This window comes from Malania oleifera, chromosome 5, assembly GCF_029873635.1.
Source record: "Malania oleifera isolate guangnan ecotype guangnan chromosome 5, ASM2987363v1, whole genome shotgun sequence".
Taxonomy (NCBI): domain Eukaryota; kingdom Viridiplantae; phylum Streptophyta; class Magnoliopsida; order Santalales; family Ximeniaceae; genus Malania; species Malania oleifera.
In genome coordinates, this window is record NC_080421.1 from 32,622,041 (window position 1) to 32,694,129 (window position 72,089).

The window sequence follows — 72,089 nt, forward strand, 5'->3', positions numbered from 1 at the left end:
CTCATACTCCCATTTGCTTGGCTTGATTGTTTGATATTATTTTGGGAAGTTTAGCAAAGTTTATCCCATATATTTGAATATAGTAAATCTTGTGTTGGGATAAACTCATGGACTTGAAGATCTTTGCATTGTCATTGCAATATTCCTATAGCTTTATTTTATTGTGCAAAATATTTTTTACAAGCTACAATATTTTCAAACTACTCTTGTACTCATTTCATTGAAGGAAATCTTTTGAGATAGTTTGATTATCCTATTAGTATCTTTAAAACCTTGATTCATTATTGAGATTTGATATTTACTGTTTCAAAGAAATAGCTTGAATAGAATACTCTTTAGCATATTAGTAATAATACCTTGTTGAGTATTATTTGCATAAATTTTCACATCATTGAGCTTACATTTACCTATATTGTTGATATGCATGTGATTGATTACATTTGGTACATATCTGCTTTACTGAGAAGTATAATCATTGTATCGGTTATATTGTGAAAAATACTGTTGTATTCCATGGCCTGAGGGGGCGGTAATCCAGCCCGGTAAGGATTATATGTGAAGGTTGAGGTTAGCCCCGTGTTAATTGACTTGGTTGTAAAGGTTGAGGTCCGCCTTGTGCTAATTGACCTGATTATTCAGGTGTTGCTCCACCCGTTAAGTGAGCTTATAGTGGTAATCCTTGTGCTTGTTAGCCAAGGTAGGGACGTAGGCAGTTTGTCGAACCTCAATAACATTTCTGGGTGTCATCTCTATTTACTGCTTTGTTGTGCATGCTTAGCTAAATTATTTGTGCAGTTTATTTTTCACTATATATTTATATTCATTTACTTATCTGCACTAGATTGACCATAGGCTTGTGTAATATTGTTGTTAGTGGATTGACCTAGGGGATAAAAATTTTAAATACCAATTCACCCCCCTCGTGGGATTGCCCCAAAGCTAACAAAAACTATCACTAATACTATTAGTGGTGGTTTTGTGATTATTAGTGATAGTTTTGATCCGTCACTAAAAACCGTTTTTTTTTTTTTTTTTTTGTAGTGATGTCTTCTGAGATTTATGCACTGCTTCAACAAGCTTCATTTCTTACATGGTTGTATATCCTTCATGAGCCATGACTGTAAGTATTCAAATCCCTTATCTCTTCAAGTATGCTCACAACAAAACTTAAGTCTTGAAACTTTTACTTATATAGACATGTTAAGTAACCTTGATTTGTTATCATCAAAACAAGATTAAGCCTTGTTAGGCCAACACATAAAAAAAAAACTAACAAAAAACAAAGTAGATGTGAGAAGTATGCTTGAAAGTTGTGACAGGTTAACTACTTTGACACTCCATTGATCTTGTGTTAAAATGGAAACTTTCGTTCTATTGGGAGTCAAAACTTTAATATTTATAATATATATGCACTCAAGTTTGAGATTTTGTTCATAAGTGCATCTTCATTTTGCAGTCTAGTCTTCATGTTGGTAAAAAAAATTGCATGTAAGTGTTTTTATTAACACAATCTTAAGGGAATACACATTTCTTGCATGTTCAAACTAAGATTGAGGATGGAATTATGACACCAATCATGTTTTGACAATAAAAATACGTCAAAGAGGGTTGCCATGGTGAGACAACTTGAATAGTAGTCACAATATGTATTGATTAAGAAAGACAAAAAGATATTATTGACAATTGTTGTAACTTTTAGCTAAATTTCCAACTCAAGTAACAATTGACTTGACAACAAGGTGATCTTTTTATTTGTGACGTTTGGTTACTATGACATCTCAAATTTTTTCTAAAATTTTTATACAAAATCTTAGTAAAAAAGGGGCAATTGTAAATAGTAATATTTTGACAATATTTATAGTAACTAAGTTAAAATATTTGAGTTTTCAAGAAAAAAAAAATAGAGCGAAATAAAAAAATGTTACCCCAATGGTTAGCTGGCCACTATGGGTGGTTGACCAGCCCTTTCCCCATGTGAATCTATTCATGCATGTACAAAACAGTTAGCCTCAACCCACAAAGTGGTCAACTAGTTCCTTAAGGGTGGTGAACTGATTAGGGAAATTTTTGAATTACGCCTGTCTTATTATGATTAGTTGGTTTTCATAGGTTTTTCACATGTCCCTCACCATTGACAAGTGTCTTACAATGGTTAAGATAGGGTTAACTACCTTATTTTGCATGTAATGACACGAAAATCTGTACTTTTTTTTTTTTTCAAAATAAAATAAATTGCAAAACATAACATTATGTTACTCCAGTATAATCTGCTATAACATCTCAAGCCCTAAGTGAGCATTGAGGAAACCTGATTTTATTACATAACTATGGAGTAGAAAAACATAAAATTGTCCATCTATATAAACAATACTAGAATTTTTGTAACTTATCCCAACTATACACACAAATATACACATCGCCCCTGTAACATCTACTCAAAAATACTATCTCTTGTATACACTTCCTAGCAAATATGGTAGTGTACTCGCCTTCTTTATCAACGAGCCTGATCCACTTGCCTAACTGGATCACCTGAAAAATATTAAATCATTGGGATGAGACAATGCTCAGTAAGAGGAAATATGCTATTACTAGTGTGTAGCGATTGAGTTTCATAAATGCTATATTGACAATATTTGAAATTGTAAAAACTGGTAAAACAATATGCAATATAACTTGCATCTATCATAGTTTAAGGTATAATTGTAATATCTAAGTTTTCTAGTTTTTCATACTTCTAGTACCATACTATATCTGTTGATATTCTATAAATCAGTATACATATACATAACTAAGATGTTTACCTTGAAAAACTATACGTCATGATTTAACCCCTCATGACATGGTTGTGTGGCCCATAGGCGAGACTTAACCTTCATTGGCCTACCAGGTAAGTCAATTGTAACTCTACCACACCTCAGCCCGGCCAAACTGCAACCTCTCCTAAGCACAGAATTGGTATTTACCTCATCAAACCGGCCACTTTAACTCAGTCTTCTGAAGAGTTTGCAATCTCTCTAGGCAAGGTTGGCGGAAACCTTCCACACACCATCTAAGATGTGTGGTTGTACTTTGATCTTGTAATAGCAACGGTACCATGCCCTGATAACTGGATATTTATTGAATTGATTCATGAGGGTTTGATACTATATAGTTCTGATATACATAACTATCTTGTTGTTTCATCATGATTCCAAAATAACCATAACACTAAAAGCTAATCCTGTATATACTGTAATATCTGTACTGTGTAAACTGTAATACCATAGTATTGTGGAAAATAACCATAACACCGGAAATTGATATGAAAATACTGTATTATCTGAGTTGTATAAACTGTAACAAATTAGTGTTATGGTTTTAGTATTTTGGAAAATCTTAGTAATCTACATATGCTATAAATATCTATCTGTATAAACACTGTAATTCCTACTCTTGCAAAACCTGATAAAACATATCTCTACATAATAATATAAATCATACCAATCTGAAAACTGTATTGTTTCTGTACTTATCTGATGAGATCTCATAAACATATTTCTATTTAGATACTATTAAACATAGTAATCTGGAAACTATATATTTCATATATTAATCTAATACTGTCTCATGCCACACAACTACATAAACAAATATCTCATATACTGATACAGTATTTTTTGATATACAAATAATTTCAGAATTGAATAATAATCTAGAAAACATATAATTTATTAATAAATATTCTAACATTCCTAGCATAGCATATTTTCTTTACCTAACTGGCTAGGAGGCTCGCCTCCAACTCTATTCTCACACTCATGGCATACTATCACCAAAATCTTGAAATAATACATATATAAAAATTCCTTAGTAAATCACTTAATTTCCTCATAAAATTATCTCACTGATATTTCCTAAACCTACCTATTCACAATTTCTTAAAATTTAATATACCTAGGCTCCTAGAAAAATATCTGTTGGGGTTTATCACTGCATAACTAATCCCGTGGGATGGGCCTGAGATGTATTTCCTCATCATGAAAACATGAAATACGTCGTTTATTCTAGATAGAGCAGATGGTAAAGTTAGCGTGTAGGCAACTGACCCCACTCTTTCAAGTATCTCAAATGGGCCAATGTACATAGGGCTCATCTTACCCTTCTTCCCAAATCTTATAACTCCTTTGAGTGGAGCTACCTTAAAAAATACCGGATCTCTCATGTCAAACTCTAACTCCCGGCGGTGAGTATACGTGTAGCTTTTCTGCCAACTCTGAGCTGCACTGATTCTATCTTTAATTAGTCAGACTTTATCATATGCTTACTGCACTAATTTTGGTCCCAAAACTCACCTCTCACCCACTTTATTCAAATACAGTGGAGAACGACACATCCTACCATATAACGCCTCGTATGGTGCCATGCCGATGTGGGCCTAATAGCTATTATTATATGCAAACTCAACCAATGGCAGATATTGGGTCCAACTACCCCAAAAATCTAGCACACAAGCTTATAGCATATCCTCAAGTATCTGAATCGTCCTCTTTGTCTGCCCATTAGTCTGAGGATAAAAAGTTATGCTAAATGCTAACGTGACCCCATAGCCTCTTGAAAATTCCTCCAAAATTGTGATGTAAATCGGGGGTCAAGGTATGAGATTATGGATACCGGAACACCATGGGAGCGAACTATCTCCTAAATATATAATTCTGCTAGCCTGTCCATAGAATAGTTGACTTTAATGGGGATTAAGTGAGCAGTCTTTGTTAATTGATCTATGACCACCCAAATAGTGTTTTTTCCATGCCGTGTTGGCGGTAACCTTGTTAGAAAATCCATAGAAACGTGATCCCATTTCCACTCAGGGATGTAGAGTGGCTGCAACTGCCCTGTGAGTCTCTAGTGCTCAGCCTTTATCTGCTTGCACGTTACGCACTACTTTACAAATTTAGCAATCTCCTTTTTCATGCCGCTTCACTAGAAGGATTCCTATAGATCTCGATACATTTTAGTACTACCTGGATGCATGGTGTATAGGTATCTGTGAGTCTCCTCCAAGATAACTCTCCTAGTTTGAGCATCTACAGGAATGCATAATCTAGTACAAAACCACAGGGCTCCGTCATCTGATATACTAAACTTTTCTTCCTACCCATCTTGCACTTTGTATATCAACTTTGCTAGTTCTGGACCAGTTCTCTAAGTGGCTTTAATCCTTTCTTGCAATGTAGGCTATAACACTTGGTTGGCAATAAATGCTTGGTGATCACCCTCTATCAGCTCCATGCCTAACCTCTCCAAATCCATCTGGATATGGTGTTGAATCTCCACCGCTGACACTGCTGCTCTTTCTATTTTCCTGCTCAGTGCATCAGCCACCACATTTGCTTTCCCTAGGTGGTAGCTGATAGTACAATCATAGTCTTTGATAAGCTCCAACCATCTTCTCTGCCACATATTGAAATCTTTCTGAGTGAAGAAATACTTTAAGATTTTATGATCAAGGAAAATCTCGCATTTCCCACCATAATGATAGTGCCTCTAGATCTTCGAAGCATACACCACTGCTGCTAACTCTAGGTGGTGCACAGGGTAATTCTTTTCAGATTCTTTAAGCTGTCTAGATGTGTAGGTGATGACTCTTCCATGCTGCATTAACACACATCCGAGTCCCTTCAAAGATGCATCACTGCATATCACAAATCCATCCTCCCTTGATAGAATAGACAGTACTGGTGCAGAGACCAACCATTGCTTTAACTTGTAGAAGCTCTGTTCACAATCATTAGTCCAATAAAATTTCACGTTCTTTTTCCTGATTTGTGTTAGCAGACCCGACAATCTGGAAAAACCATTCACAAAGCGTTGGTAATAGTCTGCCAGACCAAGAAAACTTTTGACCTCCTGGACATTTCCTAGCTTTACCCAACTCACCACTGCCTCAATCTTACTTGGGTCAATTGATATACCGTCCTTGAAGATCACATGCCTGAGGAAAGTAACATGCCTTAACCAGAATTCACATTTCTTCAACTTCTCTTAAAGCTTTTTTTCTCTTAATATCTGAAATACAGCCTCAAATGATGCTCGTGCTCCTTAAAACTCCTCGAGCAAACCTGTATATCATCTATAAAAATCACAACGAACTGGTCTAGGTATTGATGGAACACGCGATTCATAAGATCCATAAATACTACTGGTGAACATATAATAATTGTGCTCCTATCCGAGCCACTTTAACATACCCCAACGATACAAAAGAATGGGTGGCACCTATGTCAAACAAAACAACAACTTTATATGGAAAAACAATAAGTATACCTGTGACAACGTCTCCAGTAGTCTTAGCATCTCCTGACATTAATGCATAGACTCTTGTAGTGCAATGTTCCTCTACTAGCCTCCACATGGTGCTTATTATCATCCACCCCAACCCGATTTGGGAGCTGGTGCATAGATCGGTGGTCCTCGACATGATCAAGCCATATGACCGAGTCTTCCACATCTGTAACAAACATTCTCACCCAACCAGTGCTTTCTCGGATGTCTCCATCCACACTTGGGGCAGGTAGGATAAATCTGCCTTCCCTTATATCAACTGTGTACTATCATCTTCCTCTGACACCCCAGTACCGCCTCCTCTCCATGGACCCTGACTAGACCCATTTTGAAAATCCAGAGGCGTGGGCCTCTTCCTCTGGCTCGACCCTCTTACATCTTCCTACGCACTCTCCTCTACTACCATGGCTCTGTTAACCAACTCAATAAAATCCCATATCTTTAATACTGTCACCTACCTATATATATCTTGCCTCAAATTTCTCTCAAACATCCTAGCCTTCTTAGCTTCATTTGGAATGATATAAGGGCAGAAGCATGACAACTCAATGAATCTCGCCGCGTACTGCTAGACCATCATTGATCTCTAGGATAGACTCATAAATTTCTGTATTTTAGCCTCTCTAACTGTGCTAGGAAAATATCTATCGAAAAATATCTCCTTGAATCTGCTCCAGGTCATATCCACGAGCGTAGGCCTCTGTTCCTCCCATAACTTCATAGCTACCCACCATCTCTCAACCTCGTCTGTCAGCTTATACGAGGCATAAAGACCCCGCTGCTCATCGGTGCACTAGAGCACCATAAGTATTTTCTCAATCTCCTGCATCTAGTTCTCAGTAGTTACAGGATCAACTCCTCCTAAAAACCCTGGAGGATTCATCTTTGTGAACTTCTTTATCGTGCATCCCTGAAATGTAGATGGACCTCCCTACTCCCTAGAGCTGTAGGAAATCTTAGCCATGTCCTGCTGAGTTACGCTGCATAAAATAGCATCTGAGTTCCTGCCTCTTGCACTAGAAGGCCCTACTCCATCGTCGTCACTAACATGGATGCTACTACCTCTTGGATCCATACTGCAATAACATTAAATTATCTTAAGAATCCAAACCTTATAATGCTATTCTATCTAAAATACCCCACACTTCCTATCACTAATTTAAGGTCTAGTCCTAACATATGGAAATAGAAATTGGCTATAGTTTACTATGATTTTCCTGAAATCGTCACCCTAACAAAATCACAAAAACCACCCCAAAATTCTACCTCCAGACTGCAGAACAGAATCCTAAATTCTCATCCTTATTCCCCAACATTAACTCACTGATATCTTGTTCCACTCTTCTTAAAATTTCATTCCTATATACTGGTGTTGTTTTGCGTTGTACTCTAAAGTCTGCAAAACCTAGAAACCTAGGCTCTGATACGAAACTGTAAAGACCCAAAAATCTATACTTTTTTTTTCAAAATAAAATAAACTGCAAAACATAACATTATGTTACTCCTGTATAATTTGCTAATACATCTTAGGCCCCAAGTGAGTACTAAGGAAACCTCATTATATTACACACCTACGCAGCGAAAAAACATAAAACTGTCCATCTATATAAACAATACCAGAATTTTAGTAACTTATATCAACCATACACACAAATGTGCACATCACCCTAGTATCATCTACTCAAAAATACTATCTTTGGTATGTTAACTTTACCGTGAATCCAAAAGGGAGGGTGAATTGGTATTTTCAAAAATTGATGCCCTAGGTCAATCCCCTAGCAACAGTATTACACAACCTTAAGGTCAATCTAGTGCAGATGAATTAACTCAATTTAAATGTACAACAGAAATTAGATAGCACAATTAAATTAACCAATCATGCAGGAGAAAACTGTAAATAAAGATGACACCCAAAAATGTTATCGAGGTTTGGGAAACTACCTATGTCCCCACCTTGGCTAATAAGCACAAGGATTACCACTATAAAACCCACTTAATGGGTGGAGCGGCACCTAAACAATCAGGTCAATTATTATAGTACTGACCTCAACCTATATAGACAATCCTTATCGGGCTAGATTACTGCCCCCACAGGCCACGCCCAAAATACAACAGTATTTCTCAATCAAATTTGCAAACAATAGATATGCTTCTCAACTAAGAAAATTATGTACCAATGTAATCAATCACAAGCACATCCATAGTATAGAATATGTAAGCTCAGTGATGTGAATATTTGTGCAAACAACACTCAACAAGATATTATAACCAGAATGTTCAAGAGTGTTCTAAACAAGTTGTGTCATTGAAACAAGTTATATTAAATCTCAATAACAAATCAAGGTTTCAAAGATGCAAATCAAATACTCAAACTAACTCAAAAGATTTACTTCAATGAAATATGCACAAAAGTAGTTTGAAAATATTTTAGCTTGTAGAAAATATTTTTGCACAACAAAATCAAAGTTATATGACACTTGTAATAACAATACAAATATCCTAAAGCTTGTTAGTTTATCCTAACACAAGATTTTTAATATTGAAATTTGTGGGATAAACTTAACTAAAACTCCCAAAGAATAACTCAAACAATCAAACAAGAATAGTGGGAGTACTAGTAATATCTAGTAATCACAAGCACACTCAATAAGCTCTCACAATATCAAGATGTATCAAGGGAATGAATTTTGGGAGTGTTTGGGCAATATGAGCTTTTGCAGGTAGAGAGGATTTTCACTTAATGATTTTTTTCTAATCACCACTAATCCACACAAATGAACTCATATTTATAGACCAAGGTAAAAATATAACTATTTAGGACATGTAGGGTGTTATTAGTATTGTTTTAAAACAACTAGAAAAATTAATTAACCCGAGAAGATTCGAGTGGTTGAACTTAAGTTCAGTCGCCCGAACAGACTCGGTTGGGGTGCCTAAAATTTGACTCAGTTGATTGAACCAAAGTCAGAGACATTGGCGCGTGGTTCAGGTGCCTAGTGCAAAGTTCGGTTAACCGAACTGACTAATTCAGTCACCCGATGTCTGATTTGAACTAAGAATTTTGGTAGCCCAAGTAGGTGAGAAGTCCCTTTCTAAGGGTTCAGTCGCTTGAGGGCGATGCGTCCTTTCTTAGTTTGGTAGCCTAAACCTAATTCAAATCGCTGACTTTCTTGAACTCCTGAGGTTTGGTCACTTGACCTCACTCATTTTATGTTTATCGTGTTCAATTGGACTACTTTTTATACACCTGATAATGAATGATATTTGTGCATGAGTGTTGGGACCTAAGGTCTTACTGAGCTTATAGTATATCCTATTTGCATGACATGCAAGTAATTATTACAGACCTTATATCCTATTTACTGTTGTAGACCCATATTACATAAAATGAATTTACAATATGAAACAAATTTCCAGGATCTTCATGCTTTCATGTGCCATTACTTGATCTGTTAAGATGAACATGCACATACACATGAAAGTCATCAAATACTAGATTATTTCTCATTATCAAAACCGGGTGTGACCAATAAGGTCAACATTCTCCCTCTTTTTGATGATGACAAATACATTGTGCAAAAAAATGGGTATAGCCTTAGAAGGCTCCCCCTAACAATATGCATAATATAGAACTTTTAAATAATTTTCCATTTAAGTTCAATTCAACTCAATTTTCAAGTTAACCCAATCTTTACTCAACCCAATTTTTTGCCCCCTTATCCATCTCCCCTTTTGGCAAGAGCAAAAAGGGCTATGAAATGAATAGCCTTAGACAATGGGTATAAATCATTAGTATACAAGCTAAGTTTGGGAAATTTAAAAATTTCTGCAACATGTCTTTTGAAAATAGGACATTCCACCCCCCTCCCCAAAAAAAAAAAAAATCTGTATAAAAATGACTTGTTTTGAGTTTTTAAGATCTAACAATTTATCCACAACTACTCAACTCAAATAGTTCCAATATGATCAATACATAAAACCTAAATACAATCATCCTCATGTAGTATATAAAACATAAGCAATTCCATAAAGTCCAAGCTAATAAAAGATACCAATCAATTGTTATGTTAATTGGTAGACCTTGAAATTATTAGAAAGCTCTCCTTAAGTTTATGCAAACTATGAGATATCTAGGAAGCATCTCTACTATGCATGAGACCTAATTCACATCTAATTTGTATAAATCTATCTTTTGGAAGTGGTTAAGTGAAAATGTCAGCCCATTGTTCATTTATGCATACAAACTCAAGTGCCACATCCCCTTAATGCACATGATCACGAAGAAAATGATGTCTAATCTTAATGTGTTTAGTTCGTGAATGTGAGATAAGATTATTTGAAATGTGGATTGCACTAGAATTTTCACATTTAATCGCATTGTATCATAGTGCAACTCAAAATCCATAAGTTGTTGTTTCATATAAAGAGTTTGAGCACAACAACTTCCAGTCATGTTATATTTTGCTTCGGCTGTAGATAAGACAACTGAGTTTTTTTTCATGGAGAACCAAGAAATTAGAGATTGTCCTAAATAGTGACAAGTGCCGCTAGTACTTTTCCTATCAACCTTACTACCTGCAAAGTCAACATTAGTATAAGTCACGATCTCAAAGGTAGTATGCTTAGGGTACCATAAGCCTAACTCTACGGTTCCAACTAGATACCTAAGGATTCGTTTAACAGCTAATAGATGAGATTCCTTAGGAGTGGCCTAAAACCTAGCACACATGCACACATTAAACATAATATCAGGCCGACTAACAGTGAGATATAGAAGACTTACAATCATGCCATGATACAATTTCACATTAATAGGGATTCCTTACTCATCTTTGTCAAGTTTGATGGAAGAACTCATAGAAGTACCAAAGATTTTACTATCTTCCAAATTAAATTTCTTTAGCATGTCCCTGACATATCTAGATTGGCATATGAAAGTTTCATATTTAGCTTGTTTATTTTGCAGCCCTAAAAAGAAACTAAGTTCACCCATCATGCTCATTTTAAATTTACTTTGCATGCATTTGGCAAACTTATACATAGTTCATCATTAGTGGCTCCAAAAATGATATCATCAACATAAATTTGAACGATAAGCATATCATCATTTTTGGATTTGATGAAAAGTGTAGTGTCAATCTTGCCATGAGTAAACTCATTTTCTAGTAGAAACTCACTAAACCTCTCATACCAAGCTTTAGGAGCTTGCTTCAATCCATACAAGGCCTTAGACAACCGGTATACATGATCTGGATATTTATGGCTTTCAAAACTGGGTGGTTGTTCTACTTACACTTCTTCAATAATATAATCATTTAGAAAAGCACTTTTAACATCCATTTGAAACAATTTAAAGTTTTTAAAAGCGGCATAAGCAAGTAACATACGTATGACTTCCGTCCTAGCAACTGGAGCATAGGTTTCATCAAAATCAATTCCCTCTTCCTGATTATAACCCTGGGCAACTAGTCTAGCCTTATTCCTAGTTACTACGCCATTCTCATCTTTCTTATTTCTATATACCCATTTGGTTCCTATAATTATATGATCATTAGGCCTAGGAACAAGGGTCCACACTTTACTTCTTTCAATTAATTAACTTCTTCTTGCGTAGACATTACCCAAGACTCATCCTATATTGCTTCTTTAATATTTTTAGGTTCTTCTTGGTACAAGCAAGTAGAATGACTTAGTAGGTTTTTCAAGGAAGATCTTGTGGCTACACCACGGGATGGTTCACCTATGATTTGATCTATAGGATGGTTTCTAATAAATTTCCCATCTTTAGGCAGCTCCCGAACTTCATTTTCATTTTCATTATCTTCAGATGATTTATCATTTATTTTTTAATTTTCACTTGCATTGTTTTCAATAGATAACTAGTCTAAGCATTTTCTAATGTTAATATCATCTTCATCATCTTTCTTAAAAAATGGATTAGATCCATCAAATACTACATGGATAGATTCAATTACAGTCAATGTTCTTTCATTGAAAACTCTATATGCTTTGCTATTAAGAGCATAGCCTAGGAAAATGCCTCAATCAGATTTAGAATCAAATTTTCCTAGATATTCATTATCCCTAAGCACAAAGCATTTACAATCAAAAGCATGAAAATAGGAAATATTAGGTCTATGGTTATTCCACAATTCATATGGTGTTTTATTAAATGACGGTCTAATCAACACCCCATTCATGATATAACATGTAGTATTTATGGCCTTGGCCCAAAATATTTAGGTAGCTTATGCTCATTCAACATAGTCCTACCCATTTATTGTAATGACTTATTCTTTCTTTCTACTACACCATTTTGTTGAGGGGTCCGAGGTGTAGAAAAGTTATGTGATATGTCCTCTAGGTCGCAATAATTTTCTATCCCATCATTTTTAAATTCAGTGCCTCTATCACTTCTTATGTGAGTTATCTTATAGCCTTTTTTCATTTTGAATTCTTCTGCAAAGCTTAGTAAAATGTTCACATGATTCATTTTTATGTGAGAGAAATAGCACCCATGTGAACCTAGAATAATCATCAACAATGGAAAAGGCATATAATTTTTCACCTAGGCTTCGCACTGAGTTAGAACCAAATAAGTCTAAGTGAAGCATTTCAAGTGGTCTAGTGGTAGATACAAATTTCTTTTTCTTAAAACTTGATTTTGTTTGCTTACCCATTTTACATGCATCACAAACTTTATCTTTCACAAACGGTGTTTTAGGCAAGCCTTTTACTAAATCTTTTCTTACTATTTTTGGCAATAAGTCCATACTAGCGTGTCCTAATCGCCTATGCCATAACCAACTAGCTTCATTTATTGTAGAAAAACAAGTTACTTGTGAAGCTAAGTTATCAAAATTAGTAATATATAAATTTTCATGGCGATCTATAGTAAAAAGAACTTTATGATTTGATTTACATTCAACAATGCATTTATCAATTTCAAATGACACCTCTTATCCTTTATCACACAATTGACTAATGCTCAACAAATTATACCTCAAGCCATCAACTAATAGAACATCATCAATGAATAGAGAGGGATCCTTACCGACCTTACCTTCGCCAATGATGCATCCCTTTGCATTGTCTCCAAACGTCACGTACCCTCCATCCTTGGGAGTGATTGACGCAAATTTTCCTTATCGCCAGTCATGTGCCTTAAGCACCTGCTATCCAGGTACCACCTATCCTTGGAGGAGGATGATCTCAACCACACTTGCAAGATAAACTAAGTAACTGATGTTGGTCCCCAAATTCTATTGGGTCCACAGGTATTAGTGACTGGATCATCCTTAACTACCTATGCTTTTCTAATTTTTACATGTCTATTTCTAAGTGGGCCATCAAATTGAAAGTGACTGATTTGTTTGCATTTAAAACATTTCATTCTACACTTAGGATCTTTAGGTGGGATTTGAGATTTTGATTCATGAGTGAAATGTTCCAAGTAAAGATTAGGTCGTCTAATATTCTCAACGCCATTAAAACCAAGACCCTCTTTACTAAGAGAATTTGTTTTGGCTCCAAGTAGTTTTTCAAAATTGTGCTGGCCCTCGGTGAATTTAAATAAATTTTTGGAGCTATCCTTCAATTTTCTCTCAAGCTTAGCAATAGTCAAATCTTTTTCTTTCAAAATCGAAGTATGAGAGGTTTTTGCAATTCCACACAATTTTGACCAATTTTCACATTTCTATTTCAAAACATCATTTTCTTTGGTCATTTTATTTAACAGTTTAGAGACACGAATATATTCAAATTGAAATTCTCTAAAAGTAGGCATGCTATCAGATTCACAATCATCAAAAGATTAATACGAAAATAAAGAACAAGAAGATGATACCTCATCATCATATGCCATCAAGCACAGATTAGCAACCTCTGAGTTGCTGCGGTCCGAGTCTGAGTCACTGCTACTTAATTTATCCCATGAAGTGCCTGCTTTCATGGCTTTCTTCTTTTCCTAGCATCCTTTTTCAGTAGTGGGCAATCTGGCTTGATGTGCCCAACTTTGTTGCAATTGTAACACATGGGAGCATTTGTTTTTCTTTTCTTTTACTAGACTCTCCCTTCTCATATGTAGATTCCCTATATCTTTTGTTTGGCTTTCTATTCTTCTTTAAGAATTTGCTAAATTTTCTAGTTAGCATGGCCATATCATCCTTAGAGTCAAACTTGCTACACTCACTAGATGTATTAGTGGAGTTTTTCAATACAGTCACCTTTTTCGCCCTATTATGTTCATTGAGTCTCTCATTTATAACTAATTCATAGGTAATCAGGGAACCTATCAATTCATCTAGATTCATGGCCTTAAGGTCTCTACCCTCAGAAATGGTTGTAGCCTTAGCTTCTCAAATAGGAGGCAAGCCTTTAAGGATCTTTGTAATCATCTTTGAAACCTAAGGTGTAGTCCAAAGAGGGGGGGGGGGGGGGGGTTGAATTGGGTTATTTAAAATTCCTTAGAAACTTTTTTTGAGTTCTTAACTTTTTACAATCTTTTAAAGACTTCTTATATTCTTGTTAATTAGGCAATCTACACAAACACTTACTTTTTCTTTTCAATCCACAGCCACAACATACACAACCAATTGATTAACTGTTCAAACCAAACACACACAATACAAATAATCAATAATTGCTTTACAATAGTCAGCAACCCTGTATATGAATGTGCAAGTTCTGTGGTTGGCCTTTGAACTAAATATTAAAATAACATCCAATCACTCTTTCCAAAATTAGAATTCAAATAAACTTTCAGCTAATAGGTTTTGGGTTGTTACCCAATCAATGTACTCCCTTACGGTTTTCGTAAAAAAATGATTAACCAACATACTCCCTTTTGGTTTCCACAAGTCCAAGAACAAATTTAGCTTTGGTTTATTTAATTTCCAATATACGTTGTTTTTTATGATTGAAAGAATTGCAACATCCACACACTTTATACTTTTTCTGGAATTTTAAAAGAGCAAGGGAAAGAGAGTGACACCGCTGTTTTTACAAGGTCCGACTTATCACAACCTACTTCCTCACCTTAGGTCAAACACCTAAGGATTTCACTATACCTTGTTCCTTCCAAACGAAACAAAAACCTTTACAACAACCAACCTGTTTTTCAAGAAGAGAAACCTCTCCAAGTAACAACTTATGCTTGGTGCAACGATCCAACTATACCTTGAACCGTCAAAGATCTAATAGAAAGGAAAGAATAGCTACGTACAAAAACACTCTCAAATACAGAGCAAGTTGTACAAGTTAAATCACTAATCGTACTTTAAAACCAAAACTAAATGGAAAATGCGAAACTCATCACCAATGGTTCTTTCTTATTGATATAGAGATTTTAATTGCAAATAAAAAAAAAATTTAATCAACCAACAATTTCGTAGAGTTTACCCTCGCAAGAGTGTGGGCAAGTATAAGGTTTAGGAGAAATTTAGCATAGAAAGCGTGTATTGCTTAAGCATATTTTTTCATTGAGTGAGGGAGGTATTTATAGACTTCTTAAAGAAAAGTTTCGTCATTTAACATGAAATATTTAGGTAACTTTTGAAAAGATATTAAATCATAGAATTAATTTTGAAAAACTTCCCGTGTAGTTCGAAATTCAAAAATCTCCGCAGAGTTAGTTGGTAGACTCACTCGACTAGGTCATTTTTGTACAAGTCAGTCGCTGGACAGGCGGCTAACATCATTCTGTCTCTTCAAAAAATAATTGTGAGTCGGTTGACTGAACCACGTTCAAAATGGTCAGTCGACTGGGTGTTTTCAATTCATCGAGTTAGCCAACTGGACAGTTAACTTTTCTGTAGATTTTCTGTCAGTCGGCTGACTAAGCCACGTTCAAAATGGTCAGTTAGCTGGGCAATCCTTTTTCTGATTTTGCATTTTTGGTTTTCAAGTTTAATTTTACTATTCTGTTTTGGTCTTTCATAAAACACTTTTTTAGGGTTTTAAAATAGGTCTCTAAATCCATGTATTTTAAGGAGCTTCACATATCTAAATAGTAATGACTTGAAGTACTTACAAATAAGCATGTTCTCCTTAATCACTAAGTCTTGCAGCCTCTTGAGGTTCAATTTTTACTTCAAGACCTGCTTAGCCTTTAAGCTCTTCAATTTTTGTTCATTGCTTCAATATATTAAGAAGCTTTCATTTGATTGATTTTGATTTCCAACTTACTTCCATGATTAACCATAAGTGTCCTTTTACTTAGACCTGAAATAAAGCCACTCAACAACACAAGTTAAAATATCCTTCATTTGTCATCATCAAAATATGATTGATAAACCCAGTTAGGCCAATAATCTCCCCCTTTTTGATGATGACAAACGAGGAGCAAAGATGAGGATTCTTATGAAAAGGCTGCCCCTTACTATAAGCATTCTTTAATATATGACATAAAAAATGTAACTATAAGCATTATTTAATATGTGACATTAAAAATACTCAAAATGCTCAAAAGATAACAATATGCTCAAAGTCAACAATATTCTCCAAGTCAAGTATGGCTCATCATTGTTTAACATGGTCATCATAAATATTTCATATTCCATACACATTATTATATTTATATTCCATATTCCATACACATTATCATATAAATACTCCATACTCCATACATATCATTAATACTTCATTCCATAAACATCATCACATTTCATCTTTGCTTTTCACAACCTCTCCCCCTTTGGTCATCATTCAAAAAATAAGGGGAAAGAAAGTGACCAAGCTAAGTGTTTTGTCATACAACGTATCAAAGTACACACAAAAAATTGAGAGCACATGAAGAGACAAACCCTAGGTCAGTTGACTGACCACTAAAATAGCTCGAGTTTTATAAACGAGCCTAGGGTTTTTTTTTGTCAGTCAGTCGGCTGACCTCGAGCTCAGTTGGCTGATTGCTTTTTGGTATAGGAAAAATAATTCAGTCAGTCGGCTAACTTCAGAGTCAGTTTGCTGATTGGTCTCTATTCCAGGAAAACTACTTTAGTCAGTCGGATGACTTCAGAGTTAGTTAGCTGACTGTAGATTTTTATTTAAGCTTTGTCCTTTCAGTTAGTTTCTTTACTATGTAGTGGACCAAGCTTTTTGCTAATTGTTATGAATCTATCTTCTAAGAGAGATTTAGTGAGGATATCAACCCATTGATCATTTGTATTGATAAATTCTAGAATGAAGTCTTCTTTTTAAACAATATCTCTTAGGAAGTGATGTCCTATGTCAATATGCTTGGTTCTTAAGTGTGAAATATGATTTTTATATATGTTTATCACACTCGTATTATCACACTTAATTGGCATAGTTGTGTATTTTAAATTGAAATCTCTTAATTGCTGTTTCATGTACAATTTTTGTGCACAACCACTCCCGATTGCTACATATTTAGCCTCAGCAGTTGACAAAGCCACGAAGTTTTGTTTCTTAGAGAACCAAGAGACTAACGATCTTTCTAATAAGTGGCATGTGCCACTTATACTTTTTCTATCTATTTTACACCCTGCATAGTCCGCATCGAAATAACTAATCATTTCAAATCCAATGTCCTTAGGATACCATAGTCCTAAGTTCGTGGTGTCTATTAAGTATCTTAGGATTCTCTTAATAGCTATTAGGTGTGATTCCTTGGGTGCTGATTGAAAACGTGCACACATACACACACTAAACATTATGTCGGGTCTACTGGCTGTTAGATATAGTAGGCTTCCAATCATACCTCTATAATACTTTGTGTCTATAGGTTTTCCCTTTTTATCTTTGTCTAGGCTGATGGAGGTACTCATAGGTAATCCTATGGGTTTACTATTTTCCATACCAAATTTTTGTATCATTTCTCTTATGTATTTTGACTGACTTAAGAAAGTCCCATGCTTGGCTTGTTTAATTTTGCAGTTCAAGAAAATAGTTTAACTCCCCCATCATGCTCATTTCAAATTCTTCTTGCTTACATTTTGCAAATTATTTGCATAGATAAACATTAGTAGCACCAAATATTATATCATCTACATAGATTTGAATTAGGAGTATATCTTCTTTCTTGGTTTTAATGAACAAGGTACTATCATTTTTTCCTCTCAAAAACCCTTTCTCAATTAGAAATCCTTTAAGTCTTTCATACCAAGCCCTAGGGGCTTGTTTTAATTAATACAAAGTCTTAGTTAGTCTAAACACATGATTGGGATTTTCTATATTTTTAAAACCAGGGGGTTGTTCAACATACACCTCTTCATTAATATACGCATTTTAGAATACACTTTTGACATCCATTTGGTATAACTTAAATTCTTTGTAGGAAGCATAAGCTAACAGTATTCTTATAGCTTCCATTCTAGCTACAGGGGCAAAGGTTTCATCATAGTCTATCCCTTCTTCTTTGTTATACCCTTTAGCTACAAGTCTAACTTTGTTTCTTTTGACTATATCATTCTCATCCTTTTTATTTCTAAATACCCATTTATTTCCTATGATCAAATGATTTTTAGGTTTGGGTACTAATTGCCATACTTTGCTTCTTTCAAATTGGTTTAATTTTTCTTGCATACCAATTATCCAAGAGTAATCTTTGAGGGCCTCTTAAACATATTTAGGTTCATCTTGAGATAGGAATGCATAGTGATTGCATAGATTCTTTAAAGAAGATCTAGTAGTTACACCTCTTAATGGTTCACGTATAATTTGATCTTGAGGCTGATCTTTTTTATACTTCCATTCTCTTGGTAATTCTGGATTTTCTATAGGTTCATTTTTTTTGGTTTTCTTCATTTATTTCCTTTTCTTCCTTGATTTCTATCTCATCCTCCTTTTTAAAAAATATCATACTTTTCTTCATTTTTGACTTCTCTTGAAAGAGGATTTGATTCATCAAAGTTTATGAGAATTGATTCAATTATGGTGAGTGTTCTTTTGTTATAGATCCTATAGGCCTTACTATTTGTAGAGTATCCTTGGAAAATTCCTTTATCCGATTTAGCAACAAATTTTCCTAAATTATCTTTGTTATTGAGTACAAAACACTTACACCCAAAGACATGAAAGTCACTTACACCCAAAGACATGAAAGTAAGTTATGTTAGGTCTTCTTCCTTTCCAAAATTCATAAGGTGTCTTGTTTAGACTTGATCTATTAGAAACCTTATTAATTACATAGCAAGCTGTATTTACAGCTTCAGCCCAAAAATACTTATGTAAGTTATTTTCATTAAGCATAGTTCTTGCCATTTCTTGAAGGGTTCTATTTTTCCTTTCCATAACTCCATTTTGTTGTGGGGTTCTAGGTGCTGAAAAATTGTGGCTTATGTCATGATCATTGCAAAAGTTTTCAACGTCTTGATTCTTAAATTATCTTCCTTCATCACTTATTAGATTTGAGACATTGTACCCTTTCTCATTTTGAAGCTTCTTGCATAGAGTGATTAACAAATTACAAGCTTCGTCTTTGTTAGCTTAAAACAATACCCATGTGTATCTAGAATAATCATCAACAATTACGAAGGCGTATTGTTTTCCTCCTAAGCTTTGAGTTTTAGTAGGACCAAACAAGTTTAAGTGTATGAGTTCTAGGGGTCTACTAGTTGATATATTTTTCTTCTTTTTGAAGCTTGTCTTGATTTTTTTTTCCTAGTTGATAGGCATCACACACTTTATCTTTGATAAACTTTGTGTTAGGCAAACCTTAACTAAATTCATTTTGGAGAGTTTAGATATGGATCCATGCTGGCATGTCCTAATCTTCTGTGTCAAAGCTAACTATTTTCACTTATGGCAACTAAACAAGCTATATCTTGAGAGATTAAGTTATCAAGGTTTATGCAATACACATTATTCATTTTATGTACAGTGAATAATGTCTTATGATCTTTAGAATTCTGAATTATGCATTTTTATTTCTTAAACATTATTTCAAATCTTTTGTCGCTAAGTTGACTAATGCTTAATAGATTATGCTTTAGACCATCAACTAACAAGACATAATCTATAGTGAGTGAAGATTCTTTACCTATTTTACTAATTCCGATGATCTTACCTTTTGCATTGTCATCGAAGGTTACATATCCTCCATCCTCTTGAGTGAGAGAAGTGAACTTAGATTTATCTCCTGTCATATGTTTTGAACATCTTCTGTCCAAGTACCATTTTTCTTTAGACAGAGTTGACCTAAAGCAAACCTATAAGAAAGGATTTATGTTGTTACTTTTGGAACCCAAACTTTCTTAACTTTCTTTAAGTATTGTCTAGTTTTAGTGTTTATCTTCCATTCATTTTTTACTTTGATGTACTTTTTCTTGAGTGGACAATTAAACATTATATGTCCTTTATTTTTACACATGTTGCAAGTAGTATGCTCATAAATGTTTGTCGATAAAGTACTTGCATACTGTTTAGATTGATTTACAAAATATCTTATAAACAAGTTTTTCTTTCTTTTGTTTGGTGTTCCATTGTAACAAATTCCTTCTTTATTGTTAGCCATCCTTTGTTGTCCTACCATCTTTTCGAAGTTATTTATGACTTTACCACTGATAAAGTTGTAAATAACATTCTCCTTTTCTTTAATTTTGTTTTTAAGATCAATTATTTCTAGCACTCTCTTGCTATCTTCATTCACTTGAGACTTAGCTAATTTCTAAGACATGTTATCTACTTTCTTCTCAAGCTCATTAATCTTTAGGTCCTTTTCTTTTTCAATAATTTTTGAAGATTCAGGTTGATTTCTAAGTGTTTCGTTTTGTTAGACCTTAATGAACTTATTATGAAGAGAGAATAATTCGATTTGAAGTTCTTTATAAGAAGGCATGCTTTCACATAAATTATCACATGATTCATCACACGAATCTTCTAAGAAAGAGTAGTAAGAGTTTACCTCTTCATTGTGTGCCATGAGGCACATGTTTGCCGCTTCTTGTTCGCTTGATTTGCTCTCCAATTCACTCGAAATTGTTTCATCCCAAGTTGCCTTCATTGCAGGCTTCTTTTTCCTCTTTTCCTTCCTGAGTTGTGGGCAGTCTGGCTTGATGTGTCCAGCCTTTTTATAGTGCTAGCGAGTGGGAGGTTCATTTTTGCTTTTGTATTCCATTTTATTACTTTCACCTTTTTCAGTTTTTGATCCGTTGAATTTTCTAGTGAATATCTTGTTTCTTTTGAGGAATTTTCCAAGTCTTTTAGTTATGAAGGCTAATTCTTCATCTTCTAATTCACTCGATTCATTATCTTCTTCACTTAAATGTTCTTTTGAGGTTTTTAGAGTTATAGATTTCTTATTTTTATTTTTAGTGCTTCTTTCTTTCAAAACCATTTCATAGGTTAAAAGTGATCCTATCAGTTCATCTAATGAAGTTATTTTGAGGTTTCTACCTTCCGTTGTGGTTGTGGCTTTCGGTTCCCAAATAGGTGGAAGTGTTCTTTGAATTTTGTGAATCATCTCATAGGTGGAATATGTTTTTCCTAAGGCACTTACTGAGTTTATGATATATGTGAACCTAGTGTACATGGTTGTTACAATTTTATCGGAATTCATCCTAAAAGTTTTGTATTCACTAGTTAACATATCAATTCTACTGTCTCTAATATCAACTATGCCTTCATAGGTTACTTCTAATTTATCCCAATTTTCCTTAGCGGTTTTACATGCCATTACTCTACTGAAGTCATTTGCATCAAGTGCACAATATAGGGCGTTTATTACACTTGAGTTAATTTGCAGCATTTTGTAACCTGATTCGATTAGTTCTTTCTCTTCTTTAGGTACTTCTTTTCCATCAACTACTTTAGTAGGGATCGTATTTCCATTTGTGACAACATTCCATGCCTTCCAATCCATTGTTTTGGCATTCGTATTGTTGATCCATAGTTTTTACTCTCAATTAGCTTTTATTTTGAAAATCATTTTTGAGAGTATTGCTTGGGTTTCTCCTGATTATTTAAATTATAAATATTATTAGGAAAAATTATTTATAGCACAAATAATTTCTTGAACTTAAAATCCCAGATTCTCCAAATACTTTTATTTGCAAAAGTCTTTGTTGTAGAACATATTTATAATATTCACATATATTTTATTTGTGCGTTAACTATTTGAAAAACACCCTTAGTCTACTGAGCTTATTTCATATCATAAGAAAGTGTATGCATTTGAGTTTTAATGAAGTACATCTCTGCTTGTATTTAGAAGCATGTTTATATATAAGAAAAATATTTTTAATGTACCGGTTGGGTTCAGCCTGTTAATTGGATTGGGGAGTCTCAGCCCTGTAAGTGAGACCAGTTAGGTTCAACTTGTAAATTGAACTGGTGAGTCTCTGTCCCATAAGAGAGACAAGTTGGGCTCAACCTTATAATTGAGCTGGGGTTTATCTCCCCCAATAAGGAGAGGTTGAAATGGCTTCTACTCCGCTTGTTTAATTGAGCAGGGTTAGTGTAATCCTTGGGGGGTATGCCCAAGGCTGGGACGTAGGCTGGTTTGGCCGAACCTTGATAACAAATATCGTGTGTCACTATCTCTCTATCTCATTTATATTTGTGCACTTAAATTTCTGTATGTGTATGTTTGTTTATTCACGGTTACAATTATTTGCATGCACACATTTAAACTTAAATGAAATATGCTGCACACATGTATGTCTGCACTGATTGCTTAATCATTTTACATACACGATTTTAATATTGAATGTGATATGAACTGTGGTGAATTTAAATGTTTTAATTAGTCAAATTTTTTTTAAATATCCAATTCACCCCCCCCCCCTTGGGATCACACCAATTCTAACAATACTTGATATAAATTAATTTATTTCTATCATGCAACAAGTATAATCATCCCCATAAGGCACAAATGCATCAGAAAATAAATATTAAGGCATGATATAGTGCACATAGCCAAGAATAATCCATATCTAAACATAAAGTCATAAAAGCAGGATATGATGTTCAGGGTTTTTAGAAGAGGCTCAATATTCAAAAAGCAAAACATGATGCATATGATTCCTTTAAGTTAATGCTTTTTCTAAGGATGGAGCTCAACACCCTACAATGCACGAAGAAAAAAAAATTCTGCAAAGGATGAAGTTTTGTTGACCTTATAGGTCACACCCGATTTTGATAATAACAAATACTTAGGTATTTTATGGTTGTCAAGTTTTTGTACAGGTTCAAATGAGCATCTCAAGGAATGAAACTTGAGGCAACATGAAGACCCTGGAGACTTTAATTTGTATTGCAAATTAAATTTATGTAATATGGGTCTGTAATAGTAACTTAGGAATATGGTCTGTATTTCTTATCTACATGTCATGTATATAGGATATATGGTAAGCTCAGTAAAACCATAGTATAACTCTAGGTCCCAACACTCACACACATATCATACAAAATATAGGAGTGTTGCCTTAAATTGAATATTATTAGGGAAATTAAGAGAGCTTGGGCAACCGAACCCCAGGAGTTCAGAACTCTTCGGGCGCTCGAACTGTTGATAAGTCAATAGTTGACTTAGGCTCTCGGGCAACTGAACCATTTTGTGCGTATTGTCCACGGGCACCCTAACCCTTCGAGAGGGACATTCTACCAACTCAGGCTACTGAGTGATATAGTTCAAATTGAGCCCTAGGCAACCAAACACACGAGTTCGGGCTACCAAACCTATGACCGGGCACCCGAATTTACGAAGAGAGGCTACTGACTTTTGTTTGGCTTTCCAAAACATGACACAGGCAACCGAACATTTTTAAATAACTTTTATTATTGTGCCTATTCGGGTGACTGAACCACGATTTAGCCACCCGAACCTCGGGGGGTTAAAATTATTTTAATTGCGGTAAAAATGGGTTAAGTTGGATTAATGGTGTTTTAACTATTTTAAACTTTTTTTAATAATTCCCAACAAGTCCGAAACGATTATATTTTTTACCTTGCCTATAAATATAGGCTCATTTGTGAGGATTAGTGAGAATTAACAATTTGATTAACTAAAAAATCCTCCATTTTCAAAATATTTTCTTTGTCCAAATACTCTCAAATCTTCACTTCCTTGATATATTCTGATATTATGAGAGCATATTTAGAGTGTTTGTGATTGTTACACTTTGTTACAAACTCCCATTTGAGTGATTGATTGTGATATTATTTTTGGAGAGTTTAGCTTAGGTTTATCCCACAGATTTTGATATTATAAATCTTGTGCTGGGATAAACTAAGTGAGCTTAGGATATTTGCATTGTTATTGCAAGTGTCCAATAACTTTGATTTTTTTTGTGCAAATATTTTTCAACAAGAAAAATATTTTCAAACTAGTATTGTGCTTATTTCATTGAGGAAAACCTTCTTTAACTAGTATGATTATTTGATGCATATCTTTGGAATATTGATTTGCTATTGAACTGTGCTTTGCTTAAATTCCAAGATATTGCTTGTATTGAACACTTTTGAGCATTTCACTGATTATACCATATTGAGTATTGATAGCACAACTATTTGCATCACTGAGTTTGCACTATATCCATATTGTTGGCTTGACTAGGCTTGTTAATCAGTTTTGGTGATAACAAACAAAGGACATTTTAACTTGGAATGTTTAAGTTTTGATGTTTCAGGGAAACAAGGATCAAGTGTGGACCATCAACATAGATAAACTAACAAGTGATCCAAAGAGAAGCTTAAAATAGCTGATTACTGATCAAAGCATTGGAAGAAAAAGCTAGCTCAAGAAAACCTCCAAAGGACTTCAAAAGCAAAAAGAAAGTAGATGATCTCAAGCTTAGCATAAAAGGAATTACGAAATCCAATGTGAGTACTTCAAAGTTTAAATATATATTGAAGTATATTTTGAAGCTCTTTAGCAGATCATATAAAATTAGAGACCTATTTAAAAAACCTTGGAATAAGTTTTATAAAGAATAAAAGAAAGAGAGCAAACCATTTTCTATTATTGAAACTAGAAAATTCAGAAAGTAATATGTTCAGATGACTGAAGTTCTGATCAGATGCCTGAAGTAACAACTTTAGATGACTAAACTGCATATTCAGATGACTGAAGAATTATTTCAAACGTCTGAAGAATAAGCTCAGATGTTTGAAGATTTTCTGGTGAGAAACAGAAACATGCAGTAGCAGTTCAGATGACTAAACTTGGACCTCGGTCGTATGAAGACGACTCTTCAGTCATCTGAACCCCATCTTCGGTCGTTTGACCCTATGTCTAGTTCATATTTTTAGCATACTTAGGAACTTCAGATGACTGAACTTGAGTGTTCAACCATCTGAACACTGTTAACAGGTAAGAATTTTAAAAATTCTAATTTTTAAATATCTGTTGCTTGGGCTCCAAACTTTTTAAAATATTGGGAAACGCTCCAAAGAAACTTTAGCAACAAGGAAACACGTCTGATTTTCTATAAATACGTGGTTTTCTAATGCAATACACACCAAGTTCTGAAAATTGTTCATAAGCTCTTTTGCTCTCAAAGTCTCATCTTGTTCATCTCTTGCAAACTGAAAGTGATGTAATTCTGAGATTGTTGTTCATCAATCCCTGAAGTTATACTGCTGATTTCTCATATGGAGAAAAGGGAGTTTGGTCAAATCCATTCCTAAACTTCAAAGTGTATTTCATTCTTGATATTTATCTTTTGAAGTACATAGTTTTGATTTGTACTAACTTGCTCTTTGTGTGGGCGTTCTTTGTATGCAACCTTCTTATTGTTTTTCATGTAGATTTTGGACTATTCCAAGTTTTTGCATCATTGACCAAACGAGGGTATATTTTTTCAAGAAGGCGGGCTCTAGCCTTAACAAAGTAGTGATTGTAATTGGTGTTGTTCCACCTAGTAAAGGAACTACTATAGTGGAACCCTTCAGTATTTTTCCAAGAGTGAGGACGTAGGCTATGTTGAAGCCGAACCTCATAAAATCTTTGTGTCTTTCTTTATTCTTTACTTATTACTTTCTGTACAATCTATTTTTGTGTGTACTAAAGTGCAGATTGCAAGGCTTGAAATTAAAATCAAAGGAAGATCCTTGATATTTAGAAAGTACGTTTTGATTAACTGTTTGCAGAAATCCAAAAGGGAGTACGTTGGTTAATTTGCGGAAATCTTGATCAAGAGAAGTGCAAACAAAGATTTCGTTCAAAAAAGGTTGCAAACTTCTACAGGGCAGCTGATAAAAGTTCTAAAACTCTTGCATATTTGTTTAAATTGTTTACTTTAATTGGTCGGATTGTTTAATCAAATATCAGAATCTTGTAGTGTGTTTATTAGTTGATTGCTTTATTTTATTGTTGTCATACTAATACAAGTAAGTATTAAAAAGGGAACAAAAGTTTTTAAAAGAACCTAACTCACTCCCCTCTTGGGAAGCTACTCTTAATTTCAATTTGTATTAGAGCCTAGTTATAGTAAATCATAACAAGAAACTATAAAAAGATTATATGGCAAATATAGGAGCAGCACCCTTTGGTGAAGGCCAATCATCAACCCATCCACCAATCTTTTGTGGACACAATTATACCTTTTGGAAAAAGAGAATGCAAATATATCTCCAACACATGGATTGGAAAACATGGGAAGTAGTTAGGGATGGAGACCTTATTCCCATTAAGATAGTTGAGGGAAAATAGATTCCAAAAGAAAAGAAGGACATGACCGATTCAGATTATAAAATGCTTCAAATAAACTCAAGCGCTATAAATGCATTATATTGTGCATTAGATGCTAATGAATTTAATAGGGTCATGGCCTGCAAAATGGAAAAGGAAAATTGGGACAAATTAGAAGTGACATATGAAGGAACAATTGATGTTAGAGACAATAGGATAGACATGTTAACAAGCGAATATGAAGCATTCAATTTGAATTATGATGAAACAATATCAAGTATGTACACCAGATTTACCCACATAATAAATTCCTTAAGTGTCTTAGGGAAAACTTATACTACCTACGAAATGATCAGAAAAATTCTAAGAGACCTTCCCTCCATATGGGAACCAAAGGCTACATCTATCACTAAAGGTAGAAACCTTAAGACCACCTCCTTAGATGAACTCATAGTTTCACTTCTTACCTATGAAATGGTCTTAAAAGAAAGGAATCATGAACTAAAGCATAAAAGATCTATTACACTAAAAGCATCTAGCCATAACTCTAGTGAAGAGGAAAGTGAAACAAGTGACTTAGATCAAGATGAATTAGCATTCATCACTAAGAGACTAGATAAGTTCTATAGAAGGAATAAAAGATTTCCTAGAAAGTTTAATAAAAAGAAACTTGAAAAAGGAGAGACAAGTAGGAAAGAAAATAAAAGTAAGAATGAACCTCCAATATGCTATCACCGCAAGAAACCAGGGCATATCAAACCAGACTGTTCGTTGCTAAAGAAAGAAAAGAAGAAAAAGAAGGAAGTTATGAAGGCCACTTGGGATGACTCAAGCTCCAACGAGACAGAAAACGAATCAAGCGGAAAAGAGATGACAAATACATGCTTCATGGCGAATGAAGAAGAGGTAAATTCCTACAACTTTTCAACAGAATCTTACAATGAGTCTTGTGATAAGTCATGTGATAGTATGCCTTCTTACAATGAATTACAAGCTGAGTTGTTTTCTTTGCATAAAAGAATCATAAAAATTTCCAAGGGAAATATAACTTTGAAAGATCAAAATAAAGAACTACTGAAGCAACTTGAATCATTCAAAACCATTGAAAAAGAAAAAGACTCTTGTATTAAAAAGTTAGAAGAGGAAATAAATAAAGTAACTCAAAAGTTAGGAAAAACTCATGAAGATGATTTAAATAAAAAGGATTTAGAAGTAAATCAACTTAAGAAATCAATAGAGGATAAGATGAAGATTATATATATTTTTACCAAAGGAAAAGAAAATTTTGAAAAGATGATTGGACAGCAAAGGCTACGTGGAAATAAAGAAGGGATAGGATATAATGGTAAAACTAATAAAAATAATAAAAAATTATACATGGGATACTTCCTCAAGGAAGTCAAGTACTATGCAAGCACCTCTTCAAACAACAAACATGAACACACCACTTGCTATTTGTGCAAGACTAAAGATCACGTAATGTTCGATTGCCCACTAAAAAGAAAGTATGTTAAAGTGCAAGGAGAATGGAAAGTCAATAATGGAACTAACAACAAAAAAAAGAAAGTTAAAAAAATTTCGGTTCCAAAGACTAACACAATGAATCCTCCATCGTAGGTATATTTTAGGACAACACCGTCAACAGATAAGTGGTACTTGGATAGTGGGTGTTCAAGGAACATGACCGGCGATAAGACCAAGTTTACCTCTCTAAGACAAAAGGATGGAGGATATGTCACCTTCAGCGACAATGCCAAAGGTAAAATTATCGGCATTGGAAAAATAGGTAAAAGAACCTTCTCTCACCATTGACAATGTGCTATTAGTAGAAGGATTGAAACACAACCTTTTAAGCATTAACTAATTAAGTGACAAAGGATTTGAAATAACCTTTAAGAAAGAAAAATGTGTTATCCAAAATCCTAGGAACAATGAAACCTTGTTTATGGCTCATAGGATAAAGAATGTTTATTGTATAAATCTTGAGAACTTAGTAAATTAGAACATAACTTGTTTGGTAGCAATGAAGGAAATAAGTTGGCTATGGCATAGGAAATTAGGACATGCTAGCATGGACCTATTATCCAAATTATCAAAGAAAAATCTTGTCAAAGGATTACGAAATACCAAATTCATAAAAGACAAGATGTGTGATGCATGCCAAAAGGGAAAGCAAGTCAAAACAAGCTTCAAAAAGAAAAAAATACATATTTACTAAAAGACCCCTAGAACTATTACACCTACACTTATTTGGTCCAACTAAAACCTTAAGCCTAGGAGGAAAAAAGTATGCTTTTGTAATAGTAGATGACTATTCAAGATTTACTTGGGTATTATTCCTAGCAAGCTAAGATGAAGCCTGTAACATGCTAATCACCTTATGCAAGAAATTACAAAATGAAAAGGGCTATAATGTAACAAGCTTTAGAAGTGATCAAGGTAGGGAGTTTAGGAACAAAGAGATTGAAAAATTTTGTAATGAATATGAAATAAATCATAATTTCTTAGCACCTAGAACTCCACAAAAAAATGGAGTTGTAGAAAGAAAGAATAGAACCCTACAAGAAATGGTAAGAACAATGATAAATGAAAATAACCTACCTAAATACTTTTGGGCAGAAGCTGTGAATACAACTTGTTATATTGTAAATAGGGTATCTATAAGATCAAGTATAGATAAAACACCGTATGAACTATGGAAAGGTAGAAAACCTAATATCTCCTACTTTCATGTATTCAGATGCAAATGTTTTATCCTTAACACTAAAGACGATTTAGGAAAGTTTGATGCAAAATCTAATGAAGGTATCTTCTTAGGCTACTCTACAAATAGAGAAGCTTATAGGGTTTATAATAGAAGAACTCTTACTATTATTGAATCAATACATATATCGTTTGATGAATCAAACAATTATGACAATAAAGCTAAGATCGATGAGAAAGATGAGATTTCACAAAGAGAAGAAGAGCTTGAAATAAAAGAAGAAAACAATAATGAAGCTTCAAATGAAAACATCATAGAAAATCTAGAACTTCCTAAAGAATGAAGATATGCTAAAAGTCACCCAAAAGAACAAATTCTTGGTGAAACATCAAAAGAAATAACCACTTGAGCCTCATTGAAAAATATTTGTAATAATTATGCATTCTTGTCTCAAGATGAACCCAAGAACATTGAAGAAGCCTTAAAAGATGATTCCTGGATTATAGACATGTAGGAGGAACTAAATCAATTTGAAAGAAGCCAAGTGTGGGAACCTTTACCTAAACCCAAAGATAAATCAATCATAGGAACTAAATGAGTGTTTACAAATAAAAAGGATGAAAATGGGGTAGTTATAAGAAACAAATCTAGGCTACTAGCACAAGGATATAATCAAGAAGAAGGAATTGATTATGATGAAACCTTTGCTCCCTTGGCTAGAATGGAAGCAATTAGGATGCTTCTAACTTATGCAGTCCATAAGGATTTTAAATTATACCAAATGGATGTAAAGGGTGCATTCTTAAATGGATATATAAATGAAGAAGTGTATGTTAAGCAACCTCCAATTTTTGAAAATTCAAAAAATCTAGAACATGTATTTAAGTTAACAAACGCCTCGTATGGTTTGAAACAAGCTCCTAGAGCTTGGTATCAAAGGCTAAGTAAATTTTTTCCCAAGAATGAATTTTCAAGAGGAATAGTAGATAGCATCTTATTTATCAAAACCAAAAACAAGGAAATGCTGATTGTTCAAATATATGTGGATGATATTAGATTCAGAGCTACAAATGAAGAACTATGTAAAGACTTCGCCATATGTATGCAAAAAGAATTTGAAATGAGTATGATGGGGGGAGTTAAATTACTTTCTAGGATTACAAATTAAACAAGCTAAAAATTGGACATTTATAAATTAAACTAAATACATTAAAGATATGCTTAAAAAGTTTACTATGGAACAAAGCAAACCCATAGGAACCCCCATGAGTACATCAACAAGTCTTTATAGAGATGAAAAAGGAAAACAAGTGGACATGAAACACTATAGAGGAATAATTAGGAGTTTATTATGTCTAAATTCTAGTAGACTCAATATTATGTTTAGTGTATGTATGTGTGCAAGGTTTCAATCAGAACCTAAAGAATCGCATCTAACAGCCACTAAGAGGATACTTAGGTACCTGCTAGGAACACTTGATCTAGGTTTATGGTATCCAAAGGATACTGATTTTGACATGATAAGATATTCCAATGCTAATTATGTCAGATACAAGGTTGATAGAAAAAGTACAAGTGGCACATGTCACTTCCTAGGACAGTCCTTAGTATCATGGTTATCAAAGAAACAAAAATCAATAGCCTTATTAACAGTCGAAGCTGAGTATGTAGCAGCCGGAAGTTGTTGCGCACAAATTCTATATATGAAACAAAAATTAAAAGACCTTAATCTAGAGTATAAAGCAATTCCAAAAAAGTGTGATAACACAAGTGCTATAAATATGTCCAAAAATCCAATTTCACTCTCAAGAACCAAACACATAGACAACATCATTTTTTGAGAGATCATGTTCAAAAAGAGGATATAACTCTTGAATTCATTAATACAAGTGACCAATGGGCATACATTTTTACAAAAACCATAAGTGGAGAAAGATTTATACATATTAGAAGAGAACTTGGGTTAATACACAGTAGAGAAGTGTATTAGAAAAGTTATGATCTTCGGTTGTCTGAACTAAGAACTTCAGATGTCTTAACACTGTAGCAAACAGGTTCAAATGATTGAACCTGGAACTTCAAACGTCTGGGAGGCTACTGACTCTTCAAATTCCGGATCTAAAAATATTCAAACGACTTAAGATAATCCTCAGTCATCTGAAGTCGCGAGATTTAAATATAACTATCAGCTTAAAACTCTAATTTCAGCCTTCTAAAGTTCATTGCTCAACTCGTTCGAACCCTTCCTCTCCATTTCCTCTCATCCTCACCCAGAAATCACTCAATCTGAAGCTTGCCCCTCTCTTCTAAGGATCATTCCATGAAATCTAGGGCTTCTGCAATCAGGTATCTTCATCAAACATGCCTCGGATCAAGCACACTGCCAACTGAGGTTCTTCATCTGGGAGAGATGCACAAAATCTTGACAAATGGCTTGTTGCTCCCCAAGCTAAGCTTCATTACCGTACTTCCATCGGCACCACAGATCATATTCTTGGAAAGGTATTGGATATCTCATTCCTAAACAATGAATTTCCAGAATTCCTTCCTTTGTTCAGAAATATAGGATGGTTTGATTTTTGTTACCTAACAACCCAAAGGCATTTCCCCTCATCTTATCAAAATATTTTTATGCCAATATGACTAATGAAAATGAGATTATCTCCTCTGAGGTGAAAGGGAAGAAAATTTTGTTCAATTCCGAAAATTTGCCTCCCATTTTCAAAATTACTCCAGGCGATTTTAATTGTCCACTATTTACTCAATCCTGGATTCTAGAACAAGGGTTTACCCCTGAAACTTTCCTCCCATTGATCATGGAAAATTAACCTAATTATTTTGGGCATCCTCCTTTGTACAAGCAACTAAGTCTGAAAGCCCAAATTTTACACAAAATAGTTGCAAATAACATCCTACCCAAACAAGGCTCTTTTGATCATCTTTCCTACATTGAGTGCTTTGTTCTTTGGTGTCTTCTCAAAAGGAAGAAACTAGACTTGGAAAGCTTAATTATCAAATGGATGTGGGCCAAACTAGAATCCTCCCGAGTTGTCCTTCCCTATGGAGGTGTCCTTACTCTCATTTTCTCTCATCTCCATCTCTCAAATAGCTTTGAACTCTTTATAAAAAGAACCTGCTATGATCTTTTTAATGAGACCTCTCTGAAGCAAATAGGGTATGACAAAGGTAGCTCGGGTTGGTATTTGAAATCGAGTAGGATTCAGCGCACCCCTACAGCAACAGCCTCAACCTCAACCTCAGCCTTAGCAGCAGCTCACCCCTCTTCCATATAGGATCTAGGGTCCTCTCATGATTCACCTTCATGGTTCTTACCATTCCAAAGGGACTTCTAATGTTTATCATTTGAAGTGTGCACTCGGCTTCAAAATATTAAATAAAAAGTTACATCCCTTGATCAACGCGTCACTCATAAAGAGAAATATCAGGCTAGATCTTCTAGGGGAAGTGATCCCATGGATATTTGCTCTACTCCTCATAGTGAAGATTACGGTTCTAATGAAGAAACTAAAGAAGAAGAAGGTTTTGCTAGAGAAGGCAATCAGGAAGAAGAAGAAGAAGGATTTGAAGAAGAAGGAAGCCAAGAGGAAGAAGAAGAATAAGAAGACTAGGATCTTTAGGAAATACCTAGTATAGATTAGTAGTTACTATGTAACTTTTTGAATGTATCTCAGATGTTTGAGTATTAGTACTTTGCCTCTATTTGTTGTAATATCTCTTGATGAAATGTTTGGTTGCAATATTTTCGTTATGCAAACACTTCATTGATGGTTATAAAAATATCTTTCCTAGTACTTATTTGTTCTTTTTGAATAATGACAAAGGGGGAGAAAGTGTTGTGTTGTTAGCAAAGATAAAAAGAATACATAGACATGTCAAAAGTAAAATGAAATATGAGAAATCAAAATTAACAAAGAACATATGGACTATGAACTTACTTGGATAAAGTGCCATTATGAACTTACTTGGATAAAATGCCATGATTCCTATTTAGTTAATCTATATTGGATGCTTGGATAAAATGCCATGGTTCCTATTCTATTAATCTGTATTGGATGCTTATAGTAAGGGTGAGTATTTTTTTTTCAAGGAAACCTTTATTTTTGCTCCTTGTTTGTCATCATAAAAAAGGGGGAGATTGTTGGCCTCACTAGGCTTGTCAATCAGTTTTGGTGATAAGAAACAAACGAAATTTTAACTTAGAATGTTTAAGTTTTGATGTTTTAGGAAAACAAGGATCAAGTGTGGACCATCAAGATAGATAGACTAACAAGTGATCCAAAGAGAAGCTTAACATAACTCATTACGTATCAAAGCATTGGAAGAAAAAGCTAGCTCAAGCAAACATCCATGGGACTTCAAAAGCAAAAAGAAAGTAGATGATCTCCAGCTTAGCATATAAGGATTTACGAAATCCAATGTGAGTACTTGAAAGTTTAAATATCTATTGAAATATATTTTGAAGCACTTTAGGGGATCATATGGACATAGAGACTCAAATTAGGAACAATTTCCCAAGAGGGGGGGGGGGTGAATTAGATTCTAAATGTTTCTTTTAATTCCTTTTTAAGTTACCTTAAACTTATTTTATTTCTTTTAACAAATTCTTGACTTGTTTTTTTAATTCTTTAATCAATCAAGAACTTAGTTCTTTTATCCAATCAATAACACAATTAAACAACCAATCAATTAAACACAATCAAACATTCAATCTTCAGCCACACTTTGAAAGTGGAAACAATCAAACAATTAATCACAATTTCCAAACCAATACACCCAATTAAACTGCCAAATATAAATTCACTTCAGCACAATAAGATTGATGTAAAATTCAAGATTTAGCACTTTTGGAGTACAATCACTATCGAATCAATATCAAGCTTTATACCATTTAACAACATATCTTTTATTGTCAGCCCTGGATATGAAATTGTAAGCCGTGTAGTTGAATTATAATTTATACTTTGCTGATATAGATTTGCTTCTTCAATATGCTTTCCAACAACACAATCACACTCTTCTCAATATTCAGAACTCAACTAAACTTTCAATTAATTTATCCTTGGGCTGTTAACCAAGTAACGTACTCCCGTATGATTTTCACAAGATATGGTACAACCAACGTACTCCCTTTCGGTTTCTACAACCCAAATCAAAATTAAACTTTAAGTTTACTTGATTTCTATATTACGTAGTATATATGATTATCAAATAAACCATCCATGCAATTTAAATATGCTGAAAATAAAGAGTAAGGGAAAGAGAGAGTGAGACGGAGATTTTTACGAGGTTTGGCTTATACCCAGTCTACGTCCTCGCCTTTGGCAAACCACCAAAGGATTCACTAGTTCAGTTCCGTTGACGGGTGGGAAAATACCGATTACAACACTCCTTGGTTAAGGCTAGAGCCCGCCTTCTCCAAACGATATCCCCTCATTCGGTCACTCCTTACATAGGCTAGAGCTCGCCTCTCTAAGCAATATTCCCTTACTTAGCCAATGATCCAAACAACTCTTGAAATCGTCTATGAAAAAGAACCAAGATAGAGAACAGTTTGTGTACAAGAAAATACTCTCACGACAGAGTAGGTTAGTACAACATTCGGCACAATAATTCTTCAAAGTAATTCAAATATAAAAGAATTTGAAGCTCAATACTCAATATAAATCACCAAGTATCTTCCAAAACTTGAAAGATTCTGACTTTGAAAGCTTTACTTCGGAGTTTGAATTAGTAGCAATTCAATAGTTGAAGATGAATGAGCACAAGAGAGTTTAAGAGCCTTTTTGAGAACTTTGATTGCTGAAAATTTCTTGGTGTAAAAATCTTTGAAGTTTGGGGCTATTTATAGATGTTTTAAGAGTAATTCCTTACCCCCAAAGTTTTTTTGAAGCAGTTTCCAAGTTTTTAAAAATAATAGTGTCCAAAAACTTCATTTACAAAATCTTCCCGTTGAAAGTTTTTAAGCCAATGTTTGAGTGGTAGTCGCCTGCCACGACTTGACAGCTGCCTATCATAAAACAAACTCACAACATAAAACACTGGCTGTTGCCTGCTAAAACCAAGGCAGTCGCCTGGCATGACCACCTAGGCGCCCGACATGTTTAGGCAATCACCCGGCATGCTACTGTCTCTTTGAAAAATTCTTCACTTAATTTGGCAGTCGCTTGCCACAATAGGATAGTCGCCTGACCCTTCTGTTTTTCAAAAACTTTTCTTTTTCAAAAAATATCCTTTAGAGTTTTCTTAAAAATATATATCTAAGTTTCTTGAGAGTTTCAAATTCAATTTATACTTGAAATTAACTTGAAGTACTTACATTCAAAACATCCTTAAAAATTTAACTCTTTGATCTTCAATCTTGTTCTTCCATCATCTTTGAGTTTTTGATTTTTGCTTTGAGCTTTCATCAAGTTATCTTTAATCCTCATGCTCTTCAAAATCTCTTTTTAATCCAAAAGCTTTATCACCCTCTTGAGCTTTATCACTTCCTTTAAGCTTTGTCTTTTTCCTGAAAAACTTTCACTTGAACCACATTAAACATATCATGATTTGTTATCATCAAAATAAGAATTGTAAGCCTTATTGGGCCAATGATCTCCCCCTTTTTGATGATGACAAATCGAGAGCAAAAATAACAAGAATTAATACTCATGGCTCTCCCTTTCAACAAGCATGATCTTAATAAGATCAATATTAGTTTCATCAATCATACTCATCACTTTCTTTTGGTAGATATTATGCTCATGCTCAATTATGCTCAATTTTTGCTTCACAACTTCTCCCCCTTTTGACATCAATCAAAAAGAAAAGAAATGATTTAAATTAAAATACAAATCATTTTAAGCATATCAATAACCATCTATTCCAAACATATGTACACACTCAAGTTATTGTTTTTCAATATAGCATGGGTAGTGTGTAGTTCACAGCATTTATTCAAGATACCAGCTGATATTAATTTGATGGTTTTTATGATACGAATTTAAAATTTAATTCATGATATCAATTGATTAATGATTCATGACACTCCCCCTAAATTCAATACATTTAGTTTTGTTATTAATTTTGCTTTTATCATCCCATGTAAAATATTGAATCATATCATGTATCAAATATCAATATCATGCTAAGATCATCAATGTCATATCATGCTCATAGACATAATCAATGTCATAAATAATTTGACTTTGTGATACCAAGTGAACTTTTAGATTTGATGTCTATTGAAATTTTTAACACATGAAACCAAAAATACTTTATAAATACAAAAGTTTAATATCACATAATGTATAATTTATGGATACCAATATAACTACTATATCTTTCATAGCTCATAGATAAAGAGCAGTATGTTTATCCATGTGATTCATTTTAAATCATGCATGTTCAAGAATTATCCTTATATAAAAAATTTATGCTTAAGCTCAATAATCTCATTCTCAATTTTCAACATAGTAAGCCATACTTTTCAATATAAATCAAGTCAAGTTAATTAATACACATGTAACATAGAGCATATCAATACATCACATGTAGGCAAGTAAGCATGTAGCATGTAACATCAAGGTGCTTATATAATAAGCTCAGATTTGATATTTTCTTTATATTTTCTTAAGTTAAGCCTAGTAAAAAGTCATCCTATGATTTTGGCCAACAATGCCATTTTCTATTTTATATATGTGTGAAGTCATTATTTTATTTTTGGTACCCATATTTTCTTGGGTCCAGAGGATTTTTGAAGGAAGGTTTCTTTTATTTTCCATACTTGCTTGGTTTTAACACCTTTCCTCTTAAACGAACATTCAAACTTTATATGCCCCTTTTTCTTGCATTGATAGCATATGATGTTTGTGTAGGCATTAGAAGATGTGCAAGTATAGTCTTTGGATTCTTTCGAGAAATATCCCATGTAAGAATTCTTTTTCTTTTTATTTTCAATTCCATTGAAACCAATGCCTTCTTTATTTAGAGATATTCTTTGTAAACAAATCATCTTATCAAGGTTTTCCTTTCCTTTTGTGAAGTTGTAAATAATTTTATTCTTATCTTTGATTTGATTCTTGAGATCATTTAACTCTATATCCTTCTTGTTATCAACCTTGTTTAATGATTTCTCTAATTGTAGAGATAATTTTATGATTCTATCCTCTAATTCAGAAATATACATATCTTTCTCATATACGGTAGAGGATGAGGATCAAAGGTCTTCTATCATTTGGTCATTCTTGCTTTCTAGTTTCTCAATTTTCAAGTTATTTTCTTTTTCAGCAAGATTTTTGGATTCTATTTCTTTCATTGCTAATTCATACTTATGTTCTAATTGCTTGAGTTTTGAGTCTTTATCTCTTTCAGCATTCTTTAGGAATTCTAACTCTTTCATTAAACTTTCATTCTTATTCTTCAATGAGGTGTTTTGTTTATTTGCTTTCATCAGCATCTTATGTACTTTGAATAGATCATTTTGAAGTTCATCATAAGATGACATACCCTCATCACTTGATTCATCACTACAAGAATTATTTGAAGATTTAGTTGAGGAGCTTTCTTCGTTATCCAATGTCATAAAGCACGTGTAAGCAACCTCTTGGTCACTTATTTCATTCTTTGAACTACTTGTATTATCCCAAGTAGTGACTTTCATGGCCTTCTTGTTTTTATTTTTAGACTCTTTCTTTAATAGTGGACATTCCGGTTTTAAATGTCTAGCTTTATTGCAATTGTAGCATTTAGGAGTTTTATTCTTTGATTTTTTTTTGCTGATATCTTTTTCTTCTGATTCGGAGTCTTGACTTCTTCTTTTGAATTTGTTTCTCCTTCTTAGTATCCTTGCTAGTTTTTTAGATATAAAGGCTTCTTCATCTTCATCCATTTCACTACTTGAGTTTTCTTCTAAGGCTTTAAAGGCTATTGTTTCTTAGGCTTTGGTTTTCCCACTCTTTTCATTCATTGCCATTTCATATGTGAGAAGAGAACCTACAAGCTCATCTAAGGAAGTGGTTTTTAGATTTCTTCCTTCCATTATAGTAGTGGCTTTTGGTTCGCATTTAGGTGGTAGCCCTCTAAGAATTTTCCTTTTCCTAGTGCATTTAGGGAATTGATTATGTGAGTGAACCTAGTAAACATATTTGTAATTGATTCATTCGGATTCATCTTAAAGGCTTCATACTCGCTTGTGAGCATATCAACCCTATTATCCCTAACATCCGTTGTTCCTTCATAAGTAACTTCTAGCTTATCCCATATTTCCTTAGCTGATTTACAAGCCATTACTCGATTAAATTCATTAGCATCCAAGGCACAATATAAAGCATTTATAGCACTTGAATTTGTTTGGAGCATTTTATAATCTTGATTGGTCATATCTTCATTCTCTTTTGGGATTTTTTTTTCCATCTACTATCTTAGTGGGAATTTGATCTCCATTTATAACAACTTCCTATACTTTCCAATTCATCGTTTGGAGATAGATTTGCATTCTCTTTTTCCAAAAGGTGTAGTTGTGTCCACAAAAGAATGGTGGACAAGTTGAGGATTGGCCCTCTCCAAAAGGAGCTACTCCTATGTTTGCCATTTAGATCTTCTTATAGCTTATTGTTAGGAATTTTCTATAACCTCGCTCTGATACCAATTGAAATTAGGAATAGCTTCCCAAGAGGGGGGTGAATTGGATTCTAAATATTTCTTTTAATTCCTTTTTAAGTTACCTTAAACTTCTTTTATTTCTTTTAACCAATTCTTGACTTGTTTTTTTAATTCTTTAATCAATCAAGAACTTAGTTCTTTTATCCAATCAATAACACAATTAAACAACCAATCAATTAAACACAATCAAACATTCAATCTTCAACCACACTTTGAAAGTGGAAACAATCAAACAATTAATCACAATTTCCAAACCAATACACCCAATTAAATTGCCAAATATAAATTCACTTCAGCACAATAAGATTGATGTAAAATTCAAGATTTAGCACTTTCGGAATACAAACACTATCGAATCAATCTCAAGCTTCATACCATTTAATCACAATATATCTTTTGTTGTCAGCCCTGGATATGAAATTCTAAGGCTTGTAGTTGAATTATAATTTATACTTTGCTGATATAGATTTGCTTTTTCAATATGCTTTCCAACAACACATTTACACTCTTCTCAATATTCAAAACTCAACTAAACTTTCAGTTAATTTATTCTTGGGTAGTTAACCAAGTAACGTACTCCCGTATGGTTTCCGCAAGATATGGTACAACCAACGTACTCCCTTTCGGTTTCTGCAACCTAAATCAAAATTAAACTTTAAGTTTACTTGATTTCTATATTACGTAGTATATATGATTATCAAATAAACCATTCATGCAATTTAAATATGCTGAAAATAAAGAGTAAGGGAAAGAGAGAGTGAGACGGAGATTTTTACGAGGTTTGGCTTATACCCAGTCTACGTCCTCGCCTTTGGCAAACCACCAAAGGATTCACTAGTTTAGTTCCGTTGACGGGTGGGAAAATACCGATTACAACACTCCTTGGTTAAGGCTAGAGTCCGCCTTCTCCAAACGATATCCCCTCATTCGGTCACTCCTTACATAGGCTAGAGCTCGCCTCTCTAAGTAATATTCCCTTACTTAGCCAATGATCCAAACAACCCTTGAAATCGTCTATGAAAAAGAACCAAGATAGAGAAGAGTTTGTGTACAAGAAAATACTCTCACGACAGAGTAGGTTAGTACAACATTCGGCACAATAATTCTTCAAAGTAATTCAAATATAAAAGAATTTGAAGCTCAATACTCAATATAAATCACCAAGTATCTTCCAAAACTTGAAAGATTCTGACTTTGAAAGCTTTACTTCGGAGTTTGAATTAGTAGCAATTCAATAGTTGAAGATGAATGAGCACAAGAGAGTTTGAGAGCCTTTTTGAGAACTTTGATTGCTGAAAATTTCTTGGTGTAAAAATCTTTGAAGTTTGGGGCTATTTATAGATGTTTTAAGAGTAATTCCTTACCCCCAAAGTTTTTTTGAAGTAGTTTCCAAGTTTTTAAAAATAATAGTGTCCAAAAACTTCATTTACAAAATCTTCCCGTTGAGAGTTTTTAAGCCAACGTTCGAGTGACAGTCGCTTGCCACGACTTGGCAGTCGCCTGTCATAGAACAAGCTCACAACATAGAACACTGGAAGTCACCTGCTAAAACCAAGGCAGTCGCTTGGCATGACCACCCAGGCACCTGGCATGTTTAGGCAGTCTCATAACATGCTGCTGTCTCTTTGAAAAATTCTTCACTTAAGTTGGCAGTTGCCTGCCACAATAGGACAGTCGTCTGACCCTTCTGTTTTTCAAAAACTTTTCTTTTTCAAAAAATATCCTTTAGAGTTTTCCTAAAAATATATTTCTGAGTTTCTTGAGAGCTTCAAATTTAGTTTATACTTGAAATTAACTTGAAGTACTTACATTCAAAACATCCTTAAAAATTTAACCCTTTGATCTTCAATCTTGTTCTTCCATCATCTTTGAGTTTTCAATTTTTGCTTTGAGCTTTCATCATGTTATCTTTAATCCTTATGCTCTTCAAAATCTCTTTTTAACCCAAAAGCTTTATCATCCTCTTAAGCTTTATCACTTCTTTTACGCTTTGTCTTTTTCCTGAAAAACTTTCACTTAAACCACATTAAACATATCATGATTTGTTATCATCAAGTAAGAATTGTAAGCCTTATTAGGCCAATAGAGACATATTTAAAAAACCCCAGAATTTGTTTTATAAAGAATAAAAGAAAGAGTGCAAACCATTTTCTATTATTGAAATAAGAAAATTTAGAAAGTAATATGTTCAAATGAGTGAAGTTCTGATCAGATGCTTGAAGTAACAACTTCAGATAACTGAACTTCATGCTTAGATGACTGAAGAATTACTTCAGACATCTGAAGAATAAGCTCAGACGTCTGAAGATTTTTTGGTGAGAAACAGAAACTGGCAATAGCAATTCAAATGACTGAACTTGGACCTCGGTCGTCTGAACTCGACTCTTCGGTCATATGAACCCCATCTTCAGTCATTTGACCCTGTTTCTAGTTAATATTTTTAGCATGCTCGGGAACTTCAGATGACTGAACTCGAGTGTTTAGCCATTTGAAAACTGTTAGCGGGGAAAAATTTTCAAAATTCTAATTTTTAAATATCCGTTGCTTGGGCTCCAAACTTTTTAAAATCTTGGAAAACACTCCAAGGAAACTTTAGCAACAAGGAAACAAGTTTGATTGTCTATAAATACATGGTTTTCTAATGCAATGCACGCCAAGTTCTGAAAATTGTTCATAAGCTCTCTTGCTCTCAAAGTCTCATCTTGTTCATCTCTTCCAAACTGAAAGTTCTGCGATTATGAGATTGTTGTTCATCCCCCCTGAAGTTATACTGCTGATTTCTCATCTGGAGAAAATGGAGTTTGGTGAAATCCATTCCTAAGCTTCAAAAGTGTATTTCATTCTTGATATTTATCTTTTGAAGTACATAGTTTTGATTTTTACTAACTTGTTCTTTGTGTGAGTGTTCTTTGTACACAATCTTCTTATTTTTTTTCTTATAGATTTTGAATGATTCCAAGTTGTTGGATCGTTGACCAAACGAGGGTATATTGTTTGGAGAAGGCGGACTCTAGCTTTAACAAAAGAGTGATTGTAATTGGTGTTGTTTCGCCCGGTAAAGGAACTGCTATAGTTGAACCCTTCGGTATTTTGCCAAGGCCGAGGATGTAGGCTATGTTGAAGCCGAACCTCGTAAAATCTTTATGTCTTTCTTTCTTATTTACTTATTACTTTCTGTACAATCTATTTTTGTGTGTACTAAGGAGCAGATTGCAAGGCTTGAAATTAAAATCAAAGGAAGATACTTGATATTTAGAAAGTATGTTTTGATTAACCGTTTGCGGAAACCCAAAAGGGAGTACGTTGGTTAATCTGCGGAAATCTTGATTGAAAGAAGTGCAAACAAAGATTTCATTCAAAGAAGGTCGCAAACTTCTACAAGGCTGCTGATAAAAGTTCTAAAACTCTTGCATATTTGTTTAAATTATTTACTTCAATTGGTTGGATTGTTTAATTAAATATTAGTATCTTGTAGTGTGTTTATTAGTTGACTACTTTATTTTCTTGTTGTCATACTAATACAAGGAAGTATTAAAAAGGGAATAAAAGTTTTTAAAAGAACCCAATTCAACCCCCTCTTGGGAAGCTATTCCTGATTTCACATATCATTGATGTGTATATGACTGCGGGTATTGGGTATATATCTGCTTTACATGAAATCATAATCACTGTACCATTTGATTGAGCGAATACTATTGTATTTCGAGGCATGGCTTGAGGGGGTGGTAATCTAGCCCGGTAAGGATTGTGTAAAGGTTGAGGTCAACCGCATTATAATGGTAATCCTTTTGCTTGTTATATAAGGCGGGGACATAGGCAATTTTCCAAACCTCGATAACACTTCTACGTGTCACTTCTCTTTACTACTGCCTAGTGTATACGTAGTTAATTAAAATGCGTCATTTAATTTCTGGTACATATTATAATTAATTTACTTTATTTGCACTAGATTGACTTTAGGGTTGTGAATATACTGATGTTACGATACTGACCTAGGGTATTAATTTTAAAAGTACCAATTCACCCACTCTTGGGATGACAACAAAGCTAACAATTGGTATTAGAGACACGTAGCATAGACTAATAGTTATTTTGCAAAAGATCTTATATGGCTCACAGCTCCGTGACCCCTTTCCTTAAGGAACCATCTTCCACAAGACCTCTGATTTTCAATGGGGTTAATTACACCTTCTGGAAACAGTGGATGCTCATCTACCTTCAAAATATAGATTGGAAGGTGTGGAGGATTGTCTTTAAGGGAAATTATGTTCCTATGAAAACAGAGGGTAAAACTAAAGTTCCTAAAACCGAGGAAGAATATGATGATGATGATGATATGAAAGCTGTTAGCTTGAATGCCACTGCTATGAACATTTTGTATTATAGTCTTATTGAACGAATTTAATAGAATATTGGCATGTGCTACTGCAAAGGAAATCTGGGATAAGTTAGAAGTCATATATGAGGGTACTAGGGATGTGAAAGATAGTAGGATAGATATGCTGACTAGTGAATATGAGGCCTTTAGGATGAATGTAGGTGAGTCTATTCAGAGCATGTACACTAGATTCACACACATTATAAACTTACCGCATGCATTAGGTAAGATCTATCCCACATATGAGATGATTAGGAAGATCATTAGAGGCTTACCTCCTATTTGGGAAGCTAAGGCTACGACCATTTCTAAGGGTAGAGCCCTTAAGGTCATGACTCTAGATGAATTGATAGGTTCCTTGATCACCTATGAATTAGCCATAAATAAGAGAGTCATTGAACATAATGGGGCAAAGAAAGTGACTACATTGAATACCTACGCTGACACATCTAGTGAATGCAGCGAACCTGACACTGATGATGATATGGCCATGCTAACTAGAAAATTTTGCAGATTCTTCAGGAAGAATATAAAGATATACAAAAGATATAAGAAGTTTGCATTTGAGAAGGGAGAGTCTAGCAAAAGAAAAGAAAAATCAAATGCTGCCACGTGTTACAATTGCAACAAAGTTGAGCACATCAAGTCGGACTACCCTCTACTGAAAAAAGAGGCTAAGAAAAAGAAGAAAACCATGAAGGCAGACACTTCATGGGATAAATTAAGCAGCAGTGACTTAGAATCATACTGCAGTGACTCAGAGATTGCTAATCTGTGTTTGATGGCACACGATGATGAGGTATCGTCCTCTTGTTATTTATCTTCATATTACTCATTTGATGATTGTGATTCTGATTGCATACCTACATTTAGAGAATTACAATTTGAATTTATTCATGTATTTAAACTATTCAATAAAATGACCAAAGAAAATGATGATTTGAAAAAGAAATGTGAAAATTGGTCAAAATTGTTTGGAATTGCAAAAACCTCTCATGTTTCTATTTTAAAAGAAAAATATGTGACTATTGTTAAACTTGAGAGGAAATTGGAGGATAGCTCCAAATTATTTTTAAATTCACCAAGGGCAAATGCAATTTTGAAAAACTACTTGGTGCCCAAAGAAATTCTCTAAGTAAAGAAGGTCTAGGTTTTAATGGTATTGAGAATGTTAGACGACCTAATCTTTACCTAGGACATTTCACGCATGAATCTAAATCTCAAGTCCCAAGTGTAGAATGAAATGTTTTAAATGCAAACAAATTGGGCATATTCAATTTAATTGTCCACTTAGGAATAAGCATGCGAAAATTAGAAAAGTATGGGTAGTTAAGGGTGATCCAACTACTAAACCCCATACACCCAACAAAATTTGGGGACCAGCATCAGTTACTTAGCCTATTTTGCCGATATGTTTGAGATCTTCCTCCTCCAAGGATAGGTGGTACTTGGATAGCGGGTGCTCACAGCACATGACCGGCGACAAGGAAAAATTTGCGTCAATCATTCCCAAGGATGAAGGATATGTGACGTTCGACGACAACGTAAAGGGACGCATCATTGGTATAGGTAAGGTTGGTAAGGATACTTCCCTTATAATTGATAATGTTTTATTAGCTGATGGGTTGAAGCATAATTTGTTGACCATAAGTCAATTGTGTGATAAAGGATACAAGGTATCATTTGAAAATGATAAATGCATAATTGAAAGTAAAACAGATTATAGAGTTCTTTTTACTGCAAATCGCCATGAAAATGTGTACACTACTACTTTTAATAACTTAGCTTCACAACAAGTAACTTGTTTTTCAATAATAAATGAAGCTAGTTGGTTATGACATAGGTGCTTAGGACACGCTAACATGGACTTATTGTCAAAACTAGTGAGAAAAGAGTTAATAAAAGGCTTGCCTAAAATGTCATTTGTAAAAGATAAAATTTGTGGTGCATGTCAGATGGGTGAGTAAAAAAAATCAAGTTTTAAGAAAAAGGAATTTATATCTACCACTAGACCACTCGAAATGCTTCACTTGGATTTGTTTGGTCCAAATTATTACAAAGTCTTGGTGGTAAATCATATGCTTTTGTCATTGTTGATGACTTTTCTAGATTCACATTGGTGTTATTTCTTTTACATAAAAATGAATCATGTGAACAGTTTACCGAGCTTTGTAGGAGAATTCAAAATGAAAAGGGCTATAAGATAACTCATATAAGAAATGATAGAGGCATGAAATTTAAAAATGAAGGTATAGAAAATTATTGTGACCTAGAGGGCATATCACATAACTTCGCTACACCTAGGACCCCTCAACAAAACGGTGTGGTAGAAAGAAAGAATAGGTCATTATAGGGAATGGGTAGAACTATGCTGAATGAACATAACTTACCTAAATATTTTTGGGCCGATGCCATAAATACTGCTTGTTATGTCATGAATATGGTGTTGATTAGACCATCACTTGACAAAACCCCTTATGAATTGTGGAACAACCATAAACCCAATATTTCCTATTTTCAATTTTTTGGTTGTATATGCTTTGTGCTTATGGATAATGAACACCTAGGGAAATTTGACTCTAAATTTGATGAAGGCATTTTCCTAGGCTATGCTCTTAATAGTAAAGCATATAGGGTTTTCAATAAAGAAAACATTGAATGTCATTGAATCTATTCATTTTGTGTTTGATAAATCTAATCCATTTTCTAAGAAAGATGATGAAGATGATATTGACATTAGAAAATGCTTAGACAAACTATCTATTGAAAACAATGCAAGTGAAAATTCAGAAGTAAATTATAAACCATCTGAAGATAATGATAATGAAAATGAAGTTCAGGCATTGCTTAGAGATTGGAAATTTATTAGGAACCATTCTATAGATTAAATCATAGGTGAACCATCCCGTGGTATAGCCACAAGATTCTTGTCCCAAGAAGAACCTAAAAATATTAAAAAAATCATAGAGGATGAGTCTTGGGTGATATCCATGCAATAAGAACTTAATCAATTTGAAAGAAGCAGAGTGTGGACCCTAACTCCTAGACCTAATGATCATACCATTATCGGAACTAAATGGGTATATAGAAATAAGAAATATGAGAATGAGGTAGTAACTAGGAATAAGGCTAGACTAGTTGCCCAAGATTATAATTAGGAAAAGGGGATAGACTTTGATGAAATATATGCTCTTGTTGCTAGGTTAGAAACCACTCGTATGCTATTTGCTTATGCCGCATTTAAAAATTTTAAATTGTTTCAAATGGATGTTAAAAGCACCTTTCTAAATGGCTATATTAATGAAGAAATATATGTAGAACAACCACCCAATTTTGAAAATCATAAATATCCAGATCATGTTTACCGGTTGTCTAAGGCCTTGTACGGATTGAAACAGGCTCCTAGAGCTTGGTATGAGAGGCTTAGTGGTTTTATGCTAGAAAATGGGTTTACCCGTGGCAAGATTGACACTGCACTCTTTATCAAATCCAAAAATTATGATATGCTCCTAGTTCAAATTTATGTTGACGATGCCATTTTTGGAGTAACTTATGATGAGTTGTGTAATGAGTTTGCCAAATGCATGCAAAGTGAATTTAAAATGAGCATGATGGATGACCTTAGCTTCTTTTTTGGGGCGCAAATTAAATAAGCTGAATATGAAACTTTCATATGACAATCTAAATATGTTAGGGACTTGCTAAAGAAATTTAATATGGAAGACTGTAAAATTCTTGGTACACCTATGTGTTCTTCCATTAAACTTGATAAAGATGAGCAAGGGATCCCTGTTGAGACTGTAAAATTCTTGGTACACCTATAAGTTCTTCCATTAAACTTGATAAAGATGAGCAAGGGATCCCTGTTAACGTGAAATTGTAACGTGGCATGATTGGGAATCTTCTATATCTCACTGCTAGTAGGCCTAATATTATGTTTAGTGTGTGCATGTGTGCTAGGTTTCAGGCTGCTCCTAAGGAATCTCATCTAATAGCAGTTAAACAAATCCTTAGGTATCTAGTTTGAGCTATACAGTTAGGCGTATGGTACCCTAAGCATACTACCTTTGAGATTGTGAGTTATCCTGATGCAGACTTTGCTGGTAGTAAGGCTGATAAAGAGAGTACCAGCGGCACTTGTCACTATTTAGGACAATCTCCTGTTTCTTGATTCTCCAAGAAACAAAACTCAGTTGTCTTATCCACAGCCAAAGTAGAATATATTGCAGTTGGAAGTTGTTGTGCTCAAACTCTTTGCATGAAACAACAACTAATGATTTTTGGCTTGCACTATGATACAGTACCGATTAAATGTGATAATACTAGTGCAATCAACATCTCTAAAAATCCTATCTCACATTCACGAACTAAACACATTGAAATTAGACATCACTTCCTTCATGATCATGTGCAGAAAGGGGATGTGGCTCTTGAGTTCCAGATGATAGGTTCATACAAATTAGACGTGAATTAGGTCTCATGCATAATAGAGATGCCTCCTAGATATTTCATAGTTTGCATAAATTTAGGGGGAGCTTCAAATAAATTTTAAAAGTCTAACAACTAATATAATTGTTGATATCTTTTATTGGCTTAGACTTTGTGAATATTGATTATGGTTTTCAATGCATAATTCTCATATCTACTACATGATGATGATTACACTTCTGTTGTATATCTTGATCATACTGGAACTGTTTGAGTTGCCTAGTTATGGATAAACTGTTAGGTTTTATAAACTCAAAACAGGACATTTTTAGACGAAAATTTTTGGGAAAATGTCTTATTTTCAAACGATATGCTGCCGAAATTTGTAAAAATTCACAAACTTCTCTTGTATACTAATGATTCATACCCATTTCCTAAAGCTATAACTTTCTTGGCCTTTTTTTCCGTTGCCAAGAGGGGGATATGGATAAGAGGGTGAAAAATTGGGACAACTTATTGAAAATTGGACTGAATTGAACTTACATGAAAAATTATTTAGAGTTTTACATGATGCACATTGTTAGGGAGAGCCTTCTAAGGCTATACCCATTTTTTGCATGATGTATATGTCATCATCAAAAATGGGAAGAATGTTGACCCGGTTTTGATAATGATAAATATTTAGGTATTTGATGGTCGTCAAGTGTTAGTGTAGGTTTAAATAAGCATCTCAAGGAATGACACTTGAAGCAACATGAAGACCCTCGAGACTTTAATTTGTATTGCCAATTAAATTTATGCAATATGGGTCTGTAATAGTAACTTAGGAATATGGTATGTATTTCTTACCTGCATATCATGCATATAGGATATATGGTAAGCTCGGAAAGACCATAGTATAACTCTAGGTGCCAACAGTCACTCATATATCATACAAAATACAGGATTGTTGAAAATGCGCCTAAATTGAATATTATTAGGGAAATTAAGAAAGCTCGGGCGACCGAACCATTTTGTGCATACCGTCCACGGGCGCCCAAACCCTTGGAAAGGAACTTTCCACCAACTCGAGCTACCAAGTGATATAGTTCAAATTGAGCCTAGAGCAACCGAACACATGAGTTCGGGCTACCGAACCTATGACCCAGCACTCGAATTTATGAACAAAGGCTACTGACTTTTGTTCGGGTTTCCAAAGCATAACACGAGTGATGCCTCGAACTCGCCAAGTGGGGCCCAGGTGCCACGTGTTCCAATCACCTATATCTGATACCATAATTAACATGCACCCAGTGGAATATAAATAAATAACCTCAAATAAATACCAAAATTCTATATAACAACCCAAAAACGAACACTACAACATCCAGATATCCATATCCACAACCAGCATTTAAAACATAACCCAGTACAAAAATATCTATATATATATATACCAGTATCTTACAATACTCAAAAAAAAAACCACCAAAAACAGTCCTAGCCTAGGCCTTCAAGCTCGATCTCCAGAAGAACCTGAAAAGTTGTTAATCCACTAGGGTGAGACACTTCTCAGTAAGGGTGGAATAAATTATAACAGTGTGTGACAAATGAGTTTTAATATCTATATATCAAAATAAATTTCTTCTCATATAACGTCAATAACAACTGAGAAAACGTATCATTAATAACATCACTGACATCTAATATCATACACACATCCAATATGCACAAATACATAATTTTTATTCAGGAGAAAGTCTCTGAGGATAGGGAAGATTACCTGCCCATACAAGTAGTTTCCTTCTGCTCTGGTACTTAAAAGATACCTACCAGAGCATTCACCTTACGCAGTAAGCCTTCAGGTGGAGAATTACCTCGTTGTCAGTATACACATCTTTATTATTTTAAAGGCGAAGGTTTTCGAGGATCGGGATGTCTACCCGCCCATACAAGTAGCATCTCTTTGCACTGATACACATAAACTACCTATCTGAGCACTCGCCTTTCTCAGCAAGCTCCTTGCGGTATGTTTACCTCGCCGCATGCCCACACATGCATTCACAATATTCTATACATTATTATTATGTTTTAATTAAATTCGCATGCACAACACATCCACATACGAATCATGCAACTTATACTTCATTTTCCAATGTCCTTAGTACGTGGCCCACATAGAGCAACTGCGTACATATCAGTACGTGGCCCACACAAGCAGCTACGCACTTGTTTTCTACACATGGTCCACACAGGAACCATTACCCACACAGGCCACACAATCATGGCCCACACAGGTGCAACCATCCACACTTGATACATAACATGGCACACATAGGTGCCATTATCCACATAGGATATAACATGGCCCACATAGGCACCACTCTAGTTTCTGCGACACGTGGCCCATACAGGCACCACTATTCACCAGTATCCAATTCCCATGACTTACCTGTAGTACATCAGTAAAACAAGCTCCTCGACCTGCCAATGTCCTACCCCATATAAATGACAATATGATAAGCTCCTCAACCTGGCAACGTCATATCATGATTTATATCTAGGCAATATAACAACCTCCTTATGCCAACTTTATATTAAGATGCATACGAATAACCACATCAATTAGTTCACACAGATGCATCAATGCATTACCACACAGGTATCCAAGAGATTAATACATTACCACACAATAATCCAACAGATCAATACATTTCTACACATGAGTCAAACATAACAATTCATTCATCATGTTGTAATCATTTCAAATCTCTCCACATGCAAATCCAAATACTACAGTAATTCATATTCAATTTATTAGGAAAAACTATTCCCATGTCACAAGAATTTAATATCATATGCAATTATCCCAAATATAAATCTTAAACAAAATCATCATTTTTCAGTACTCAAACTATTCTAAAAAAATCAAATAGATAAATAATAAATCTCATATGCTCGTAAATAACTAGTTCACCTTAATAAAATATTGATATAATTTTATTCCCCTTTACCTGATTTCCTGAACCCCGTCTGTAGGGTTCCCAAAATTGTACCCGCAGCATTCACCCGAACCCTGATTCAATCAAATCAACCCCAATAAAATATTAATTTAACTTTTCCTAATTTAAAATAATTAAATAACAATTAATTTCTAAATAACTCATTTATCCTAATTTTGGGGCTATGCCTACAACAACCCCACAAGAAATCTGCTCCGCTAGACTTGTAGAGAATCATCCCTAGATTCTTGTGGTAGTATCTGATTGTCAATTTGACTTAAAATTTAAGAAAAATTTAGGTAAGAGTGACAATTTGCCTTATCCCAAGAGATATGTCTACATTACTCTTACGACAAATCCACTTCAGTAGAAATGGCGGTGGCGGAGAATGAAGTCCAATAGTATTCTCCGATCTTCGATCGGCCGAATATTTATCGACAAATTGAGAAGAGAGAGAATGAGAAATGGAGGAGAGAGAAAGAGAGTGACTGTGAAAGAGCCTGAGAGAAATTGAGAGGCGCATAGAAAGGAGGAGAGGGAGAACCGTTCGAATCTCTGGATTTCAATAGCAAAGTAAAAAAAAAAATTCTACCGTGAAGCTTCTTCCACTAAATATAATATACTATATTACTTACATATATATACATATATATATATATATATATAACTTATATTGCGTATTACTTTAATCATTACATATATTATTTTAATTAATTAATTAATCAATTCTATTATTATTTATTTATTTATTTTAATAATGTTTAAATAATTAATCTTAATTTTTTTTCAGGGTTACTACATTCTCCCCACCTTAAAAGAATTTCGTCCTCGAAATTCGCTAATCAAATCTTTTACAAAACTCTAAAATTACTTAACCACCATTATACCACAAGTTCAATTTACTCCACAATTCTAAGTAAGCATACGAATCTAAAATTAAATCAATCTTTAATATAAAATCATACCTGCTCCTGCACCACGAGCAATATCCTTATCAATTAGAACCTTGGTATACACACGCGCTAGACCACCACGAGGTAGTGGCTCATTCCTCTAGTGCTGATCAGAAGCGGGTGCGTTGTTTTGCAGTCCCCGACAATCTTGGGCCATGTGGTCGTATCTGCCGCACCGATAGCACTTAATGTTCCTTCCTAGGCATTCTCCCCAATGCCTCAACCTACAACGAGCAAAATAGGGAGGTGATAATCGCTCTGACGTTCTCAATCACCTCTATCAGATCTCTATCCCCCAACATATATGTCCCTCTTCCATGACCCCTATCTGGCATCATCACAAAAATTGGGAGGCGTAGGCCTCTTCCTCTGCTCTGCCATCTCTGCACTCCTCTGCAGACTCAATTATACCACGGTGGCTCTATCCACCAACTCTAAAAAGCTTTGTACCTTCAGGACTGGCACTTGTTCATGAATTCTCGGTTTCAATCCCCTCTCAAACCACCTCGCCTTTTGGAATTCTTCTAGAAGAATAAAAGGTGCAAAATGGGAGAGTTCCATGAACTTTGTAGCGTACTGCTGCATAATAAGTTGCCCCTAAGTCAGGTGGAAGAATTCCTCTGCCTTTGCAGCCCTAGTGGTGGTAGGGAAGTACCAATCGCAGAAAAGCTCCTTAAATCGATTCCAAGTCATATACGTGGGTACTACCTGCTGTTCCTCTAGAAGCTTCACTGCTTGCCATGAGTGCTCAGTCTCCCCTATTATCTTAAAGGCAGCGAAGAGAACCTTCTGTGCCTCAGTGCAAGACAAAACTGCCAACATTTTCTCCATTTCTTGCACCCAGCTCTCCGCTACAAGTGGGTCAACACTACCCGCAAATGCGGAAGATTTCAGGTGACTAAATTGGTCAATCGAACAGCCCTGGTTCACAGGTGGGTAGTCCTGTCCTTTAGAGTCTCACCTAATTTCTTCCCAAACCTACCGAGCTAAACCCCGCAGTAGAGTGGAGGTATTGATCTCTCCCACACTGGTAGCTCCTACATCATTCTCCTTTTGAGCATCAACATCCTTTCCCTTGGAATCCATCCTGTGGATAGGACAAAAGCGAATTTAGAACCTTCATATCACATTAGGTATAGTTATAGAACAACGAATCAGTTTGACATTTAAATCCTCAATTAAAATATCAAACAACCAGCTTATCCCCAAATCAACCTAACCCTCAAATTCTAATTCTGAGTCCCACTCTCTCTACTCAGAAACATCAATGTCGACGGATTTACCGTGATTTTCTGAAACTGGCTGGATTCAAAAACTCACAGAAGTCCATCAAGGGATTTCTGCCTCTAAGTTATGAAACAAAACTCAAAATTTCCTATCAACATCCTAATCTACCAAATCCTATCCTTATCATTATGCGTACCTATACTCTGGTATTAAGCAATCCTAAAGTCTGCAGAATACATAACCTAATGCTCTGATACCACAATGTGACGCCCCGAACCCGCTAAGTGGGGCTTAGGTGCCACATGTTCCAATCACCTGTATCTAATACCATAATTAACATGCACCCAGTGGAATATAAATAAATAACCTCAAATAAATACAAGTGTTCTATATAACAACCCAAAAACGAACACTACAACATTCAGATATCTTTATCCACAACCAGCATTTAAAACATAACCCAGTTCAAATATATCTGTATATATACTAGTATCTCACAATACCCCAAAAAAAAGCCACCAAAAATAGTCCCAGCCTAGGCCTTCAAGCCCGATCTCCAGAAGAACCTGAAAAGTTGTTAGTCCACTATGGTGAGACACTTCTCAATAAGGGTGGAATAAATTATAATAGTGTGTGACATATGAGTTTTAATATTTATATATAAAAATAAACTACTTCTCATATAACATCAATAACATCTGAGAAAATGTATCATTAATAACATCACTGACATCTAATATCATACACACATCCAATATGCACAATTACATAATTTTTATGCAGACGAAAGTCCCCCAGGATAGGAAAGATTACCCACCCATACAAGTAGCTTCCCTTTGCTCTGGTACCTAAAAGATACCTACCAGAGCAATCACCTTACTCAGTAAGCCCTCAAGTGGAGAATTACCTTGCCGTCAGTATACACATCTTTATTATTTTAAAGGTGAAGGTTTCCAAGGATCGGGATGTCTACCCGCCCATACAAGTAGCATCTCTTTGCACTAATACCCAGAAACTACCTATCTGAGCATTCGCCTTTCTCAGTAGGCCCCTGGCGGTATGTTTACCTTGCCGCATGCACACACATGCAGTCACAATATGTTATGCATTATTATTATGTTTTAATTAAATTCACATGCACAACACGTCCACACAGGAATCATGCACCTTATACTTCATCTACCAATGTCCTCAGTACGTGGCCCACACAAAGCAACTACGTACATATCAGTACATGGCCCAAACAAGCACCTACGCACTTTTTATCTACACATGCACCACTACCCACATAGGGTACATAACATGGCCCACACAAGTGCCATCATCCACACATGATACATAACATGGCCTACACAGGCGCCATTATCCACACAGGATATAACGTGGCCCACACAAGCACCACTCCAGCTTCCATGACATGTGGCCCACACGGGCACCACTATTCACTAGTATCCAATCCCTATGACCTACTCGTAGTACATCAATAGAACAAGATCCTTGACCTGCCAAGGTCCTACCTCATATAAATTACAATATGACGAGCTCCTCGACCTGCCAACGTCATATCATGATTTATATCTAGGCAATATAACAACCTCCTCATGCCAACGTTATATTGAGATGCATATGAATAACCACACCAATTAGTTCACACAAATGCATCAACGCATTACCACATAATTATCCAACAAATCAATACATTGACATACAGTAATCCAACAAATCAATACATTTCCACACATAAGTCAAACATAACAATTATTTCATCATGCCATAATCATTCCAAACATCTCCACATGCAAATCTAAATGCTACATTAATTCATATTCAATTTATTAAAAAAAATTGTTCCTATATCATATGCAATTATCCCAAATATAAATCTTAAACAAAATCATCATTTTCTAGAACTCAAACTGTTTTAAAGAAATCCTATAGATAAATAATAAATTTTTTATGCTCGTAAATAACTAGTTCACCTTAATAAAATACTGATATAATTTTATTCCCCCTTACTTGATTTCCTGAACCACACCTGCAAGGTTCCCAAAATTGTACCCGCGGCGTTCATCCGAACCCTGATTCAATCAAATCAACCCCAATAAAATTTTATTTTAACCTTTCCTAATTCACAATAATTAAATAACAATTAATTTCTAAATAACCCATTTATCCTAGTTTGGGGGCTATGCCTACAACGACCCCACGAGATATCCACTCCACTAGACTTGTAGAGAATCATCCCTAGATTCTCGTGGTGGTGTCTAATCGTCAATTTGACTTAGAATTTTAGAAAAAAAGAGGTAAGAGTGAGAATTTGCTTTACCCCAAGAGATATGTCTACGTTACTCCTACGACAAATCCACTTCGGTAGAAATGTCGGCGGTAAAGAATGGAGTCCAGTGGTATTCTCCGATCTTCGATCGGCCAAATATTTGCCGAGAAATTTAGGAGAGAGAGGAGGAGAGAGAGAGTGAGTGTGAGAGAGTCTAAGAGAAATTGAGAGGCATGGAGAGAGAGGAGAGAAAGAGAACCATCCAAATCTCTAGATTTCAAGATCAAAGTAAAAAAAGAACAAAAAAAATCTATCCTAAAGCTTCTTCCACTAATATATTATACTATATTACTTACATATATAAATATATATATATATAATAAAATTACATATATTTTTTACCTTGCCTATAAATATAGGCTCATTTGTGAGGATTAGCAAGAATTGTCAATTTGATTAGCCAAAAAATCCTCTTTTTTCAAAATATTTTCTTTGTCCAAATACTTTTAAATCTTCACTTCAATGATATATTCTAAGATTGTGAGAGCATATTTAGAGTGCTTGTGATTGCTACACTTTACTAAAAACTCCCATTTGAGTGATTGATTGTGATATTATTTTTGGGGAGTTTAGCTTAGGTTTATCCCACAATTTTTGATATTATAAATCTTGTGCTAGGACAAACTAAGTAAGCTTAGGCTATTTGCATTGTTATTGCAAGTGTCCAATAGTTTTGAATTTTGTTGTGCAAAAATTATTCGACAAGAAAAATATTTTTCAAACTAGCATTGTGCTTGTTTCATTGAGAAAAATCTTCTTGAACTAGTTTGATTATCTGATTCATATCTTTGGAATATTGATTTACTACTGAACTGTGCTTTGCTTAAATTCCAAGATATTGCTTGTATTGAACACTCTTGAGCATTTCACTAATTATACCATACTGAGTGTTGATAGAACAACTATTTGCATCACTAGGCTTACACTATATCCATATCATTGATGTGCATGTGACTACACGTATTAAGTACATATCTTCTTTACATGACAGCATAATCACTATACCATTTGATTGAGAGAATACTGTTGTATTTCTAGCCATGGCCTAAGGGGGCGGTAATCCAGCCTGGTAAGGATTGTGTAAAGGTTGAGGTCAGCCCTGTGCTAATTGACTTGGTTGTTTAGGTGTCATTCCACCCGTTTAAGTCAGCATTATAGTGGTAATCCTTGTACTTGTTAGACAAGGTGGGCACGTAGGCAATTTTCCAACCCTCGATAACACTTCTGCCTGTCACTTCTCTTTATTGCTTTCTAGTGCATGCGTTGTTAATTAAATTGTGTCATTTAATTTCTTGTACATATTATAATTAATTTACTTTACTTGCACTAGATTGACTTTAGGGTTGTGAATATACTACTATTAGGATACTGACCTAGGGGATTAATTTTAAAAATACCAAATTACCCCCCCCCCCTTCTTGGGATCACGACAAAGCTAACTAGTTTAAATATTAAAACATTTATCATTCAATCATCCTTTATTGGAACTTCAGCATGTAGTATGTTATAAACATTTAGCATAAAGATATCTACATATTGCATTCTTTTCAGTACTTGATAGCCAACAAGGCGATATTCAAATAATCATGCAATAATTATGTAGTGCACACTAGCATGCGCCAACATCCTGGTTGTTTCAACAACATGCAGTTTACAAAACTACATCATCTATGCATATAGCATTCAATCCAAAGCATGCAACAACCTAAATCCACTACCAGCATGCAATACTCAAGATTCTGCATCAGCCATGCAGATGGCGTTCCAGTTCAAGCATGCAAGTATAGTCAATTAATTCAATATATTCAATATGGCCCAACGAAAGTTCATGCTATAATATTATCAAAATGCCAACCATTCATTGGATAAGATAAGAATTGAACAAAAGTGGATAGTATGTTGCAGAGTTGTTCCCATAAAGGCATATAGGCATAAACAACTTGAGATCATGAGAGTATTTAATTTATAGAGCTATGAAGTTATAAAGAGAAATATTCCCCTTCAGATATGCGCTCTACTCATCACAATGTTATGCCTTTTTCATCCTTTTATTTTTCAATTTCTTAGCCAAGTGCTCTTTAATTTTCAATGATTTAAACTTCGCTTTGAATGCATAGGCTTAGAGGGCCAAAAAGTAATAGATAGTATCCCTTCAATGTCATAAATATATTTGCCTCTTTTCTTATGAATCCCAATACATGAGAGGCTCAAGTTCGAATGGATTTCAATTGGTTGTGCATAGGTTTCTTAGAAATTTATACCTTTAAATAGATTGAAACCTATTGTAATTATCTTAGCCATTCAACACCATTCTTAGGATATGAAGCTCAAGTTGATTTCATGTTAATGTGAGAGCTTATGAAGGGAGTTTGGGTAAATACTCTTAAAAGATTAAACCAATAATGAGTTCAGAAAAGTATTCAGAAGAAGTAAGACATTTTTCAGGATAAGCAAGCTAGAGATTATGTCCTAACTATTTTGGAAAAGAGCATTTAGGAGTATATGAAGTTATTGAATACTACTCTTTGGTGATCTCATATTTTCCACTATTGGAAGGTGCCCTACAAGTATGTTCTCAATTTTAAACAAGGGTACAATCTCATGAGAGGATGACTCTTTACCTAGTATGATCGTGGTTTGGTAAAGAGTTCCTATGGAGAAGAAAGCATTTGCATTTTAAGAAAAGAGGGAATATTTTCATTTGACTAAGATCAAGACTTGAACCCCTTGGTGGATGCCTCTAATTTGATTGTGAAAGGATGAATAAGGTTATTCATCTTATAAATACAAGGTTCCATATATTTTGCTTAGTTAAGCCCTTAACCTTTACTTTGAACGTTTTAGAGGAATGAGGTGGATTGTGTGGAGACCAAAGTCCCATTCAAGCAGAGATTGAATCATTCCTTTTTAGTTCAAAGTTAGCATGCTATGGCCAATATTTTCATATTTTAACCAATTAGGATATATATGTGTTAAGTGATTAGATTGGATATTACACTTGTGATCTCATATTGGCTTGATTCTCTAAGATTCTTAGTATAACCATAGTGTATAGTGAATGCATGTACAAAGATTTAACATTTTAAGCACAGACCACTTCCCAAGCCTATAGTCATCACTACCCCCTTTTATGATATACCCTAAAATCTAAGGAAGAATTAAACAATTATGTAATTGCTTTCAGGACCTATTTTTCCTTTGGTCCGGAGGGGTTTGCTTTCCTGACAATTATATCATTTTCTTATCTTTACCTCGGGCACCTCTAAATTGACAAGTGTATCGAATGTGCCCTTTTCTTTCACAATATGAACATGCTTTGTTTTCATGTGAAATATTTTTCTTATTGAACCTACTTTTACTTGATAAGGCATAAGAATGGCCATGGGATTTAAAAGCTGATCTTAAACCCTTTCTGAAAAATATTTTTCTCTTTAACTCCTAAGGATTTATCATGTTTATTCTTTTCACTTTTGGCTTTGGATGTTATGCAAGAATGATCTTCCATATCTCCCTCCAAGCTGGTAATTTTCAAAATCTTCTCAATCATTTTCCTCTCTAGGATAGCATGATAATCTTTTAAATCTTTTATTTGTTTTACCAACCTTTTATTTTCATTTCTCAAAAAAATTTTCTCCTTAGACATCCTAACTATTATTTTATGCATTTTGAACAAGGCATTTTCTAGTTCTTCCTTAGAGGGCATGCTTTCATCACTAAATTCATTGCATGATTGATCACGAGATTTATCACAATAACTACGACATGAATCATTACATGCATCACTAACAATATTACCACTAGATTCAATAGATGATTCAACACATGACGTATCATAGAATTCAACACAAGAATCATCAATAGAGATTGAGTAAGAAGCATATACCTCTTTGTTTGCTAATGTTATAAGACAGCACCTTTCTCTTTTTTAATCATTCAAGCTCGGAGCATTCGGAGAGGTGGCTTTGGACTCTCCATAGCTCCTTTCAAGCTCTTCCCAAATTTCACTTGCATATTTACATGCCATGATTTCAAGAGAAACATTAGAATCTAATGCACAGTATAACATGTTCATGGCATTTGAATTTTCTTGCATTAAGTTTGTGCCTTTTTCATTTATTGGCACACATATCCCTTTAACAGTAATTTGTGAGGCCCTCCAATCCATTGATTTTAAAAATACGCTCATCCTTTATTTCCAAGAGGTGTAATCAACACCACAAAACAGTAGAGGCCTATAAAAGGATTGTCCCTCACTGAATAGGGATACACCAACTAGAACCATGAGATCTTTAGCAAATACGTTTAAAATTTTTGTCATGAGGCTCTGATACCAAATGTGAGGAATGGTGTATTCCCAAGAGGGGGGGTGAATTGGGGATTTAAAAATTTCTAAGTCAATTTAGCCCTAATTTTAAAACACGGTCAGTATTACGCAAGACTAGAGTTCTTCATGCAAACTTAAATCCCCCAAATATTAATGAATGCAAATATTTAAAATAATACAACAATCACAATAAATTAAATATAAGCATACAAGTACTAAAATTAAAGAGATGAGGGATGATAGAGAGCAAACACAGTGTTTTTTACGAGGTTCAGTTGTACTCGCCTACATCCTCGCCTCAAGCCAACTCACTTAAGGATTCCACTATCCTGCTCACTTAATCGAGCGGAGCAAAGTTGTTCACAAATCTCCTTATAAGGTGAAGTCTCCCTTTTTAGGCGATACCAAACGCCTAGCACGCTCCTTACAGGATGGAGCCCTCCTCTTCAGGTGATACCCCACGCCTAGGAAATTGTTCACTACCCAAACCGTAGGGACACAAGGATGATAAGAAAATAATTTTTGTGTACAAATAAAATGCTTCTTCAATAAGCATATATGTAAGATATGAAGTTATATATGCACTCTCAAATGATATGAATTAAGCTCAGTAGATTATGTGTGTTTCTTCTCAAAAATTATTTTCCATGCAAAATGAGAGTATATAATTTTTTTAGAAAATATGTACGATAGAAGCTCCAAAGATTTAAACCCAAAATGAATTTTCTCCAATAAAATATTTTCTAATAAGGGAGTCGGAGAACCTAGGGCTTTTCTCTCAAAATGATTTTTAAAAAATAAGATTGATCTATGAAAACACAAATTCAAGAAGGCTTTTCAAGTATAATATATATATATATATATATATATATATATATATATATATATGAATGTAACTATATGCTCCAGCCTTTCAAAAATTAATCCAACATGACTTTGCAAAACAAGACAAGAAAAGTAGAAGAGAGTAAATATGCTTTTGTTTTTGAAAAGATGAGTGAAAATCGCACTCAAGAATTTAAGCTCAATAAAAGATTTCTTTAACAAGTATTTTCAAAAGAAGGTGTATGAGGAAGGCTATGAAATTGCTTTCTGAGAAGTAAGGTGTAATCCCAAAAGGGGGGTGAATTAGTTTTATTAAAAAATTTTTAAAACTTTTGTTCTACAAATTCCTTGATTTAAGAATTAACCCAACAAATTAATATTCAGTAATCACACAATCACAATGTATTTATTTGCAACCTAACAAGCACAGCCAACAATCCTTTTAAGTTAAGTCAATAAAAATCAGTTTGAATAAAATCTTAGAATATTCAAAATCTAAATTTTCTTTTAAGCAATGAATAGTTAAAATAAATAATTTCAGAGATTTGATTTTACATGACCTGAAACTTTCCTTTAATTGATTGAGCAAGATTAACTTCAACAATGTAGTAAAATCAATATTCAAGATTAATTCTGAATTTTCCAAACTACTTAACAACCAAATAATGATAACCAATATGTTTCTTGGTTTTAAATATGAAACAAATTCAGTAATTCAGTGAGTTTCAAATTTTGATAATTTGATTTTTTAATCAATCAATCAATATAGTATGTTGATTTCTTATATGGATCAAAGTAAGAAACTTCAGCAACTCTTAATATTTAGCAAGTGATAAATAATCATACACACAAGTTATATGTTCGTAAAAAATTAAAGAGAGTAGGGAGAAGAGCTAAAGACCATATTTTTTACAAGGTTCAGCCAGCGGCCTACGTCCTTACCCCAAGCAACCACTATAAGGATTTTCCTTTCCAACTTCTTTATAGGCCAAGTTACAACCTCTCCGTATCTGGTGGAGATCCCTCTTTAACAAGAATATCCCTTCTCATTAGCTGACAATTCAATAACCCCGAATCGTCAAACAACAACAAAACTAGAAACAATTTTGGTGTACAACTAGAACTCTCTCTCAACAAGAGCAGATTAGTACAATTGAAAATCAATATACTTCAATCAATAATCAATATAAAAGAGTGAAGCTCAAATTATTATCCCAGGGTTCTGATTTTATTTTAAAATCTTAATAGAGAACAATCAAAAACCATGAATTATATCAGCACAAACACAGCAAGAAAAATATTTGAGCAAGAAAGCTTTAAACTTTATAATTCGTATGAGCTTGATTATTGCTGATTGTTGTTGGTGTTGGTAATTCATGAAATTAACTTGAATTTATAGATTTGAAAAGTGTATAAACGTATTTCCAAAGTTACTTGAAATATTTCCCAATTTTTTCTCAAAGATTGGGAGTTAAGCAAACAATTTTGGAAATATCCCTTGTTGTTTTAAAATTTAAAAACACGACGGTCGATCATCTAATCCCAAAGGGTCAGCCGCCAGTGCCTCGAAATTACAGCATATTCTGAAAGTCAGCACTAGGTCAGACACTTGAGCCTAATGGTCAGTCGCTTGAGGAAATTTTGTTTGCATACTTAAAAGCACATAAAAATGTCAGTCGCCTGAGGAAACTTCCTCAGTCGCCTATCTTGCCTTCAGCTTAAGTGTTTTTTTTTTTTTTTTTTTAACTTTTTTATTTCAAAACTTTACTTGGGTCTTGGAAAGATATAAGTAAGACTTTAGAACATTTTCCATGATTTTGAAATAATGTCACGAAGTCATTTAACTTATCCTAAGAGCTTCAAACAATTATATTGAAATTTTGAAGTACTTACATAAGACTTCTTATAAACTATTACTTTCTAAGTGCTAAGTCTTCATTTATTTGTCCTCTATTCTTTGTGACTATCCTGAGCTCTTCCTTCAAATATACTTTAGCTTCATCATGAGCCATGTCTCTAATCATAATCATCATTTAATCTTCTTTAAACACTTGAGCTTGATCTTTTATGAAAGCCTTTGAGCCCTGGAACTTATCTTAACAAAACATGTAAAGTTCCTTTGATTTTTTATCATCAAAATAAGATTCTAAGTCTTATTAGGCCAACAATCTCCCCTTTTTTGATGATGACAAATAAGGAGCAAAATGGAGTAAGTCTTAATAAGGCTTCCTCTTACAATAGGCATAATCTTAACAATGTTTGTAAAGTATACCATAATTCATATACCATGAATGCATCAAACTCAGTTTCAAAGTCAATGTTGTGCTCAAATATCATATCATATTAGATTTGAAGATTAGTATCAATACTATACATATGTTGTCAATATCATGCTTAGTTTTGCAAGTCAAGTTTTCATACTCATCTACAATACTCATTTCCATACTCGATTTTGCATTCAAATTTCTCCCTCTTATGACATTAATCAAAAAGAGAAGGGTAGCAAGAATAGCATACAAAGCAAAAGTATGGAGTAATTGAAAGCACAAAACAGAACGTGTCATTCATCACCCAATAAAAGATAGATAATAAGTCCCAAAATAGCATGACAAAATACAAAAGAGCACAAAAACATAGTGTATCAAGAGCACATATTACAAAAAAAAAAAAATCTAAGCATCAGTTGCATCTTCATCGGCTTCTTCTTCAGCATCACTAGAACTAGTCTCTATAAGAGCTTTTCCGTGTGAAGAAGATGATCTAGCTATTTGTAGTTCAATATGACTAAGCCTCTGATCAAGAGACGTATAATTAGCCTGAAGAGTTGCATAATTTTCCAAAAGAGAGCTTAATCCAAATCTCATTTCACCACAAAAAGTTGTGAATTGTTGATGGTAAGCAAGGAACCATGAAGGTATATCATCAGAAGTAGGAGCAGGTTGCTAATCTTGTTGCTGAGCATGTTCAGGAGCTTGGCATTTGCACTTTCCAAATTTTAGAAGCCAACCTTGATCATGCTTTTCATAACCCATTTGTTTGAAACTGGTCAAAAAGAAAAGGTCATAGTAGGTTAACTTAATAAACAATGTGGAAGGGGTGACTGCACTCAAGTGTGCAAAGATAAGATTTAAAATGCCACCATATGGAATAATCACTCGTCGAGCTTCCTCTCTCGAAATCATCCACTTGAGAATTAAACTTGGTAAATCAAGCTTATGGCCTTTGAGCAAGCACCACATGACAAAACTGTCTAAGTATGAAACATGGTCGGGAGATCTATCTCAAGGCAAAATATTGTTTGTGATTAGCTTCTGGAAGATCTCAACTTACGAATTTAGTTGGTTATAAAGTGGATAATTGCCAAAATAAATAGGGCCTTTAGAGATGACTAATGGGAGAAATTCTTCAAGAGAGAAGTCTTGAGCCATGATCCAAGATTTTCCAAAAGATGGACACTCAAACTCCCCTTAGGTGATATTAAAAATTTGTGCCAATTTTTATGGAGTGAGAGTAAGTGATTTCCCCATTACTTCCATTGAGGTTACTGTGTCTCCTTTAACCATATATGCATAAAAAAATTTGACCAAGTTCAAATACACTCCCTTGGCTTGATAGGTAATGAATCTTTTCCATCCTAAATTTCTGAACATGGGTAGAATGTTTGGAAAATCAGTTTTAAAGAAGGTAGTTTCTAGAACTTTACCAAAGATAGGGTCATCTTCTCGAAGATGATCTTTGTAGAGTTTCTTTGCATCAGGACTTACAAGCCATTGCTCAATGTTCTTGCTGTCATCTTTCCCAAAAGAGGATTCAATGTGTCCAGCGATTTTCGTTCGTGACATAATGATTCAAATGGTAAAACCCTAGAAAAGTGAGTGATAATGAAGTAGGAAGATGAGAAGAAAAGAGTAATCAAAATATTTTGAGTGAAGAAGGGCTAGTATGTAGAGGAGAAATGAGTTTAGAGGAGAGGGGAAACAGGTTCAGGAGACTGAGGGTTTGAAAAATAAGAGTTTTTTGTTCATAGGAATATAACCCGCTGATCATCAATCGAATAAAATAGAGGGGTCAGTCACCTGGCATTTAGTATTCCTCAAAATTTGAACAAATAGTAATGAGTCAGTCGACTGTGCTTCAAAGAGTCAATCATGTGACTAATGAAATCCTGGAAAATTTTCTTCAAACAGTAGCTTGTCACTTAACTGAGCCACATGAGTCAGTCGCCTAACCTGCAATCTTCCAAATTTCTATTCAAAATACTTCTCTACAATGCAATACACCTAGTTCACATCTTTTAGAGATAAATTTTTCCTCTGAAAGTGGTTTCGTAAAGATATTAGCTCATAAATCACTTGTATTCGCAAACTCAAGAATTATATCTTCTTTTTTGCACATGGTCTCTCAAAAAATGATGTTTAATATTAATATGCTTGGTTCTTGAATGAGATATAGGATTTTTGGAGATATTCATTGCGCTTGTATTATCACATTTTATAGGTAAATCCAAATACTCTAAATTGAAATCCTTGAACTGTTGCTTCATATAAAGAGTTTGTGCACAACAACTCCTTGCTGCCACGTATTCTACTTTGGCAGTAGATAGTGCTACAGAATTTTGTTTCTTGGAGAACCAAGAAACAAAAGATCTTCCAAGAAAGTGGCTTCTTTTTCAATCAATTTCACATCCTACATAATCAGCATCAGAATAGCTAATCATCTCAAAGTCCATATCTTTATGATACTATAGTCCTAAGTCAATAGTACCTATCAAATACCTTAAGATTCTCTTGACGACTATTTGATGAGATTCCTTAAAGGCTACATGAAACCGGGCACACATACATACATTGAACATAATTTCTAGTCTACTGGCTGTTAAATAAAGCATACTTTCTATCATACCTCGGTAGTACTTCATATCTACCGATTTTCCTTTTCCATCTTTATCAAGATTTATAGATGTACTCATAGGGGTCCGTAAAGGTTTGCCATCTTAAATATCAAATTTCTTTAGGCAAGTCTCTTATGTATTTTGACTAATTTATGAATGTTCCAGTTTTAGCTTGCTTAATTTGAAGTCCAAGGAAGTAGGTTAACTCACCCATTATACTTATCTCAAATTTGTCCTGCATACATTTTGCAAAATCTTTACGTAGTTCTTCATTTGTAGCACCGAAGATGATATCATCCACATATATTTGTATAATAAGCATATCTTCATTTTTAGCCTGAATAAATAGTGTGTTGTCCATTTTACCTCTATAAAATCCGTTTTCTAACAAAAATTCACTTAGACACTCATACCAAGCTCTAGGAGCTTGTTTTAGTCCGTATAATGCTTTTGTTAATCTAAACACATGATCAGGATAATTATAATCCTCAAATCCTAGAGGTTATGCTTCTTATACTTCTTCATTTATAAATCCATTTAAGAATGCACTTTTCACATCCATTTGATAAAACTTAAAATCTTTGTGAGATGCATAGGCAAATAGCATTCTTATGGCTTCCATTCAGGCTACGGGAGCAGAGGTCTCATCATAATCTATTCCTTCTTCTTGATTATATCCTTAAGCAACGAGTGTAGCCTTGTTACGCACTAAAACGCCATTTTCATCCTTCTTATTCCTAAACTCCCATTTAGTTCCAATTACAGAATGATCATTAGGTCTAGGGACTAGCTTCAAAACTTTATTTCTTTCGAATTGAATTAATTCTTCTTGCATGGCTACTATCCAAGAGTCATCACTCAATACTTCATTTATGTTCTTGGGTTCCTCCTAAGATAGGAACGCATAATGACTACACATATTTTTCAAAGATGATCTAGTAGTCCTTGGGTAATTTCTTACAAACTTCCATTCTTTAGGTAGTTCAGTTTGATCAATAGGTATATCATTTAAATTTGTGCTTGTTTCCTTATTCTCTTGTTTTATTTCATGAATTTTTAAGTTTTCTAAGCTTTGTTTTTCATTTCAACTTCTTCAATATCATATGCTTTAGTGAATTGATTTGCTTCATCAAAGGTTACATGTATTGATTCTATGATTGTCAAGGTCCTTTTGTTGTAGATTCTGAATGCTTTACTATTTAATGCGTATCCTAAGAATATTACTTCATCTGATTTCACATCAAATTTTCCTAAGTCATCTTTATCATTCAATACAAAACACTTACATCCAAATACGTGGAAATAAGATATGTTTGGTCTTCTTCCTTTCCAAAGTTCATAGGGGGTCTTTTCCAAGCTTGATCTAAGGGATACTATTCATCACATAACAAGCGGTATTTACCGCTTCAGCCCATAAGTACTTAGGTAAATTTTTTTCATTTAACAAAGTTCTAGCCATTTCTTGCACTGACCTATTCTTTCTTTCCACGACTCCATTTTGTTGAGGAGTTTAAGGAGCCGAAAAGTTGTGAGCTATTCCATATTCAACATTGAACTTTTCAACATCTTTATTTTTGAATTTTCTTCCTTGATCACTTCTAACATTTAGAACTCCATACCCCTTTTCATTTTGGAGTTTCTTGCACAAGTTGATTAGCATTTTGCAGGCTTCAGCTTTGCAGGCTAAGAAGAGTACTCATGTAAACCTAGAGTAGTCATCAACAATGAAGAAAGCATATTGCTTTCCTCCTAGACTATGTGTTCTAGTAGGGCCAAATAAATCTAAGTGAATGAGTTCCAGGGGCCTACTACTAGAAATGTGTTTCTTCTTTTTAAAACTTGTCTTAGTTTGCTTTCCAAGTTGGCAAGCATCACAAATTTTGTGTTTTACAGACTTTGAACTCGGTAGACCTTTGACTAAGTTCTTTTTAGCTAATTTAGATAACAAGTCCTTACTAGCGTGTCCTAGTCTTCTATGCCATAGCCAGCTGGCTTCATTTATAGCTGTTAAACATGTGACTTTTTGATATATTAGGTTTTCAAAATTTATGCAATACACATTATCAACCCTATTTGTAGTGAATAAGATGTCATGTTTTTCTCAATTTTTAACTACACATTTATCTTGTTTAAAGATTACATAAAAGCCTTTATCACTTTATTGACTAATACTAAGTAGATTTTGTTCAACCCATCTACCAATAAAACATCATAAATAGTTAAGGAGGGTTCTTTACCTACTTTACCTTTAGCATTATCTCCAAAGGTGACATGTCCACCATCCTTTTGCATTAATGGGGTAAATTTGGACTTGTCTGTGGTCATATGTCTTGAACATCCACTATCCAAGTACCATTTGTCTTTTGATGGAGTTGTCCTAAAACTCACCTGCAAGAAGGGTTTCAAGGTGTTACTTTTGGGGCCCAAACCTTCTTGGGTCTTTTTATTTCAGGTTTATTTTTAGTTTTGACTCTCTATACTTTCTTGATTTTAACATTTTTCCTTTTCAATGGACATTCAAACTTTTTATGTCCTTTTTTCTTACACAAGAAGCAAGTAGTGTGTTCATAAGCATTTGTAGAAGATGTGCTAGCATAATGTCTTGATTCTTTTACGAAGTATCCCATATAGAGATTCTTTTTTTTTTCTTGTTTTCAACTCCATTGTATCCAACTCCTTCTTTATGTAATGACATTCTTTGTGTTCCAATCAACTTTTCAAAATTTTCCTTTCCTTTTGTGAAATTGTAGATGATTTTGTCTTTTTCCTCAATTTTACTTTTAAGTTTACTTATTTTTTAATCCTTTTTACTTTCACCATTTACTCGCAGCTTTCCTAAGTCTTGAGATATCTAATTTATTTTATCTATGAGATCATCAATGTGTGAGTTCTTTTCTTTTTCAGATGATTTTGAAATCTCAAGTTGGTTCTTGAGTATTTCATTTTGCTCTTTGAAAGCTAGGTTTCTTTTTGTTACTCTTGTGAACCTTTTGTGCAAAGTAAATAGTTCAGCCTGAATTTCTCTATATGAAGACATGCTTTCACATGAATCACTACATGATTCATCACTAAATTCTTCATATGAGCTAGTGTAGGAATTTACATCAGCATCTCTTGCCATGAAGCAAAGGTTTGCAACATCTTGATCACTTGATTAGCTTTTTGATTCACTTGAGCTCGAGTCATTTTCATGTAGCTGCTTTCATTGCCTTCTTTTTCTTCTTCTTCTTCGCTTCTTTCTTTAGCCATGGACAATCAGGTTTTATATATCTAGCCTTTTTGCAGTTATAGCATATAGGAGGTTCATTCTTTGTTTCTTTCTTACTAGTTTCTCCTTTATCAGTTTTTGAGCCTCTAAATTTTCTAGAAAATTTCTTATTCTTCTAGAAGAATTTTCCAAGTCTTCTTGTACTTGAGGCTACATCATTGTCATCTAGTTCGTTGTCTTCCTTTTCACTAGAACTTTATTTTGCAGCCTTAAGGGCTATTGATTTCTTGTTTTTGTTACCTTCAAAATTTCTTTCATTGATTGCCATCTCGTATGTGGGAGTGATCCTACTAATTCATCTAGGGAGGTATTTTTCAAGTTCCTTCCTTCCGTTATTGCAGTGGCCTTAAGTTCCCAAATAGGTGGAAGTCCTTTAAGAATTTTTCGAATCATTTCATAAGTAGAGTAGTTTTTCCCTAATGCATTAAAAGAGTTTAAAATATGGATAAACCTAGTGTACATACTAGTGATGGTTTCTTTAGGGTTCATTCTAAATGCTTCATACTCGCTAGTGAGCATATCAATTCTACTATCCCTTACGTCAATCGTTCCTTCATAAGTTACTTCAAGTTTATCCCATATTTCTTTAGCTGATTTACATGTCATGACCCTATTGAATTCATTTACATCAAAGGCGCAATATAGTGCATTCATTGCACTAGGTCATTATCAGTCATCTGTTTTTCTTCCTTACGTATGTCTTTGTTATCTACGTTTTTCATAGGGACGAGGTCACCATGTGTGACTACTTTCCAATCCATAGTTTGCAAGTAGATTCTCATTCGTTGTTTCCGAAAGGTGTAATTAACACCATAGAAGATCCGTGGTCTAGAAGAGGATTGGCCTTCGGCAAAGAGAGATACACCTTGGTGTGCCATAGGGATCTTTATGTAGTTTCTTGATTAAGATTTGCTACAACTTAGGGCTCTAATACCAATTGAGAAGTTAGATGTAATCCCAATAGGGGGGTGAATTGGGTGTATTAAAATTTCTTTAAAACTTTTGTTCTACAAATTCCTTGATTTAATAATTAACACAACGAATTGATATTCAGCAATCACATAACCACAGTGATATTGATTTGTAACCCTACAAGCACAACCAACAATCCTTTAAAGTTAAGTTAACAAATATCAGTTTGAATAAAATCTTAGAATATTCAAAATCTAAACTTTCTTTCGATCAATGAACTGTTAGACTAAATAATTTTAGAGATTTGATTTTGCAAGACTTGAAACTTTCCTTTGATGGATAGAGCAAAATTAACTTCAATAGTGTAGTAAAATCAATATTCAAGTATACTTATGAACTTGTCAAACAACTTAACAACCAAATAAAGATAACCAATATGTTTCTTCATTTTAAATATGAAACAAATTCAGTACTTCGGTGAGCTTCAAAATTTGATAATTTGATTTTTTAATCAATCAATCGATATGGTATGTTAATTTCAAATATGGATCAGAGTAAGAAACTTCAGCAACTCTCAATATTTAGCAAGTGCTAAATAATCATTGTTAGCTTTATTGTAATCCCAAGAGGGGGGGGGGTGAATTGGTATTTTTAAATTTTAAGCTCTAGGTCAATCACCTAATACCAATATATTCACAATCCTATGGTCAATCTAGTACAAGTAATGTAAATGTGTACCAAAAAGTAGATAAAGCAATTTAATCAAATATACATGCACTAAAAAGCAGTAAAGTAAGGGTGACACACAGAAATGTTATTGAGGTTCAGTCAATTGCCTACGTCCCCGCCTTAGCTAACAAGCACAAGGGTTACCATTATAACTTGCTCACTTAAAAGGGTGGAGCAACACTTATACAAAACAGGTCAAATTAGCACAGGGTTAACCTCAACCTTTACAACTAGGTCAATTATCATAGGGCTGACCTCAACCTATACAATTCTCACCGGGCTGGATTATCGCCCCCTTAGGGCATGCCTGGAATGCTCAAAATTATAATCAAATGGTGTAAAGCGGATATGTACCCAAATAAGCTCAGTCAAATACACCAGAATATGATTCAATATGTAAGCTCAATGTGATCTTATATTTTAACTCTCATGTATGTTTACTATCAGTGTAATGAGTGCGTGAGAGTATCAACAAACAATCTTTGTATCTCAAGATATTCAAGCAATTGTGTTCACACAAAGATGTCAATCACACTTCATATATTTCAAAGAATAAGTTCTCTCAATATAAGTATATGAAGTTCTGTATAAGTTTGGTTTGCAAAAGGTTTTAATATTTGTATCCAATAAAAGATATAACTCAATGAATGTTTGTCACAAATTTTTTTTATCACACAAACAAATATCTATTCAAAGATTTATCAAAAAAAAGCACACTAGATATTTGAAAGTATTTTGAAAATATTTTGCAACCAAAAACAAATAAAAACTTCTTAAGATGTTGCAATGAAAGTGCAGCTCTTAGAAGATCAAATAAAGTCTTCTTAGGATGAACTTATTAGAATAGTTACCTAAGAATCCTTTTTGGTTTGGCTCTCAAGAAAATCGTGTCAATCAAACAAACCAAGGAGAGCAAACCTTTCCAAGAAAAGCACTCAATCGACTTATAGCGTGTTTAGATAATAGTGGCAGGTAAGTATGAGTGGATGAATATTCGAAGTCGCAAGGTAAAAGCTCTGGAGAAATATTCTTAATCATATATTTTCAATCTGTATCTAATTTCTCTAAATAGCAGGTATATATAGGTATACCATAAATGATGCTCGCTGGGGACACGATCAGAAATATTAGAAAAAAATAATATCGTTTTTAGTAATTAATATAGTTAAATATGGAAACTTTTCAAAATAACCCGAGAGCACTGGTCGACCAGAAACATTTTCAATCGACCTAAGTTCATATGGTTCAATCGACCAGGCCAAAAATGAACTTTAGAGTCGGTCGACCAGATTAGTATGTCCATGGCGATTTTTCCAAATTATCGAGATTCGGTCAACCAGGGTAAAAATGAACTAAGGTCTCGGTTGATCGGAAAGAGTCAATTTTTTGATTCCCCGAGGTTTGGTCGACCAGGACTAGAATGAACTAGACTGGTTGGTCGACCAGACCATTGGATCCCAAACGTGGGGATTTGGTTGACTAATTCGGTGTAGTATAAAAATTTCTCGGTCGACTGGGAGGTCAAAATGTTGACTCCTAGGTGATTCGGTCGACTAG